At 48.3% G+C, this 71,912-nt stretch overlaps 1 protein-coding gene across 1 annotated transcript; it reads right to left on the bottom strand.

Annotated features, from left to right (window-relative positions):
* Positions 1-31,528: 31,528 nt before the first annotated feature.
* On the bottom strand, positions 31,529-47,042 carry LOC129783383 (olfactory receptor 14C36-like). Its single transcript, XM_055793361.1, has 4 exons — positions 46,132-47,042; positions 46,008-46,060; positions 43,950-44,040; positions 31,529-31,715 (listed from the first exon to the last, which is right to left on the bottom strand). Exons 1-4 carry the CDS (start codon positions 47,037-47,039, stop codon positions 31,529-31,531), a joined length of 1,239 nt encoding a protein of 412 aa, XP_055649336.1. The 5' UTR covers positions 47,040-47,042.
* Positions 47,043-71,912: the final 24,870 nt, after the last annotated feature.

Below are 71,912 nucleotides of genomic sequence, written 5' to 3'. Positions count from 1 at the left end.
CTCTCTTCAGTACTGAGAATCCTTCTCCTACAGGTCAAAGAACTGTAATTTTGGATTCTCTGGTGTCCTAGGTCAAAGAACTGTAATTTTGGATTCTCTGGTGTCCTGGGTCTGGCTGGGATGCAGTTTATTTTCTTCTCAGCAGCCCACACAGCGCTGTGTGTTAGATTTCTGACCAAAACAGCGGTGATAACACACCAGATTTTTAGCTAGTGCTGAACAGTGTCAACAACTTCTCTTTCTCACTTGGCCACAACCCACACAGGTAAGTTCAGGGTGGGCAAGAAGTCAGGAGGGTACGCAGCTGCAAGAGAAAAGGTGGAGCGGGGAGCAGGGCAAAAAATCCTGAGATACCTGCAGTGAAAGAGGAATTTTGCTTTTCTGTAAGTCTCTCCTCGCCCTTTTTAAACACATGTAATACTTCTATGCCTGTGCACACACTCATGTAATTAATCAGAATTTGTGCACGTGGCCTCGTTGTTGACTTGGCCAGCATGCTCAAGGCACTCTAAACAAAAAAGAAGTGTTTGTCAACACAAAGCGCATCAGGTAGTGTGGTCACACGGAAGACTAAGAATCTTCATATGCATCAGATTTGCCAAAAAACCCAAAATACAACAAAAACCCCAAACTTGCCTCCAGCTCTCAGGTCAGTTTTTATCAGGAAGTTTTATTTTCAACATTCCTTATATGCATACCTTCCTTCATCCTGAGACGTTTCACTGGACGTGCTATCGTTCGGTACTTGACCATGATTGCCACTGGAAGAGCTCATCTGCTGATGAGCCTTCTGCTTTGAAGGCTGTCTTTTACCTTTCTTTGCACCTTTGGCATTCAGGGCAACTTTAGTGCATTACACGGAAAGAAAGAAAAAAATCACCGAGTGAGTAGGTTTGCAAAAAGTATTTCTGTGAAACAGACATACTTAAGATGATGTCCAGAAACAACTGAGACGACAAATATCTATGATAAAACCACAGACTTGACTGCAAAGATCATGGAAGATGCCCAAGTGCTTAAAAAACCTGCCCCTAGGAGTGAGGGGGACACATGGAATCTGTGCTAGATCCAGGTTAAGCTGGACTATATCCAAATAGCCACGGTACAGAAAGCATCTAGAGCAGAGATTCCTTGAAGGACAGACAGGAAAAAACTCCTGCTTAGGTTTACATAAAAAGATGTGTGCCTTCTTTAGACTTTTGAGACCGGTTCGGTAATATCATCTTCCCCTGACAAAGGGCATATTAACTTAATGAAAACACCAACTGCACGGAGATCACTAAAATCACCTAGAAAAGGGAGTAGTAGCAAACCCCAAGTTCCTACTTTTCTTTTCTAGGTGGCCATTTCCTAAAAAAGTAACGGCTTTTTCCAGTCTGCTTTTCTTTCTGGTTTTGAAGATGCATTTTGCCTCAGTATTAACATGTAAATCACAGGAATTTGGGTGGGTTTTGTTTTCTTTTTTTGTCCCCTTTTCTTTTTTTAGAGCAGGCAACAAAATTGAACCTCCATCGTGAGCTTCGTGTTTTCTAAAAAGAAATTTTCTTCGCTTTTTGAGAAGCAGTGGACTACTCACTAGGGCTTTCACCCCTGGGGAAACTACTTCAACTACTACAGTATTAGAAAACCTAAGACACTTACATAGCACTACAACTAAGAATTAGAGATTATTTCCTTAGCTTACCCTTTCATTGGCATTTTAATCAATTTTGAGCTCTCCCCAGATGAAAAACTCTTTTTGTTTTTTTCTTCTATAGTGTTTTCATTCTCCATTTTCAAACAGGCGTTCTTCCTTAGAGTCATCTTTTGCTTCATTTGCCAATTAGTCATGTTGCCTGGTGGCGTATTTAATTTATCCAGGCATTCCTGTTTTGCCACCGCCTGTGCTCTTGAACATCTTTCTTTGCTGTTTTCTTCTCAACCTATAAAAACAAAGTTAAGCTTCATGTATTTCTTAGTATTTCTAGAAGACAGAAACACCACACCCAAGATGGATTGATTCAGGGTTTACCTTTGAAATAATACAAAATGAAATCTTTTTTTTAATCCATAGAGAAGCATTTTCACAAAATTACACTACAGTGTGTATTATGTCATTGAGAGTTCTTCAAATTCACTCATCATGAGAGACATAACAAAAATACAGCCCTTAGAAAGGAAACAATAGTGTATCTTAAAACATGAACAACAAAAAAGTGAAAGCATTACAGATGGACAGTTAGAAGGACTGCAGCGTTAGTTGTAACACCACCAGAAAAAAATCAAGTGGAACTGTGCTGGGCTACTGCTCCCTGAACAAGGGGAGGAAAGAAAAAAAAGATCCCAAACCCACAAACACAAATGGTTTCACAGGAAAGAGGAACTTTCACAAAAGACAATGAAGACACACCATGCAGATAGCACAGCACATGAATTAATAGTCAAGACCCTGTTCAGAAGCTATTTTCATTCTTTGATTCAGACTCAGAACCGACATATTTATATGGATTTCTTTTTATGGCAATGAAGTGATAACTACTTGCACTGGAACCGAGTGCCACCTGCTGTTAAACTGGAACAATAATGCATTCCGTTTTCCAAAAATGGGGAAAAAGACAACTCTCCACTGCCCTCTTTCTTCACCAGTCACCTATTTCCATTAGAACAAAACCCAATTTGTAGGAAGCATCTTCCCTTCGTGACAAATAGCTGAAGTGAACAGGACCATTGATCCGGAGCGAGATTAAAGAATAAAGGAGTAGCAGGTGAACTACCTCTTTTGGCAGCTGTACCTTCTCTTTCTCCAAAGCCAGGACTACTACTCGCAGCATTCCTACCTTACCCTTAAATCTTCCCGTATCTTGTTTTAGTTCTTCATCAAGATTCCTTTTCAGCATGGCACATGATTGCTGAGCATTTGCAAAAAGACTTTCCATTTCTGTTTCTCCTATTTTGTTGTCGATAAAGCAGTCCCTGGGAAAACCGTCACTAAATCCAGAGTCTTTTCCAGGTTCCCTCTCTGTTACAAAAAGTGCATTTTCATCACGTGTAGAAACTGGTCTTATTTTAGGAATCATATTAGAAACGTCATCCAAAAGACTTGGGTTTTAAGCTGTATCTCAGGAAGTATTCACAACCTCCCACTGCATTTCTGCTGCTTCCATCTTCATTCTCTTCCATTTCCATAAGAGGCTTTTTTTTTCTCTCTCTCCATTTGCTAGAGGCACCTTTGCATCATTGATATTATTTGTGCAATCTTCTTCATCCGTACTCCAGGTATCTTCCGTGTTTGCATTTCAGTTATCTTGATCAGAAAGGACACCAAGACTCGGATTACAGTTTCCATTTTGGGTACTTTCCCACCTAGCATAAGTTTAATATCTCCAAATTCACCTTTACTTTCTAAGCTGTTACTTGACTCTGTTGCATGAGATGAAACAACATGAGAACTCTTCAATTCATCGCTGAAGCCATCTTCTGACACTTCTTCCACAAGGGAAGTAGTTTTCCCAGCTTCATTAATTTCACCAAACAGCTGCTTTAGTTCTGCTGTAACGTTTTGAAAACTTGTTTTCAATTCCCTTTTCTCATTTTCAACCCACATTCTTGCATACCTTTCTTCCCAAGGTTTTGAACGTAACTGCTTGTCAGCACTGTGCAATTCCTCATTTTCCGATGTAAAATTTCTGCCTTATCAGTGGGATTTTCACGTGCTGTTTTTTTCTATCAAGTTGGTAGTTTCTAAAATATATTTATCCTTAAGTAAACAGCTACAGACAGAAAGATTATCAAGAAAAAACAATACAGTTAATCGATGCAATTCCTGTTGCAAACTCATCCTATAATAGAAATAAGGCATTTTGAAAGCCATTTTTATAATAAAAATCAAGGGATACTAAATGAAAGGTTCACTGCGTCACCATCTTCTTAACAAGAGAAGGACTCGGAAACAACAGTTTCTTGGGTTAGATTTGCCTAGGCATTAGCGCTGCTTTTACCTTTTCGCCTGCTCGCTTTCTGTAACTGCCGGCATTTGTCACAGAGCATGTTTATTTTTCACGCTTTATTGCTTTAATACCATTTTTCATTAAAACTGCCAACATTTTTCTCACCCACCCTCCTCCCTCCATCGCGCTCTACTGTCTGGCATTGCACAGTCCCCGGCCGTCTAAGCTAACCCAAGGGGAATGAACATGACAAGCTTCTTACCGTTCACCACACAGAGAACTGGCTAAGGGAGGATTATTTCTTCAGCCAAGCTTCAGAAATAATAAATTCCACTCCAAGGTGCAAAGGAAAGGATTTATTAGGGAAACCTGCCTGCTCCTGCCCTCATCCCAGAAATCAGGAACCCAAGCTTGCAGGAAAACCGCACCACGCCTTAACCCTACCCAGCCCCCTCAAGCCCCTGTCCCCACGCTGTTTCTCAACAGCTCCGACTGCTTCTGCCCCGTGTCACAGTCCTGCCCACACGCTCCCTCCCCACACGCCTCCTCGGCTCGTGGTGCCTTCTGAACAGGGCCTGCAGCCCTGGTGTCCCAGTGGGCTGAGACCCTCACGCTCCTCGCGCTCCCCTCGTCAGCCAGGCCCTGTTCTCCCACGGCAAAGACCCCTCCGCTCACAAGAGGGAAGGAGCACCTCAGCCAGCCACCACCTGTCTCACCCTCCCCCTTCCCAAGCTCACTGGCCAACTACTACCGCCTTGCAACATGCTTAAGTCCTTCGCTTTGCCTGCTAGAATTAGGCACGTCCCTCTCTCGTGATGCCCGGCTGTGGGGTGGAAATCATTTGCTACGCTGTCCCTTCGGGTGTTCCAGAGGACGCCAGACCCCGCTGCGCAGCCCTGCCCCGCACGCCCAACACAAGCAGGACGCCTGCCTTATTCCCCTCTAGGATACCCTCTGAGAAACCCTTTTCAAACACTTCACGTGGCCAAACAAGAGCGTATTTTGCAGAGGCTGGGGAAGCCTCAGAAAGGTCACCACATTTCAAGGTGCTCTCTTTGACCTTTGGCTTACAAAGAGGAAGACCGGCATGTTTCATCAAACAGATCAGCCTATTACAGACAAATCTCCCTCTTCACTTGAACGTGCATTTTGCACAGGCAAAAAAACCCGCATTTGCCCGCACTGTTTCTCAGCAGTGCACAAGAGGAAAAACACCGCTCAAAATTTAAGCAAACCAACTGAAACCAAATCAGTGTAACAGCAAGCATCCGGCATAGTGACAAGGATTTTACCCCACCATAAGAAGACTGTATCCAACTTTACTTCAGACTGTAACGCAGCCTTCACCTACAGGACTCTCCCTTCAGCATTATTCACTGACTGGTAAGTTTTCTTAACCTTAGTGTATAGTACAACTTACTGAATCAGACTGCAATCCAAAATACTTGGGTTCACATACCCACACCCCATAATATTCAATGGCGTCCTTCACGTCTTCTTTCTCAGCTGATGATGACGTATGAAAGGTAGATCCTGAGTTTTCACGTGCAGTGAAAAACCACACATTTTTATAACCAGCGTGACTTAATACTACTTATTTACACCTAGAGTGCATCTTGAATCATTCTACTTGTGACAAAAATCTTAACACAAAATAAAACATCCCCTCAAATTTGTGCACTCCTAGAGAGAAAATTATCATCATACAGATTGAAGATGCATCTGTGTGAAATCCTTTCTTCCAGGGCATTATACCTTTTAACGTATACGGGAAACTGGCTGAAAATCACTATATATGGTCACAACTAGGCCCTTCCTGTTTCTTAAACATGCACAACCTCTCTCTCTCTCATACGTAGATATACACCTCTGTATCTCTGACACACTGTGCGCCACACAGGATTCCTCCAGCAATTTCCGTTTCCCTGTGTGTTGTGCACAGAAAATCACGAACAACAAAGTCACAGGCTTGAAATCTTCAAGACCCCAGCTTTATTCCTTGCCCGACACAAATGTGTCTCTAGACATGGATCTAGACAGAGTATTTCAGTCAAACTGCTGCCCTGACAATAGATGCCTGAGCAGAAGACCCACTGATGTTGCTGGAAAACTGAATTGTACTTCCAGACATTGCGATACGGATCCTGTAGAAGTGATCTTGTAGAAAAGAAAAAAAAAAAAAAATCACTACGAAAAGTTATATAAATGTATTACTGACATGGAACAAGACAAACAGAGCGCAAGTGCTATCGGCTGCTCTCCAGAAGAGTTGCACCCTGGGTTTCTTCTCCCTTCTCTGTCGGTATTTCAGCTGCTGCTCACAGACTGGAGTGACGCTGACACAACATGGCACATCCCAGGGTGACAGCGGGTGGGTTACATGAGAGCGGCTGCCATTGCTTCCCCGCTCCCCCAGCACCCAGCGGTTCTCACAGCGCGCAACAGACGAGCAAAACCCGTTTCAGGCCGGGCTGGGAAGGCGAGGGGCAGGGAGAGGTCACTCACGGACTGACACAAACGCCCACACAGCCCCAGCCCGAGCCCCAGCCCAGCCTTCCCGGCCCTGGCACTTTGCGTTCAGGGGGGCAACTCTCACGGGAACCGGGGGGCTGGTGTCAGTGGCCTCACACAGGGACCATCTGCTTCTGACACGACAAACGGGCTCTTCCCCGTCAGGCTCTCCTCTGCCTCCTGACCCTTGCCCACAGGTTCACAGACAAACCACAGCCACCCCACTCGGGCTAAGGATCCTCTCACTAGGAAGCACACCCGGGAGGAGGCGGCACACGGGCTTGGGCTCCCAGGCTCCCGGGAGCACAGATAATGCAGATTGAAAACTTGACATCTGGTCGTCTTCAGCTCACCTAGGCTTTTGTGCATCTTCATAGCTCCTCCCAACTCACCTCACACGCCATTTGTCTGACAGCAGAGGAGCAGGTAATCCTGACACTTAATTTCCACCAGTTCAAAGGGAAACAGCTGGTGCTGAAACCCCTTTTATTCCAGGAGTCCTAGCGCTGCAGCTGAAAAGTGCTTATAGGTATAATTTCTAATGATGGGTGTCTTCAACATAGAATGATTGCTTGCCACGTTTTTCTAGCCTCGGTATCTCTGGCAAAATACATGTGCAAATCTTACTGCATAAAGTACCAAGTCCCTCAGCATTTCTAGAGGCCACATTCCTCCTCAGGGCGGGGAAGGGAGAATCACTTCCCTATTTCCCTGCCTGCTGGTTTCAGATGTGGTGCGACACTTCACAGCAGTGCTGGGGGTAAAGCTGGACGGCGTTATGCAAACCTAAATACTCTGCCTGGCTCCAGAAGGCTGCGGGTCTCCCCAGGCTCTTTTACACACGCTCCATCGCTGCTATTGCTTCAGCAGCGGCTTTACCTCCCAACAGAGACTTCCTTAAAAACATGTTCTGACTTTCCTGAACAGTGGATTGTATCTCACAGTTTCGTTGATTTGCACAGCAGAATCCTGCAGTTTCCGTTGAAGCCAACAAAGACCATGTGCTTCCAAACCCAAGCACATCCAGCGCCTCCACCATAACTCTGAATTAGATCTATTGCCTAAACTACTACATGCTGCACACGCTGCCCGTGCCAGCCCTGGCTAGCCCAGCCCTGTTTTACCGATTCATCCAGGCACTTGCATCAGTGCCTCTGACTTGGTGCATTTACACATGAGAAACCAGGCCTTTCTGACCAACACCCATGCACCGGTTATTTTTTAATTAATGACACATTACTAATAGTCAAAATCACTTGCGCCGCAGATTTTCCCTGAATTTCTTCACAGCATCACCTATGATTGCTGTTGTCAAATACATGACTGCTGCTTTCTTTACCTGCAGGAAGCTTGGCACAACACGTACAATACTGTACAACATACAGCTCCAGCTGACAGTCAGACCAGAATGACCTTCCTGCCGTGCAGGCGGGCTGCATGTCTCCAGTAGCCCCCACAGCCCCAGCCTGCACTGCTTTAGAGACAGCAAAGATCCGCGCTGATGAGAAACGCTCTCATGCACATGGCATTTCACCTTGTCCACGGATTTGAAACATGGGTTGCTTCGCAAAATTTAATTTTATGGTTTCGTTCCAAGGCAAAACAGACTGTCCAACAACTTTTGACTTACACTAAAAACCATAAATATCCACCGTCCGTATGAACAGATACATGCCAGGATATGTACTGCTGATGAATTTTTTCACATGTTGCTGGGGAGCAATACCTGCACGTGTTCATCTTTTTGTCCATCTCTTCTGGGATTCCTTCTAGCTGGGTACGTTGCATCTCAGGGTTGTATGGAGGGGATTACCTCCAAGCAGGGGGACAGATCACCAGCCACCCCTGTCGCTCCTAAACTGCCTCTGCTGAGCATCTCAGTGCCTCCCACAGTGGCGGCTTGCTCAGGAAGAGGTGGCCTGTGATGGCTCCTCTCCAGTGCACATGCCCACAGGACCACTGAGCAAAGGACTATCCCACACCATCCTCCCCCTCTCTGAGAAAGAAAGCACGTACCTATCTATGGCTAATCTCCCTTCTGAAGCAGTACAGCTCAGCTGAGACCTCAGACTGCTTTTCTGCAGCACCTGGGATTCTTACCAACACTGTCTCCATGGACTCTACCCGGACTCAGTTTTGTGCAGAGGAGGTGTTTACTGCCGCATGCGCAACAGCAACGGCAAGGGCAGGCAGCGCAGCGATCTCCTGTTACCGAACGTGCTGCTCTGGGACTCCCAAACAGGCGGTCAGTTATAGCCCTGGCAAAGTTCTCCAGCAAAGCCACCCGTGATTTGTACCCACCTCAGCTGTACAAACACGGTGTAAACAGAAGCAGAGCGGCTCTTCATCTCCAGCACTCTATGTCCCTTTCCTTCCCGTGTCACCACCACCTGCAAAAGCGCTCACGGAAATGAGCAAACCCCACCCGCCAGAAAGAGGCAGGGCTTTCAAAGGGAAGGAGGGTATTCAATGGAAGCGGCAGACTGCCCTGCCTGGAGAAGGCACCACTGGCAACCCCTCCTCTGTGAGAGCTGGGGAGATGCAGAGGGGGAGGAAGGCAGGTGTCAGGGAGGAACTAGAAGCCCTGGTTTGCTACTGCTGCAGTAGCCCTGGCTGGGGGGACAATAGAGCTCGCCATGAAATGACGATCAACCAAAACATTTCAGAGGGGCACAGCAGGGAGCACAAGCTGCTGGGCGTCAGCAAAGGGCTGTGCTCAGCTTCTCTGCGGCAGGTTGCCATAGGCAAGGTGAACACGAAGCACAGTTCTACCTGCCTTGCAGGGGCTTGGCCTGAGCTCCCCCTTTGCAAACCAAGTCACCCTCCCACCACACCGCACAATCTCTGCTTCATGTATGTCCCAGCAACTGGGGTACCACATGCAGAGAAATCTGAGAGGTCCCCCCTGGTCACAGCTCTAGTCATCACTGGTTCCAACAACTTCTGATGCTCAGGGTGTCCCCTGCGCCAGGGGTCCTCCCTCCAGGCGCCCCTCCTCCTCTCCATTTGCCCCGGAGTAGACAACATCACACCCATCCTGGGGAGATTTAAGCCCCAAAGAGCTCAGAACTGCCTGAAGCCAGCACAAAAGCCTATCTTCTCTCTGAGAGTTGCAATGTCCTTACACCCTCCCTGTCCTTCCCGTCTCGATCAGAAACCAAACAGGGGAAGCGGTGCACGCAGATACACAGAGAATACTGAATGGGACACACTGGCTCCTCTTCCAACTCCTTTATTGTCTCAAAGGTGTTTTCATTCTGTTGGAGGAAAAAGAGAGAAATATGTAGAGTCCCCAGGTTTATCCCTGGTAAGCACTTTCACATGTTCATTTAGTAAAGCAGATTAGATTGATTCCTCAGAGCTTTTTTTTTTTTTTTTTTTGGGAGGGGGGGGGAGGGGATTATAATGAACTCATTCAGTTTTTAAATCAGGCTTAGGAGCCGCGACTCACTGGCTATGAATACATGTACACACATGCGTGTACAGGACAGCACAGAATACTCTATTTACTCATGTTATAAACTGAGACCACAATGGATCATAATCCAATTAAATTTTTTATTAATTACAGCAAGTAGAATATGAGCAAAGACAGCGCTGGACGACAGGGGAGTCTGCGCTTCGCCAACTGCCGTCCTGAGCAGTTCAAACAGTCCCTTTTTATACTTTTTTTACTTTCGTGTTCATGAGGTAGTGGAGGTGTTGACCCTTCACTCATATGTCCTTATATGGCGTTGTCTGTCCTGTTTCTGTCGGTTCCTGGACACCTGGCGGTTATCTTATCTTTCACAAGCGGCATCCTGGACACCTGGCGTTATCTTATCTTTCGCAAGCGGCATCCTGGACACCTGGTGGTTATCTTATCTTGCACAAGCGGCATCCTGGACACCTGGCGGTTATCTTATCTTTTGTTGCCTAATCTTTACATTGGGCTTAACATAAAACTTAATAAACAATACCCTAGTCCATAGTTTCTTACAATCCCCCTTTTTTCTTTTTATCCTATTATTGTTTATTAGACGCTGCTTTCATTCTCGGCACTGCGAACAAACCTTTTTCCAAAATCCCAACATTTATCAAAACACTCACAAGGTAATACCTCACAATTACAATAGGCATAGTTCTCACGTGGCATAACGCATTCGCAACAATCTTCATCCTCATTAATAGATACACTCTTATACTTTGCCCCAGACCTCGTAGTTACAATAAGCAATTTAGCTATGTCAAACCGTTCTTTAATAAAATGTAAAATATAGCGTAATATACAAGGCCCAAATATAAGTCCCAGAATCAACATAATAAGTGGTCCCGCTAAAGCAGACAACAAAGTGGTTAGCCAAGGTGAGATATTAAACCAGTTTTCATACCATGACCTGCTGGCCTCACGATTTTTCTTACGTTGATCTAACCTTTTCCGGAGTTCAGACATGGTGTCCTGGACTACTCCCGTATGGTCAGCAAAAGAACAACATTCTTCATTGAGAGCTACACATAACCCTCCTTCCTTTAAGGACAATAGATCTAATCCTCTTCTATTTTGCAGCACTACTTCTGATGAAGACTTTACTGAAGTGGCTAAATTTTGGATAGATTGTTCTATTTTTGCTAAATCCTCATCTACAGCCATCTGCAAACTTTGTAATTCCTGACCTTTTACTAGGGAGGCTATGCCTGTACCTGCTCCAACTCCGCCCGCTATCAGCAGTGTAGCTAGGGTTACCACTGTAATTGGCTCTCGGTTTTGTCTATTCAGGTCTCCTTCAAAGTGGCGTAACACCTCCTCGGAGGTGTGATAGATCAGACGAGGAACAATAATCACCTGTACACAAAACTGAGATTGATTAAACACGTTTAGGGATAGGCAAGGCGTTACTCCGATGTCTGAACAAACCCATTTAGCTCCTGGTGTCGGGATAGCCCATTTGTCATTTTGGTTCTTGTGTTTCTCTGTATTGGTGTTAGTGACTGTTCGGTTGCACAAAGGCTGATACTTTTCGGGCACTGTACCTATACATTTTCCTTGACCTGTTACTAATTGAATAGTAATTCCTTGCGTATGGTTCCTCTGGTCATCCCATGGGCATTCTCGTGGGTTTGAACCATTAGACCATCGAATCCTTCCTGGTTTTCCAATTGCCTCAAAATACGGTGGTCTAACATTATAACATAACCAGCATTCCTCAGTTAAATTTGGTTTGCTTTCATTGAGGGCACGGTAAGAGGCTTGCATGAGATTCCATAAGGGGTCGTTGGATTCTGACAACTCTAGATCCCTGGATAAGGAGAATTCAGTCACAATGTCATTAGCTGTTTCCGAAAGGGAGTCTGGAGAAGGGGTTACAACAGTTACGGGGGCAACCTTTTTTTCAAAGAAAGTAGGTGGATTCAGGACCAGGTTTGGTCCTACTGGTAAAGGATCGTGGGGCATCGGTCTCTTCATTATTTGAAAAATTCCTCCTCTGTCTGCACCTGTTTCCCAATATCTAATTCCCCAATATTTCCCTGCCAGCCAAAAGTCCTGAGCAGGATTTTTTATAGTTATATTGATGCCCACACAAGGAATCGGTTTACTTAAGCAATGACCCCACCGGTCTCCGTGTAATTTAGGTCTCTCGCATCCTTCCGGTGACCACTTTATTTCTAGATACTGGTCTCCAGGTGCGGACCACTCAGAGGCCCATGTTTCGCACCCCCAATATGCACAGTAATAATGACCTGGAGAATTACAGTATCCTTTACCAGGGTTTGATGCTGGACATATATAAATTGGTTTACATATATCCGCTTCATCTCTACGATCTTCTTCAGTAACTAGATCATGCAAACCCACATTGAAACTAACTGTGCCCGGTGTAGTTCGTGCTTGGATTGGATTACTTGGATATTTTATGTTTGTTATTGTCCAGTTCATAGGTTCATGAGGGTTTCCATTTGCTTGGGTTATTATCAATAACAAAACTAACGGTATACCAGGAAAAAGGGTGTCTGTCAATTTTGCTAATTTAAGTATATTTTTACCAGTCCTGGGGAAGTTCGGCCATTGTTGCTTTAGTGTCCCATTGTTCTGGTTCTGTTCTCCACAGTTTGTTCCTCCTCTGCCTTGCCCGTCGACTCGGTTGCTTCGAGCCACGGGGTGTACCATCTTCTCGGCAGCAAGGGAATTCTTCAGGAGAACAGCTGCTTCGGGCTTTCTGCCTGTTTACATAGGCTTCCCACTTTGCAGCTTTAACTAATGGGGCAAAGCAAGACACGGTTAGTACTTCCCTTCTGCACTTTATAGCCAAGATTTCAGCTACAAAGGGGACTGGTTCGGTGGAGTGGTAACAATAATATTGAGGGTTTATTCCTTTGGCAAAAATTTCCCACCACTCATGGGATTCTCGAATAATTTCTTGGTTAGACTCTAATTGTTTTAATTTCCACTCAGTAAGAGTTCTTTGGATTTTCCAACACTCTGTGCAAACTCCTGTCGGAGGGTATCCGAATTCACAGTGTGTCCACCATTTATCCTGGCATACCTTACACCTGAAACAAGCAAATGGATAACAATTGCAGTTCAAATTATTACACCTAATTCATATATCTAGAGTGCATATATTATTTACATCAGCATATCTTCTATACTTGATATTGTGTGGTTGCATAAGTTTAGCAATTTCCTTCGACACACTTTGTACGCTTCCATATATAATAGATAAAAAAAGAAATAATTATAGCAAATATAAACAACAATACACACTTTATACCAAAAGGTAATGCGGCAAAATAATCAAATAAAGTCTCTATCATTACGTTATCTTTTCAGGGTTATCTTGGTGTCACCTGGAGTACTGATTACTTTCCAGTGGGGTCTCGTCACTGGGCCTTTAATGCGACTGGCATGAGTCCATCCACGCTCAGCAGTCCGGACAGCCGTTTCCGTTGTAAGCAGAACAAGATAAGGTCCCTCCCAATTGGGTTTTAGGGTTTCTTCTTTCCACGTTTTAACCAATACCCAGTCCCCAGGTTTAAGATTATGAATTTTTAAGTCCAACGGTGGTCGTTGTACAATCAGTCCATGTTCCCAAAGCTTGTTACGATGTTCTGCTAATTGTGAAACATATTCATTAATCACACGGTCTCGAATTAAAACATTTGTTTGTGGACTTTCAATTCTATAGGACATTCCATACACCATTTCAAACGCTGATATTCCTACATCTGCTCGGGGTCTGGTTCTGAGAATTAATAGTGCCATGGGTAGGCACTTAATCCATGATAATTTGGTTTCTATCATTAATTTAGTCAAAATAGTTTTGATTTCTCCATTCATCCTTTCAACTTTTCCCGAACTTTGTGGATGCCATGGCGTATGGTATTCCCACTTAATACCCAAGCTTTCTGTTAGATCTCTAACAATTTTTGACACAAAGTGTGTTCCTCTGTCCGAGTCGATTACTTCAGGTACTCCATATCAAGGTATAATGTGTTCAAGTTACACTTTAGTAACTTGGTTAGCAGTTGCCTTGGAGGTAGGAAAAGCCTCAACATAATGTGTTAAATGATCCACCATTACTAATAAATATTTGTAACGCCCTGCCCTGGGTAGTTCAGTAAAATCCACTTGTATGTGTGAGAAAGGTCTGTATGCTGGGGAACGTCCTCCAAGAGGCTTTTGTCTCATGTTGTTTCGATTAACCTTTTTACAGGTCTCGCAGGCTGCCGTGACTGTCTTTGCTATGTTATATACGCCTATACAGGCAAACTGTTGATTGAAATGATCAACTAACGCCTGGGTTCCCCAGTGTGTTTTACTATGTATTTTTGAAAATATTTCAAGTGCTATGCCCTTCGGCAAAACTTCTCTCCCATCTGGCAATATGTACTTACCAGCCTGTTCCTTAGCTCCCATTTGTTCTAGTTTTTCCTTTTCTGCAGACTCAAAACTCAAATTTTTACTAACAGGTATTTGTTGTATAGTTAAAATCGTACTATAATTGCCTGCCACTCGTTTTGCTTCTGTATCAGCTGCATTATTTCCCCTAACTTGGTAACTTGTACCTCGCTGGTGTCCCTTTATATGTACAACTGCTATTTTATTCGGCATTTTTAATGCCTCCAGAACTTGCCGAATTAATTCCGGGTGTATCAGTTCTTTTCCCTGTGAGTTAACGAATCCTCTTTCTTCCCATATTTTCCCAAAAGTGTGCACTACTCCGAACGCATAGCGTGAGTCTGTATATATAGTTCCATCCTTTCCCTTCAGTGACACTAATGCTTTCCACAATGCATACAGCTCACAGGCTTGAGCCGACCAGCTGGCACTCAGGGGGCCTGATTCTATTGTCTTAAATTCTCCTTTTTCCAACTTAACGATGGCATATCCGGACAATCGTTTACCTTCCACTATTCGTGATGACCCATCTATAAATAATACTTCTCCACATTGTAGTTCTTCTTCTTCTAAGTCTGGCCTAATGGCGTGTCTGCTGTTCAATTGTTTGAAAACAATTGTGCAATAGTTCATTACCTTCTCCTGGGTACAAAAATTCAGCGGGGTTAACTGCTCCAATAGTTTTCAAAGATAGTTTAGGGGATTCTATAAGTATTCCCTCATACTTTAATAATCGGCTATCTGTAAGCCATTTTTCTGCTTTTTGTTGTAACACTCCCCTGATATTATGAGGCGCATATAAGACAACTTCTCCATTAAAGGTAATGCGATTCGTTTCCTCAAGTAATAAGGCAGCAGCAACAATGATTTGTAAACAACTCGGCCAACCCCTGCTCACAGGGTCCAACAGCTTTGATAGGTATGCCACCGGTTTCTTTTGTCCGGCCCATTCCTGAGTTAATACTCCGAATGCCGTTCCTTCATATATGTTAACAAATAAATGGAATGGCTGCTTTAAATCTGGGAGGCTTAAAACCGGCGCTTGGCTTAGCTCCCTTTTGAGACTGGCAAACTGCTCTTGATCCTGAGGGGTCCACTTGGGCATTTTGTCTTTAGACAGTTGTTCATATAAGAATTTAACTTTAAAGCTGTAGTTCTCTATCCATTGCCTACAATACCCAAATAGCCCTAATGCCTGCCGAATTTGCCTCTTAGTGACAGGCATAGGTAATTCCAGAATTCCTTTAATGCGCTCTGGATCTAATATCTTCTCGCCGTTAAACAAATAATGCCCCAAGTATTTCACTTTTTCCTCCACAAATTGTAACTTTTCTTGTGATACCCGTAGTCCCTTTTGTGCAAGAAAGTTTAGGAGTCGAATGCTTTCTTTCCTTACATCCTCCTTATTATTCCCTGCTATGAGCAGATCATCTACATACTGTAACAGCACGTTTCCCGTTTGTACTTGGTATTCTTTTAAGAGCTCTTCCAGGGCCTGTCCAAACAGATTAGGGGACTCAGTGAACCCTTGGGGGAGCACGGTCCATCTCAATTGCTGTCTACGGCCTGTCTCTATGTCTTCCCATTCAAAGGCAAAATAATCACGGCATTCTTCTGCCAGTGGACAGGCCCAAAAGGCATCCTTTAAATCAGCCACACTATACCAGGAGTTATGGGGTCCTAGCTTGCTTAGCAGTGTGTATGGATTTGCTACTACAGGGAACCGGGTGATAGTTCTTTTGTTTATTTCCCTTAAATCATGTACGAGCCGATGTTTCCCATTTGGTTTCTTTACAGGCAGAATGAGGGTGTTAAAGGGTGACATACAAGGCTCTAAGATTCCTTGTGCTAACAATCGATCCATTTCTGGTTTTAATCCTCTCCATCCTTCTAGGGATATAGGATATTGCCTTACCCTCACAGGTATGTGGGGTTCGGAAATTTGAATTTTAATTGGTGGGATTTCCAGTCTACTAATTGTGTCCGGAGAGTACCAGACATCGGGGTTAATTTGTTTTTGATCATCCACGGTCAAAGGATAAGCAGACACTGTTAGCTCTTGATTTTTTACTTTAATTTCTAATTGCAATTCAACAATTAAATCTCGTCCTAACAGATTAAATTCTGCTTCAGGGACGAGCAAGAGTTCACCCATTCCAAATTTATTTTCAGTTTCGAATACCACATTTTTGATTTTGCTTACTTTAAAGGGTTCTCCTTTTGCCCCAATTACTTGTACTTTTTCAGGGGAAACTTTACATCCCTCAGGTATATGCTTAATAGTTGATTTCTCAGCCCCAGTGTCTACTAAAAAGGTGAACTCTTGTTTATGGGGACCTATTTTTAATTTTATCAAGGGCTCATGATGACTCCGGTCCCCTAAGATATAGAGCCCCTGACTCTCCTATTCTGTTTTCAATATTTCCTCATCCCTGATCCTTTCTCTGCAATTCTGTTTTATATGTCCCCTTTTTCCACAGTAAAAACAACATCTCTGTTCCTTCTTTACTACTACGTTCCCTTGTTTCGTTCCAGCAGTTCTGTGTTCACCAGTTCGCTCTTTGCGATCCTCTCTGACCGCTGCTACCATCATTTTTACTTGTCGCTTGCTGCTCTCTTCTTCCCGCCTTACGTAGACTTTCTGAGCTTCCCTCAGTAATTCATCCAACCCTCTATTCTGCCAGTCTTCTAACTTTTCAATCTTCTTTCTGATATCTTCCCATGATTTTGCCACAAACTGAGTTTTGAGGAGCGCTTGCCCTAAAGGGTCGTCTGGATTTACCCCAGAGTACAGCTGAAGGGCTTTCCTCAGTCGTTCCAGCCACTCAGTAGGGCTTTCATCTTTCTTTTGCATTTCATTAAATGCTTTATTGATATTCTGGCCACGGGGTACTGCTTCCCTAATCCCCTGAATTACTATAGTTCTCAGGTCCTGCATATGAGTTCTATGCACTGGAACCTGATTATCCCAATTAGGTCTTTGGAGTGGCCATTTAATATCTGCTTGGGGTCCCTGGGCATGCTGAGCATCCCACAGTCTCATTCCTGCTCGTCTAATCATATCTCTTTCCTCGGTAGTAAATAATTGACCAAGGATAGATTGCATCTCATCCCAAGTATAAAGGTTTGGTCCCAAAAATTGATTTAATCTTTCTGCCACTCCGAGTGGGTCCTCAATTAAGTTTCCCATCTCGGTTCTTTTAAAATCTCGTAGGTCAGCTGAGTTTAGGGGTACGGAAATATATCCAATCACAGGTTGAGGTCCCCCCATGGGTATTTCCCTTAGGGGGTACATCTGAGCTGCCCCTTTCTGACTTCTAGTTACGTGTCTAGGAAGAGGGGGAGACCCTTGTTCCGACTCTGGTGGGGGAGTGGGCGCTCTGGGGACCTCTGCGGGAGCAGGAGGAGGTATGTAAGGAGGGGGGGTTAGAAGGGTTTCGTCCAACTCTTCCTGCTTTTTCTTTTGTTTAGTTTTCATTTCATTCAGTGGGTAAAGTCTAGCTCCCGGTCTTTCTAGCCACACTTGCGCATATCGACTCTCCTCCGGGTTAAGGGGTTTTTTATTATTAACCCAGAGGTTTAATTGCTGTCTTACCCAATCTTCTTCTGACCCATAGACTGGCCAAAAGACATTTTTAGAAATTTTCTTCCCTCCCCATATCTTAGTACAATATTCTATCAACTTCTGCTTATCTTTCCCCAGGGTTCCAGGGAAATATCTCCAATTGTCTAAGATATATGCCAGAGGGGTATTCTTAGGTACAGTGGGTACCCTTCCCATGGGAGTCGAAGGCTTGCTGCCCTTCGCCCCCATCTTCTGGAATATCCACAAACATACACTCACTCGCTCCCCTTGTTCCTGGCCCAGTCCCTCGCGGGAGATGGGAAACGCAGTACTTAAGAGTCCGCACTCGCTTGGTTCAGTATATCGAACCTCTCACTCGTTATATTCCAGGAGACCCAATCCCGCCCGAACGGCAAACCCGCGAACAAATTCGCAATATACTTACGCGTCCTGCGTCTTCGTCCGGACTCCCGTGCACAGAATTTCTATGGGATTTTACCGGTTTCTCCTTTGCTCATTATTCTAGAATTTAGGTTCGTCGGTAAGGTTGGAGTAAGCTGTTGGTCGCGGGGCCGCGAAATGTCGCGGGGCGCCTCCCCGGAGGACCAAAGCCCACCGTTCCTTATCCGAGTCACGGCACCAGAATTGTTATAAATTGAGACCACAATGGATCATAATCCAATTAAAATTTTTATTAATTACAGCAAGTAGAATACGAGCAAAGACAGCGCTGGACGGCAGGGGAGTCTGTGCTTCGCCAACTGCCGTCCTGAGCAGTTCAAACAGTCCCTTTTTATACTTTTTTTACTTTCGTGTTCATGAGGTAGTGGAGGTGTTGACCCTTCACTCATATGTCCTTATATGGGGTTGTCTGTCCTTTTTCTGTCGGCATCCTGGACACCTGGCGTTATCTTATCTTTCACAAGCGGCATCCTGGACACCTGGCGGTTATCTTATCTTTTGTTGCCTAATCTTTACATTGGGCTTAACATAAATCTTAATAAACAATACCCTTGTCCATAGTTTCTTACAACTCATATGGGTCTGAAAAGACATATTTTTTTTTTCTATCATTTTTTTTTCTGTGCATCATTTATGGCTGGACTGCATGGACAAGATGGTTTTCTTAATTCTGTGAAAACACTTGCATCTATTGATGCCTGCACCTCTAAACATAGTGATATGGTCATACAGCCAAATCTGCAAAGTGGATTACTGTTCTTACACCATTCTGGGCATAGCAGGCATACCCATAGAAACACCCCTAACGGCCTAATGGTCATGCCTATTTACACATTTATTTCTGCTATTTCATCCTCTGTAAAGAACAAGTGCTCCTTTCCTCGACCTGTCTCAGAAGAAACCTGAATACTTAAGGAATTAAAACAGGTAAGTCGGCCAAAGGAAAATTTAAACATACTTACTTTAACAACGCCAAGGAGTTATTACTAAAATGCAAGCACTTTGACAGCAGGTATCTTATGAGTGCTGTGCAAAGCGACACAGAAAAGCCTCAAGAAAAATCTACTAGAGTTTGCGTCAATCCACTAAATCCCAGCACAATGGCTCAAGGGTAAGGGCACTAAAACAGAATGTGTCCTGAATCGTGTTAGCAAGAAGACAAAGAACATATCCGGCTGGAAAGATCATTCGTGATTAGGAAAACTAGATCAGGCTACTATAAATTTGTCCCAGGTTAGAAAAGGCCAAGAATCTTTCAAAGGACGCTACAAAAAAATAACATTTAAGACAAAAGGCAGCGTAGTAGCAAATGGAATTAAAAGGAGTCCTCGAAAGTAAATCTTTCAGTAATAAGCAAGCAAGGCTAATAACAAGCTAGGGCATAGAAAAGATTAGTTCAGCAGCAGGATGCACAGCAGATAGGAGAGCAAATTAGTTCTGTCTTACCAAAATGTAAATGGAGGGGCGGGGGGGGGGGGGAAATTCAGAACTTAAAGTGTTTCTCTTTATTTTTCCTGCATCTAATTTTTAACTGTTAAGAGAAATAACACAAGAGCTTTATTTTTGCTAATGCCAGGCAACCGGAATCTGGAATTTAAATTAATCCTTTACACACTGCCATTTGGGGATCATTTCTACCAGATCCAACAAGGATACAAGGGATAGGACAAGAGGAAATGGCCTCAAGTTGCCCCAGGGGAGGTTTAGATTGGACATTAGGAAAAAATTCTTCACTGAAAGGGTTGTCAAGGCCTGGAACCAGCTGCCCAGGGAAGTTTCAGGGTGGCCTCACCATCCCTGGAGGCACTTCAAAGATGTGTAGATGTGGTGCTCAGGGACACAGTTTAGTGGTGGGCTTGGCAGCGTTAGGTTAACGGTTGGACTCAATGATCTTAAAGGGCTTTTCCAACCTAAATGATTCTATGATTCTATGCTGTTCAAAATGACCTACAGTCTTCCTTCAAAAAAGAGGGTTTATACTGCTGTTCCAATTGTACTGGTTATCAGGTAATCCAGCCTCGTAGCACTCTTTAAATTAAAGTTTACAAGCACCAAGATATCCCCCAGTGACTGCACTTTAGCTAGTTTGATACTAAGCTAGACATTTTTCTTGACGTGATGAGCAGCATATCTCAAGCTACGTTTGAACATATTCTTAGGTGAATATGTTCACCTAAGACCAGACGGGGGGCGAGCCCCGGGAAGGGCCGCTGCCGCACCGGGACGTCGCGCAGCCCCTCCGAGCGCCGAGCCCGGCCGGGGCTGGCAGCGACCGTCTCCTCGGGACCTGATGCTTCCGTCCAACGGCCGGATCCCATCGCCCGCCGCGCAACGGATCGAGCACCCGCACGGCCGAGGGACCAGGTACGCGTGTCTGCGGGGACGGGAGCTGGGGGGCAAACCCACAAAGCTAGCACAGCTCTTTGCAACAGGAAGATGCTTTATACACCTGGAAAAACCGTTTACGATGACCTTTAGTCACACTTGATCCTCACTGGGTCTTACGAGCCTCGTCCCCATTTAAAGGCACAGCGGTCTTTACTTTCACTCAAGTGTTCATGCACAGTTCAAGTAATTTCTGTTTGGTCCCATTAACCAACTGGTTCTCCTTGAGCTTACCTTGTGCCCCAGCTTGCCCCATGGCGTCTGTTCCCCCTCCCGAGGCCGTGTGCTGCCAAGCGCCTGCGACACGCGCTGTCCTCTGGACCCTCTGCTGTGCTTCGCTGCAGACACATCTTTCCTCTACGCTGCCACTTAAGGCGCAGAGCTGCCTTGTGCTGACCACCTACGTGCAAGCCGTCGGTCCGCAACGCTTCCCGGGGCGCCGGGGGCTGCCTGCGGCGCGGCGCGGTGCGGGGCCGGGGGTGGCTCTGCGGGGGCTGCCGGCGGCTGAGGCGGAGCCGCGAGTGCGGAGCCGCGGCGCAGCCCCCGGGTTCGCCCCCTGCGCAGGGCTGCCCGCTCCCTTCCCTGCGCGCTCCCCGGCGCTCGCCGCCTCGCTCCGGCCTCTCCCGGAGAAGGGGTCCGGTCTCCGGCTGGCAAACGCCTGCCCCGAGCCGGGCACGGCCAGCGCCGCCGTCGCAGGAGCGTGTCGGGCCGAGGGGCGGCGGCGAAACGTCTCGAACCTCGGCAGCGACAGCCCCGACCGCGCGGAGACCCGGCAGCGAGCCCGGGCCCCCCGCGGGAGGCGGCTCCGGCTGACCGGCACCTTCACGCCGCACTCGCGGCCTCTGCCGCGGTCGTGCCCGTCCTCCGCAGCCGCTCGGGGGGCGCCCGTCACCCGCAGCTCCCCCGGCTCGCCCGCGCCGCTCCCGCAGCCGCCCCCGGGCAGGGCGGGGGGGGACGGCGGAGCCCTCCCCGGCTGCCGTGCGGGCTCTGCGGCCCGGGCACAGCGGCCCCGCCGGCGCACCCCGCAGCGAGCGCACCGCGGCGCGGGGGGGCGGGGGGCGGCCACCGGCTTCCAGCCGCCGGCTGGCCCCGACGGAGGGGCGGGCGGGGTCGCTCCAGCCCGCGGCACCGGTGCCGGACCGCCCGCCGGCCGGGAGGGGTGTCCCCCCGCCCCGGGTGGCCCCGCGCCCCCCGAGCCGCCCCCCTCTCGCAGCCCGGGCTGCTGCCGAGCTCCGCTGCCGAGAGCCCGAGCGAGATCGCTGCCCCCCGGGCCCCGGTGCCCACCCGGCGCTGGAAAAGCGCAGCCCCCTGCGGCGTGCTTACAGGCACCAGGGGCTGGGGGCTGCCTCTGCCTGCCTGTGCGGGTGTGTACACAGCGCTGACCCTACCTGCATGCACACGTGTGTGTGGCGGGCATGCCCGCTCGGCACGCGTGTGCCCACTGGAACACACTTCCTTGGCCGGAGCCGGGGGGGGGCTGCAGCAGCCTCCCCTCTCTCCTGGGCTGATACCTCTGGCACGACAGATTTCCCTCCAACAACGAACATGAAAGGTAATGCTGCGGAGAGGCAAAACAGGTCACTGACTTACATCCAAGATGGTATTTCTACTGCAAATGCCTACTCTGTTTAAATCATTATTTCATTACATCGTACTGACGTGCGGAATTGGACTCTATAACTCGAAAGTTATAAAGTAGGTATGTTTATTGCGTGCAGATGCACAGGGGATCGCTCCTCCACAAGCGTGCATGCCCGAAGTGACGAACCATCTCACATTTATACAATAAAACAAATGAATATTCAATTAATGCCTATACATGTTCGAACCATCTCACATTTATACAATAAAACAAATGAATATTCAATTAATGCCTATACATGTTCGTTACCTAAACCCGCTTACTCTCGCTTCGTATGTTAGTTAGCTTATCAGTCCGTTGCCTGGAATGTGGTGGTCTTGCAGGTTTGTAGGTGATTCATGTTCTTGTGACCATCCGATCTTCTTCAGCAAGGAGACTTAGCACTCCCTCCCTCTAAATAGCATTGGAATATCTCTCATCCTTTTCTCATTCTTTTTTAAAATAGCCCCTTTGTTAGAGGAAGAAGGGCAGGCGTCTCCTCAAAACTGTAGGCGTCTCCTCAAGGCTGTGTGCCTATGTGACCAGACACCGCACCCATGACTAGTCACCATACCCGCATTCCTTGAGCAGACATAGACAATCACAATCGATGTCCATTGTCCCCATTTCACGCTATTTCTCCATATCAGTCCCCCCTTTTCTATCAAACTAAGTAAATTCTTTTACTTGAGCAGTCTTCCCGAATGATATAAAGCATCATACATAAGCGTTACCCTTTTAAACATTCTCCAAACCCACAAATATAACGTAATGGTTAGTATTAAGGAAATTCCTAAACTGATCAGTAAGATCACAATGGGGTGTACCATAGCGTTAAGGATTCCTGTTGCAGAAGGTGACCAGCCAAAGAGAGTATCCCACCAATTATGGTTTCCATCAGGAAATCATTTACATATTCATTAAAATTCCGGGAATTCATTTACATATTTCGATCCTGCGCAATGTCCTTGAGGAGTGGTCATCTGGGGGTCTTCAGGATGAAGATCAGGAGTCTTCCTCCAGTGAACCTTTTTTACCTTCTTGTTTCTGCGCAGACTCTGTTCCTCGATAGACTAATGAGCATGATTCAAATTCCTTGTTTAGGTAGCGTTATATACACACCAGAAACTTAGGACCAGATGGCCCTTATAAAGATAACAAATCGAAGGACCTTGTGTCTAGTACATCGGTGGTGCTGACACTTAAGGGTCTTGGTGTATTCATCATGTTGACAATAAGGGTCCTTGAACACCTCCCAGCTTTGAATAATTATATATAAGCACATCATTTTCTAAAAAAGTAGTATACCGTTCATCACTCATTGTACGTAGCTCATTATTCAATCCCCCCTGTTCTAAAAACTATCATTACGCTCTCTGATCATTATGCTTTCTGATCATTCTTCGACAGCACCAAACAGAACACTGAAGTAATACGGAGTATGTAATTGCCAATCTATTCCCAATACTGTACTCACTTGTTGTACTATTTTGGCACAAAATTGTGAGTCTCTATTGGAAGAGATTGTTGCCGGAACCCCAAAGCGGGGGATAATTTCATTTAACAATCCCTTCGTTACCTCTCTTGCTTTATTTGTTCGACAAGGAAAGGTTTTTGGCCAGCCTGAAAACATATCAGACATAACTAATAAATATTGGTACCCCCCTTTTCTTGGGAGTTCGGAAAATCATCCTGCCACTGTTGTCCTGGATAATTTCCTCTACTAATGTTCCCTAGTTTTATTTTATTTGCTGTATTGGGATTATTGTGTAAACACATTTCACATTGTTGAGTCACCTGTTTTATTACAGTATACAAGTTTCCCCCAATCAATTTCTGATTTAGACTTTCATATAAAGTATCAGCTCCCCAATGCGTCTTATTAATGATAGGGCTGTGGTCCATATTAAATTGGATGGTACCACTATACGACCATCCCTTAAATAAGTCCACTTATTTGTTTTTATTTTATCATTCATGTCCTGAATTACCTTTAAGTTTTCTTTAGAATAGTTTGGCTCCTGATCTGTACTTACAGTTTGGCTTTTATCATCTGGTATTAAGGATAATTCCTCCTTTCCTACCTCCTCTGTTACTTGTCTGGCCTCATGGTCGGCCAGGCGGTTTCCAATTTCCAAATCAGTGCCTCAATGGGCCACCTTATGTTCTTCCTTCCTGGATGACCCTCTTATAACAGCGGGGGCCATTCCTCACATCAAGGTCTGGCATGGCACATGTTCCCACCGCTCAACGCCTACTGGGTTGCAGCCAGCAGCGGAGCTCAAGATTCTTCTTGGTGGCAAACACAGAGGCCAACCCAGTCTTGCCCTTGACTATGGTAGGAGGCACCTGACCAACCTTATTCCTTGTACTTCGTTGTCAATGCAGTTTCATCTGCACATCCCATAACAAGTCACTGTCATGGCAAAACACACAGATTTACATTAGTAGAACTACTACAGAGTGTATTTTATTTCACTTTTTCTGCCAATATCCCCACAGCCTTGCTGACCAAGGGATATTGTTTTTATCTGAACTGGGCAAGCCTCCCCCTTATCATTTTTACTGTAACAGGTAAAGCATTTTTCACCTTTCCTGGAATTTATTTTCAGATACACCTGGTTAAAAATTTCTTTTACTTCAGGGAGGTCCTCTTTTCCTCTTTTCTGTTGAATTGAAGATAAACTCAATATTTCAATTACTTGATCATTTTTAACTTGTAGTTTCATTTCTCCTTCTTTAAACGCCTAGATGTTCTAATAAATCTCATCCCAACAAAGATTTTGGTGAATTTGGCATTATTTGTTTTCTTAGTTTGTACTTTAAAGGTTTCAGGATGTTTTCCTGGTGGCCAGCAGCTCCCACAACTGTAACAAATTATTTTTTTTTACTGAAGTTTAACAAATAAGTTGGTTTTGTATTCACTAAAATTCCACCTCATACCCATTCCCTGCCCTAGAGGGGCCGTTACCGGTCCCGTTGTACTGCAAATGCTGCAGCAATTGGGGTGACATTGTCAGGTCCTTCTGCTCAATTGTCAGCAAGAGCAACCCCTCCTCCCCACCATCAGAAGGGTTCGGGGCAGGAGATGCTCTTCGTGCTCTGCAGGTTACACAAGCCTGCCTCTGCTACAGCACTTCTGTTTTAACTCTTTCTGACCCTGAATGCAAATCTGCTCCTTGTTGCTCTAAGTCTGTGTTCTTACATATCAGCCTTTGCAGGCAAACAGCAAACACCCTGCCATGCGTCCCAGCATGATTCAGTCGCACCTTCGAGGGGGTACGGGGGTTTGTACAAACTCACCCCAATACTTCAACACTTTCACAGGGTCTTTGATTCTCCACCACCCCCACCCCCCCGCCTCAGGTTTTACATACATTAGTACAAGTTTTTATCTTACAACGTGTTTCATTCTGGTTGCTCCACAGAAGGAACCACAACCTGAGCTTTTTAATACAAAAATTTCAACAAGAACATCTTTCTAGTTTAGGTCTCAGGTTTTTTTCCTTATCCTTTTCTAGAGCCATCATCAAAGATCAGGTGATGTTAATCCCGCACTCTTTCTAGTGCTAGTACCATAGGATCCCGAGGGGGTACTAATCCACAGTCCTTTTGCCACTCGGGTTTGTCCTGGAGGACGAAGAACATGTCTGCATATGATACTTCGTCCCATTTTCCCTCTCTCCTCAGAAACAACATTAATTGCAGGAGAGTGTTATAATCTAACGTTCCTCCCTCCTGAGGCCATTTCGCATCACACTCCAATTTATACAAAGGCCACCACTGATTACAATATTTAATCAACTTCCTTCTATTTTCGGTACCACCCTGTCCTACAATATCCCTCTGTGAGAAACTATGGACTAGGGTATTGTTTATTAAGATTTATGTTAAGCCCAATGTAAAGGTCAGACAGTGTGAGAAACTATGGACTAGGGCATTGTTTATTAAGATTTATGTTAAGCCCAATGTAAAGGTCAGACAGCAAAAGATATAAATAGCCACAAGATACCGCTTGTGCAAGATAACCACCAGATGTCCAGGAACCGACAGAAACAGGACAAACTACCCCATATAAGGACATATGAGTGAGGGGTCAACTATGGGACAAAGGAGGAAGACGTCTTACTTCGGCCTCAACGACCACCAGAAGGCAGAAAACGACCCCCTAACAACAACTGAAGCATGCGCAGGGTACCTCCACTACCTCATGAACACGGGAGTAAAGATGTATAAAAAGGGACTGTTTGAACTGCTCAGGACGGCAGTTGGCGGAGCGCAGACTCCCCTGTCGTCCAGCGCTGGTTTTGCTCATATTCTACTTGCTATAATTAATAAAATTTTAATTGGATTATGATCCGTTGTGGTCTCAATTTATAACACTAGTGTATTTTGGTTTATCTTGTAGGGAAATATGTCTATCGGGGATTAAAGCCCCTGCTACTTTTATTTTCGTTTTGGCCACTTTTTTTGCCTCTCTGTCCGCCAGTTCATTCCCTTTTTCCAAATCTGAGCTCGCTTTCTGGTGTGCCTTAATATGCATAATTGCCACTTTCTCAGGGAGTTGGACAGCTTCTAGTAACTTCAGAATTTCTTCTGCATGTTTGATATTTTTCCCTTGGGAGTTCAATAAACCTCTTTCTTTCCAAATTGCTCCATGTGCGTGTACAACTCCAAAGGCATATTTTGAGTCTGTGTAAATGTTTACAGTTTTGCTCTGAGCCAATTCCAGGGCTCGAGTTAGGGCAATTATTTCTGCCTTTTGTGCGGAGGTGTTCATGGACAAAGGTCCTGACTCTATTACCTCTTGACTGGTGGTGATGGCGTATCCTGCGTGCCGATTGCCATTCAGGACATAGCTGCTCCCGTCTGTGAACCAGTTTTCCCCGTTTTCTATGGGGCTATCCTTTAAGTCTGGGCGACTTGCGTATGTCGCTTCAATAGTTTCTAAGCAGTCATGATGCACTGGTTCTCCTGTGTTTCCGCTGAGAAAAGAAGCTGGGTTGGCAATGTTAGTAACCACGATTTCCACATCATCCTGTTCCACTATTACAGCTTGATATCGCAGGAACCTTTGTGGAGATAGCCAGTGTCCACCCTTTGCTTCCAATACTGCCGACACTGTATGGGACACAAAAACGGTCATTTTCTGGCCCAGGGTGAATTTTCGGGCTTCCTGTATATTTAGTATCACAGCCGCAACCGCCCTTAGGCATCCAGGCCAGCCCTTTGCAGTCGCGTCTAACTGTTTAGAGAGGTAGCCAACTGCCCGACAGTACGGACCTAGCTCCTGTGCCAATATTCCTAGGGCAATGCCCTGTTTCTCGTGAGAAAAAAGGAGAAAGGGCTTACCCACATCCAGGAGTCCTAAGGCCGGGGCTGACATCAGGGCCTTCTGTAGTTGTTCAAAAGCTTGTTCAGCCTCTTTTATCCCATTCGAGGTGTTTCTGTTCAGTCGCTGTCAGCGCATATAATGGTTTAACAAGCAGTCCATAATTGTAGATCCACAATCGACACCACCCTGTCATTCCCAGAAAGGTTCGCAATTCCTTTACCGTCTGGGGTTTTTTAGTTTGGCATATCACCTCTTTGCGGGCCTGTCCCAAAGTTCTTTGTCCCGCACTGATCTCATAGCACAAATAATTCACTTTACGCTGCATTACCTGGGCCTTCTTCTTGGACACCCTATATCCTTGAAGCCCTAAGAAATTCAACAGACTCACCGTCCACTCCATACAATCTTCCTCTGTGTTGGTAGCGATCAGGATGTCATCCAAGTACTGCAACAATTTTCCTTTCTCGGATGGGGCTTCCCAGGATTCCAGGTCTCTCGCAAGCTGATTGCCAAAAATGGTAGGACTATTCTTAAATCCTTGCAGCAACACCGTCCAAGTGAGCTGGGTCCTTCGACCACTTTTAGGATTTTCCCACTGGAATGCAAACAACTTTTGACTGGCTTCGTGGAGAGGGAGGCAAAAGAAAGCATCCTTTAAATCTAGAACAGTAAACCAGATTAATTCAGGTGCCAATGCAGTCAGTAGGGTATACGGGTTTGCCACGACTGGGTAGAGATCCTCAGTAATCCTGTTCACTGCACGCAAGTCTTGAACCACCCTATATGACCCATCGGACTTCCGAATAGGTAATATAGGAGTATTGAATTCAGACTCACATTCCTTTAATAGTCCGAGCTGCAAAAATTTTTCTATCACCGGCCGGATTCCTTCCCTGTCCTCTTTCTTTAGAGGATATTGTTTAATTCTTACCGGTCGTTGACCTTCCTTTATCTTAACTTCAACAGGTGGAGCATTTTTCGCTCTTCCAGGCACATCAGTAGCCCAGACTCCCGGATACACTTGGTTCAGAATTTCCTCATTGATTTTCCCTTCTGAGGGGAGACTAGTTAGGACTAGACTTAATGCCTGTGTATATCGTTGATCCTTTACCTCCAAAGTAATTTCCCCTTTTTCAAACGTGATCTTTGCTCTTAATTGTTCCAACAAATCTCTCCCCAAAAGTGCCTTTGGGGAGTTGGGCATATATAAAAACTTCTGGATACCCCATTGCTTTCCCAATTTATACTTTAAAGGTTTGCAAAAATACGCCTTTTCACTTTGGCCAGTTGCTCCCTGGACTACAACGTAATCATCTCCTAAAGGCATTAAGGCTTGATTCAAAACCGAATATGTCGCTCCTGTATCTATCAAAAACTCCACTTGCTGCTGCTTTTCCCCTAGCTTAATTATAACCAGTGGATCCGCTAGGGTAGATTCCCCAGGTTCCCGTCAGTCTTCTATCACATTGGCTATCTTCACGTTCGCCGAGGTTTTTCGACCCCCTTCCTTGTTTCTAGGACATTCCCTTTTCCAATGACCAAAGCCCCTGCACATAGCACACTGATCCCTTTCCAATCGAGACACATCTCGCCTACCACATCTCCGTTCCCCTTTTTCTTGAATGGCAGCTATCAATTTCCTTTGTCCCCACCGATATTCTTCCTCTCTATTACTAAACACCCTCCACGCTTCATCCAACAATATCTCTAAGTTTCTACCTTCTGTAGAACGCAGCTTTTGAAGTTTTCGCCTTATGTCCCCTGTAGATTGACCCAGGAATAAAGAAATTAATTGCTGGATCCCTACCTCAGACCCAGGGTCCAGCGGCGTGTTACGGCGCATCACATCCCTCAGCCTATCCAGGAACTCAGACAGGGACTCAGAAGGAGTTTGCTTAACTGCATATAAAGCTGACCAGTTTATAGTTTTGGTAATTGCTTTCTCCATTCCCTTCACAATCCATTCCTGATATTCCCGTAATCTTTGCATATGTGCTGATCTATTAGCATCCCACTTTGGGTCTTGGAGGGGGAAATATTCCTTAACATCCCCTCCTGTAATTTTATAATAGTCTTCAGCCAGATTTCCTGCTGTTTTCAAAACTAGCTGTTTTTCAGTTTCGGTCAAATATTCCAATAATAATTGTATATCATTCCAATCGGGATTGTGTTGTTTCACGATAAATTGGAACTGCCTGGTTACACTTATCGGGTCTCTTCTATAATCCTTTGCAATCTTTCTCCACTCTCCCAAATCAGCAGTGGAGAAAGGCACTTTAATTAGCATTGTTCCACCGTCTGGCCCCACCGCCTCTCGGAGGGGTGCTTGTAAAATAGTCAGGGCAGACTTCTGCCGAGTGTGGGAAGATACAGGGCTATCAGGAGGGTTAAAAGCTCCTTCCGAATCCGCATCCTTGTCCCGTGCCCGGGGGGGAGGTTTAAACAAGTCATCTAAGTCCTGTTCTGGGGCTTGGTGAACCTTGTCTGCCTTTGTACACCTCTGCCCAATGCTGCAGGAAGAACAGCATCTTTTCAATTTACTTCTACCCTCCTTATTTTCCCGCTCCAATGCGAGTACCATAGGGTCCTGTGGGGGTATTATCCCACAGTCCCTTTGCCACTCCGGATGGTTTCGCAGAGTGAAAAACATATCTGCATATGATACTTCATCCCATTTCCCTTCTCTTCTCAAGAACAGCATAAGCTGTAACAAAGTATTATAATCCAATGTTCCATTAAACGGCCACTTAACTTCGCCCTCTAACTTATACAATGGCCACCACTGATTACAATATTTAATGAGGGTCTTTTTGCTTTCTGTGCTTCCCTTCCCTACAATATCCTTCCAATGGGCGAGTATACAACCCAGAGGACTCTTTTTCAGTATCCCTCCTTGGGTGTTACCCATTTTCAATATACTCTTAAGGGATTCAAACTGACTTTTAAATTCTCTCTTTCTACGCCTATCAGCCACACTCTCACTTATTCTCACTCAATTCCACTCTCACGGACGTCCATGCACTCAGAGAAAATCACACACACATCACTTTACACAAACACTATGGTTCGACAAATTCAAATCCATAGTCTATTCCAAATGTCTTATTGCCATAACCAAAATCAATACCAAGAGAAATTTAACACAACATCGCTCCAGTTAACAACCTTTTAGCAGCTGCAAATATCTTGTGAATTACAAGAGGCCCGCTTACCCCTCTCCTGTTTGTCCTGGCTCCCAACAACAGGATACAGCAGTTACCTTAAACTCAGTCGATCTATCCCCGAGATCGCTACCGGCCGCTCTATCGGCCAGCGAGTTTCTCAGTTACAGTCCCAAACCCAATAGGTACCTAACCAACGGGCACTATGCTGCACGCCAGACGTCTCTGCGCGATTTATCAGCAGTCCGAATATGCGTACGCTCAAGTCCCTTTGTTAAACATACCGTTAAATCCGCAGCTCCAAGAGGCTGTTGTCCACTCCCGCGGTGATCGGCCGGCAGCGGAGACTCCTCCGAGCAAAACGCTCGGGGCGCGCCTAGGAGCGTCCGCTCCGCAGTCAGTCCCGCAGCCGAGTGGAGATCCTCCTGGCTGGCTCACCAAAACTGACGCGCGGAAAACGGACTCCACAATCCGTAAGATTGTAAAGTAGGTATGTTTAATCAGCGCTGGGCAGCACGGGGGTAGTCCCGCCAAAAATCGTGCGCGCCTGGCGCGAAAACTTGCGTGATTTTATAAGGCAACTCATTACATATTCATAACTATGTCGTAATACGCCTATACATATGCATTACCTATCCCCGCTTTGTATTAAAATTAGCTCTGCGAGTCATTTCCATATTTTTCTCTCAACTGAGTTTGCGCAGTGTCCCCTGGTGGTGGTCGTCAGGAGTCCTGAGGATGAAGGCAGGTGAGTCTTCCTCGTGACCGCTAGTTGCCCCCACACCTGGCGCAGGCTCAGTAACGTCCTGCTCTTTGTCCAAACCGCAGAACCGGCTTTGGCTTGTTCTTGCAAGGCTGTAATCTTTCTTTGGACTTATATGGTCATAAAGCTGGACTTACATGGTCATGAAGCCCTTTACTCCCGTACACCTTGTCACAGCACCCAAGCAAACCGTGTAAGATTTGGCAAACAGCTAAACAGACTATCATAGTCATTAAACTTTACAACTTTACCCTAAACAGCTAAGCAGACTATCATAATCGTTAAATCTTACAACTTTACCCTAAACAGCTAAACAGACAATCATAATTGTTAAACTTTACAACTTTTACCCTAAACAGCTAAGCAGACTATTACAATCGTTAAATCTTACAACTTTACCCTAAACAGTTAAGCAAACTATCATAATCGTTAAACTCTACCCTATCTCTTACCCCCCCCCTCTCTCTCACTTAAGCTAAGCATTACATACCAGGCAATCCCTGTTTGGTTAACTACAAACAAAGGACACTTTAAGTAAATTTTTACACTCATCAATTAACAGCAAAGTGTTACTTCCCCTTGGCACCATCTGTTCCTCATCTTCTTACCTTTTCTAGGCCAGACTCATTCTGTTGGTTGTTATCTATTCACCCTCCTTATCCTCCCAGGATCTTCATGTAAGACAGAACAATGAAAACAAAACACCCAAAAAATAAAGAGGCACCAGCCACAATAAGCCCCACTTCCCTGAGGTAGGTGTGTGAGCAGGAGAGCTTGAGGATCTGTGGGATTTCACAGAAGACCTGTCCCAGGGCATTGCCGTGGCAGAGCGGCAGTGACAGTGTATTGGCCGTGTGCAGCGCAGCACAGAGGAACCCACTGGCCCAGGCAGCTGCTGCCATGTGGACACAAGCTCTGCTGCCCAGCAGGGTCCCGTAGTGCAGGGGCTGGCAGATGGCCACGGAGCGGTCATAGGCCATGACGGTGAGGAGAGAACACTCTGCTGAAAGGAAAAAGACAATCAGGAAGAGCTGTGCAGCACATCCTGAGTAGGAGATGTCCCTGGTGTCCCAGAGGGAGTTGGCCATGGCTTTGGGGAGAGTGCTGGAGATGGAGCCCAGGTCGAGGAGGGAGAGGTTGAGGAGGAAGAAGTACATGGGGGTGTGCAGGTGGTGGTCACATACTACAGCAGTGATGATGAGTCCGTTGGCCATGAGGGAGGCCAGGTAGATGCCCAGGGAGAGCCAGAAGTGCAAGAGCTGCAGCTCCCGCGTGTCTGCCAATGCCAGGAGGAGGAACTGGGTGATGGAGCTGCTGTTGGACATCTGCTGCCTCTGGGCATGGGAACCTGCTCAAGGAGGAAAAGTAGTGACAAGTCAGGCAATTCTTCTGTTAAGGCAAGTGAAAGCCGTTTCTCCTAGATGCGCCCCCGCTGCCCCATGTCCCCCCCTCTGCCGTTCCTAGGAGAGCTCCCTTCCGAGCCGTGGCTGGAGCTGTGCTGAGTGCTGGCCGAGTGTGCTGTGAGGAGCAGGGGCTGTGCCCGCTGGCTGCCCAGCAGTGAGCCCTGCTCTGCAGCAGGGGCTTCATGGGAACCCTGGGGGCAGGGGCCAGTCCTGGCCTTGCACTGGCTCAGCCCAAACTGCTCCCAGCGCAGAAGGGCCTGTCAGCATCGGCTCTGCCCGTGCTGAGCAACGGCCATGGCCAGAGTCAGGTCAGGAGGGCTTTGTGCTGTGCTCAGGGAGAGCAGAGTGAGTGCTGAGAGGCAAGGGCACTGTCTGTGCCTGAGGGCAGAGGCAGGGACTCTGCTCTCTCCATCCCTCTCCTTCCCAGCTGCCCGGCAATTGCTCCTTTCTTAGATGGAGAGTGATCACACTGCCATGTTACCCTGACAAGCAGCCAGGCACTGCTGAGAGCAGAGGGATCCACTGCAGAGAACAGAATGCCTCATCCCTTACCGAAGGCTCAGCACCACACTGCTATCCAAGGACACCCAGGGCTCACTGTGTGCCCTGGCAGGCACATACAGCTTGGGTGGACACCCGAAGTAGGTGGTCAAGTGTCTTGACCATGGCAAGTTCTTGCAGGAGACTCAGCTCCTTCCCCAGCCTCACAGACTGCATTGCCCACAGCATCACAGGTTTGGGGAAAGCTGGGACACCTCCTTGCTGAGGACATGTCTGCACAGGAGGACCCACAAGCTCTGCGCCTGAGCCGGCAGCTGAAACCCCGATTGCCAGAGAGCCTGTCTGCAATGCCAATAGCATCTGAGCAAGGCCAGGAGAGAGACAAAGGGACACTCGGGAACTCCTTCCCCTTCCCCAGCCCGGCACACCACCTCCCACACAGCAGCAGTGCAGGGCAGTCACCCTCAGGCTGTGCTCAGCGAGAAATGGCACCGTGGCAGCAGGAGAGATGCACTTCATCCCTCCTGCTGCTCTGCTGGACCCGGAGCTGTTGAAACACATGGAACCAACGGTCTAAAGGCTGTGCTGGGTGGGAGAGGAGAGCAGAGGTGTGTTGCTCAGGGAAGGCACCTGCACGGCAGACCATGGCCAGGAGGTGCCCCTATCTGCCCTGCATCAGGGTCCCCCTCAGCATCTCCCCCCCTCCCTGCCCAGGGCTCTGCTGCCTGCAGCTGTCCCTGCCAGCAGCTCTTTCTCTGGCCCCAGGGCTCTTCCCTGCCAGCGCTCACAGAGCCCAGCTCAGCCCCTGTGTGCTTTTGATTGTGTCCTTGACCATGGACATCCCGTGAGGCAGGGACACTCTGAAAATCATTGGTCTGTTTCTCTATTGCCTCACCACAGGGGTGACTTTCAACAGTGCTGGCTAACTGGGGAGGCCCAAGAAGGCTGAATGTTAGTCACGTGCTGCCCACCTACAAGAAGGGTAGGAGGGAGGTTCGGGATAACCAGGAGGTCAGGACCAGCCAGCATGGATGTATGAAAGGCAGGTCCTGCTTGATGAATCTGATCTCCTGCTGGGACAAGATGACCTGCCTAGTGGATGAGGGAAAGGCTGTGGATGCTGTCTAACTGGACCTTAGGAAAGCCTTTTGGCTGCATCTCCCACTGGATTCTCCTGGAGAAACTGGCTGCTCATGGCTTCGGTGGGTGTTCTCCACGCTGGGTTCGAGCTGGCTGGACAGCCAAGCCCCAAGAGGGGGAGTAAATGGAGTGAATTCAGGTGACGACGGCCCATAAGGAGTGGTGTTCCCCAGGGCTCAGTGTTGGGGCCAGTCCTGCTTCAGAACTTTATTAATGATCTGGCTTGAGTGCACCCTCAGTGAGTTTGCATACAACACCAAATTGGGTGGCAGTCTTGATCTCCATGAGGGCAGTAAACCTCTGCAGAGGGATCTGCACGGGTTGGATCATTTGGATGAGTCCAGTTGTATGAAGTTCAACCAGGAGAAGTGCCAGTTCTGTACGTGGGTCACAACAGCCCCCCACAACGCTACAGGCTTGGGCCAGAGTGGCTGGAAGGCTGCCTGGTGGGGAAGTACCCTGAGGGTGCGGGTTGACAGATGGTTGAGCATGAGCCAGCAGTGTGCCCGGGTGGCCAAGAAGGCCCATATCATCGTGTCTGCTATCAGAAACAGTGTGGCCAGCAGGACCAGGGCAGTGATGGACCCCCTGTACTCGGCACTGCTGAAGCCACACCTTGAACACTGTGTTTCCATTTTGGGCCCCTCACTTCAACAGTAATGTTGGGGTGTTTTAGTATGCCCAGAGAAGGGCAACAAAGGTGGTGAAGGGTCTGGAGCCCTGCACTGTTGAAGAGCACCTGAGGGGACTTAGATTGTACAGTGTGGAGGAGAGGAACCACAGGGGGGATCTTTCTGCCTGAAAGGATGTTGTAGACTTGAAAGGTTGGGTTGTAGACCTGAAAGGTGGGGTAGGTCTCTTCTCCCAGGTAAGAAGCGACAGAAGAAGAGGAATATGCCTCAATTTACACCAAGAGAGCTTTAGATTGGATATGAGGAAAAACATCTTCACTGCAAGGATGGTCAGGCATTGGAACAGGCTGTCCAGGGAGCTGGTGGAATCACCAGCCCTGGAGGTGTTTCAAAAGTACATAGATGCAGTGCTTCGGGACATGATTTAGTGATGGGATTGGCCGTCCTGTGGTAACGGTTGGATTTGATTATCATTAAGGTCTTTTTCAACCTAAATGATTCTCTGTTCCTATGCCTCTATGATATCGCAAGCCTACCTAGACCAGTTACTGAGCAAGTTGCTCTAGCTGACCCTGCCTCAGTTGGAGGGCTGGATTCGATGATCTCCAGCGGTCAGTCCAACCTGGAAAAAAAAGCCATATATATGAAAGATCATATATCATGTGTATGTCAACACAACTACGGAAGTTCATGTGAAGAATGTTTCTCCACTCAAATGGCTTGTGGGAAATGCATTTGAAAAATCTGAAAGAAACAAGGCTGCTTTTCTGTGGCCAGGTCATGGGTTAGAATGAGGGTGACAGAGGGGTGTGTTATGAGGAGGACAGCTGATTCTCAGGAACTCCTCATGCAGGAGGACATGCCTGGCTGTGAAGGGGCCTGTGAGGTCAGTTCTGTCTCTGGAGGTGACAGGCCAGCATCAGGAACGTGGCTGGGACAGTCCCTCTGCCAAGGGACCCCATAGGCCCCATCCAGGAGAAGGGCTGGGGTACAGGCTGTCATGTCCATTTTGCCTGTGGACATGAGAGGACAGCAGCAGGCATGTGGCTTGGTCACGTCTCTGGGAGAAGCTGAAAGGCCAGCAGCAGCCATGTGGTTTAGAAGACCATGTGGAGGTGACTTCACTTTTTTGAGGGGAAAGACCACCAAAAATAGCTATTGAGTTATGTTCCCTGCTTGGAAGGCAGTTCCTGAGGTGGTAAAGCCTTTCTGGGTAGTGGGAAGAAAGAGGAGAGGGGAAAAGATTTCACAAAGTGTAATGTTGCAAATGGAGAGTGGCTATCGGGAGGAAGAACTGTCACTGCAAGGGTCCTGCTGCGGTGCCAGAGCTCAGCCAGAGGGAGCCTGGATCAGCCCATGGTTTGTGTTTCAAGGAACAGCCGGTGAGAGTGGAGGTACCTCAGCGAAGGTATGGCAATGTTGGGGTGAGAGCAAGGCAGGGCAGCGAGATGGTGCCTACAGCCTGCAGGGCAACAGGGGCAGGGCTCCAACCATGTAGGACAGCCTGTGGTGGAGAGGGCAAAGGGTGCTGTCAAGGCTGGAAGGCACCAGTAGAACCCAGGTCTGTGTCCCCTTGGCTGTGGCAGCTGTCTCTGCCTCTGAGGGTCATGTCAAGACATGATGTCCTCACGGCACGGGGGCATCGTTGCCTCCTTGCAGCCCCATGGGGAAGCTGGAAGTCGCTGTGCCATTGCTGTCCTTCACTGGGCATTGGATGCCCACCTTCCATGGTGCCCAGGCAGAGCCCTGAGCCCTCTGTGAGGGACAGCACCCACCTCCCCACAGGCTGCAGGTCACGGCTTGGCCTTTCTGCTTCATCAAGCAAGCCAAGGCTTTGCTCAGCAGGAGAGCTGCCTGCACAGTGCCTTTGCCTTCCTGCACTCACAGCCTCCAAGGACGGGCTCTAACAAGGCCATGGGGCGGCTTTCTCAGCCATGGCCCTCAGTGGGGCCCATTAACGCTTCCAGGGACTGTGGGCTTTGCTCCAGACTTGGTGATCTTGAGAGGTTTCTTCAGGCTCCTCTGAACACCTGAAGTCCAGAGCACCACAGACACCCTGGGCTCATGACGAGGGAGAACGCCCTGACGAGCCCTGTCTCCTCCATCAGGGACATCTGGTCTTCAAGTTTGGCTCCTACACTTAATGAGATAAGTTTCAGCTGTACAGTGAAAGAGAAAGGCAGGTAATGAGCACTTTGGGGAAAAAATAGAAGGCTTTTCCAATTACTATTGATGCACAGTGTCTCCTGAGGAGGTGCGGACAAGTAGGAAAAGCAGTCCCTGGAGCTAATCACTGCGCGGACAGCCTTGCTCCCCAGCTCTCCAGCCTCAATATTTTTGTCTTCAGCCCCATGAGACTTACATCACTTTACATCAGATCTTCAACCAACTCTGCAGCTGAATATAGCAAATTCTTGGCAGTAATTATTGCCTGCTTTTCTTAGAGAACAGGGTGTAAGCAGGAATAAAAGAGGGATTAATTATCGTGTGTGTGTGTGGGGGGGAGTGGGATAGAAATTAATAAATAAAAAATACATTTCTCAGCTGTATAATTGTTAGTTCAAGCAAATCCCCATGAGGTCTATTGCCACTACTGAAGAGTTGCCCATAGGGAATATTAGAGACACTACTGAAAGACAGTCCAAATTTTCCTCTCTGAACCTTAAAGCACAAGCTACATAGGTAAAATGGATTGGAGCGATCAAAGAGAAGGAGGAGAAAGGTATCTGGAGATGAACTTCTTAATCCATAGCTGTAAATCAGGAAACCAGGACGTCAGGCTATTCCAAATGTCTTCAATTTCATAGAAGGTGCAAACTTTCTGGAACTCACGACAAATAATAGGCTGTGTCCAAATTTTTTTTACACATATATCTGTAGAATTTCTCCCACTTTGATCTACGTATATGCAACAACTGGTATTAAGAACAGCACAGACTCTGCCTTCAGACACCACCTTCATATCTAACGCCATTCCATTTTGCACAGCTATAGGGGCTATTTCTCACACTTCTTCCTGCAAAGCCTTCATGGCACCTGCAGGGTCCTTGGCCATCTCTTCCATTGCTGTGCATCTCTTTATCACTGCCTTCTCCAATTCAGGAACCGCTGACCAAGGAGTAACCGAGGCCACAAGCAGGCTGATGATCTGGGCTATCATTATGACACCCATTACATCTGAGAAGCTCATAGGAGGCACGTGGCCATGAAGGCGAGTTTGAGGTCCCTGGAGTCTCCAGTTTCCTTGGGGGATTGGCCATCAGCAGCCCAGCTGGTTATGGCTGCAGTAAGAAAGGCACTTGGACTCTGAGACAAAGTGTCATTTCAATTGGCCTTGGCTAGAGCCAACTCTCTACACACAGAGACAATCGTGTCAGCTGTATGCCGTCCCTTCCGAGGCCGGGAACACGGAGTTTCCAGCGTTGGGAGAGTGGTGCAGCAAGTTGTGCAGATCCTGCCTGCAGAAGGGTTATCCCACACCACTCCTGTCAGCTCTTGAAGTGTTTTCTGCCAGGGAAACCCATTCTAGTCATCACTTCTCGTGTTCTAAGAGGAGATGTTCACTTGGGAGTTGGTAACTGCAGCCTCAGACAAAGGTAAGGGCGTGCGGTTGGCCATTCACCAGCAGCTTCCTGCAGATTTCTTCTTCCAATATGGCTTGTTCTGCAACCCAGGGACACACTCAGCACAGCTCAGCCTGAAGGCCAAGAGGTACGTGGAGCACAGCACAGGCCTGCTCAGGTTTTCTGTGGCACTCATCACTAACTCCTCCATGTGCAAAGGGCTTCTGCTCAGATTCTCTCAACCTCCTGATGAAGGTTAGAAGGAGAACGACATCTCCTTTAGACCGCTAGAGAAAGGGACCTTTACTTGAAGGCCTTGGTTGAAGGGAAACTGGAAGATGATCTGCAGGAGCGGGCTGGAAATCAGGACCATGCGTGGCAATCAGTTAGCTGAAGGGAATGTGCTCGAGCTTGTAGGTCACTAACCCTGGGAAGACAAGGAGTGTGAATAGACACAAAAACTAACATGATGAGCCATGCTGAGAGAGCACAGGGGAGTGGGGGACGGATGCCGTGAAGGAAGGGTAACACCTTGCTGTTAATTGCTGGTAGTTAACCACCAGTCGGGGATTGCCTAGTATGCAAGGCTTAGCTTCAGGAACCAATCTGTTTAAAACGCGCAGCTTCAGGAACCAACTGTTTAAAACGTGCAGCTTCAAGAACCAATCTTTTTAAAACGCGCAGCTTCTGAAAGTGTATATAAACTCGTGCTTCTGTACAATAAATTGACATTTGCTTGTATCAACCTGCGTCCCGTCTCTCCATCGCAGCAATGATCCCTGACCAACATGGCACAAATGCTTTGCTGGACTTGTTTTGAACAAAAGACAAGGCAGGAATGGTGAAAAATGTGGACAGCACCTTTCTGTCAAGTATGGGTGACACTGGTAAAGTAGAATTCAAGAGCAAGTCAACAAGACAAACTGTAGCAGGGCTGAGTAGAGAGGAAAGATCACCTCCACCAACCCTTGGGCAGTGCTCTTCCTAATGCAGCCCAGGATGCCATGGGCCTTATTTGAAAGGTGCAAAGCCAGGAGAAGAGGAGGCTTTGGGGACACCTAATAGCAGCCTTCCCAGATCTTCTTGGGCCATATCAGCAAGAAAAGGCAGCCAGGTTCTTGCCTGTTGTGCATGATGGGAGGATGAGGGCCAATGGGCATCAGCTGAAGCAAGGGAAGACAATGTCCTTCCCCATGAAGAACAGTCAAGCAGTGGAGCAGATGTCCCACAGAGCTTGTGCCATGTCCATCCTTGGAGCTTTTCAAGCCCCACTTGAAGGAAAGCCTGAGCTACTTGCTTCAACCCCGTAACTGATCGTTCTCTGAGCAGCATGTAGGCCTGGACACCTCCGGAGGTCCCTTCCAGCATGAATGACTCTGGATCTCCATCCACCATGGATCTTGCCTTCATGATGGCAGGGAAATCACTCAGGTTTCCAGCGGCTGTTGAAGCCAATCAGAAAGTTGGTCAGATGACCTGCGATGTTCTTTTCCCACTCCAAGCTTTGCTGCTCAGATGCAGGGCTGCTTGGCTGGTTCCTATGGACTCCTATTCTTCACCCTTTCCCAACTTTTCCCTCCTTTCCCACGCACAATTGCTTCTCCTTGACCACCCCTGTATCCTCCCATGCAAGCAGCTCACCTCTCCTTTCCCTTTCCTCCCTGGCCATTGACTGTCCTCCTTTGGTGATTCTTTGGAGGTTTTCACCATAGGTGGCCACCCAGACAAGGGATTCATCATCCCCCGTGACTCAGCATCATCCCCCTTGACACAGCACTGTTGTGGCCACATCCAGGTTATCTGTGCCTGGGCTTTGAGGTTTCTCATTCTGGAGGAATGGGGGAAAAGTGGAGAGGCTGTGGAGGATACCTGCCTGGATTGAGTTTGGTGCCTGTGGAGAGAGACTGAAGGTCCTGGGCTTCTTGATACTGGCAAAGTGGAGCCTCAGGGCACCACAGTAACAGCATGCACCTGCTTGAAGGGGGGTGTCAGAGATAAGGGAGTGATTCCTGATAGCGACAGGAAGAGAAAACCTCCGCAAAGTGCTGCTTGGAAGGGTAAGATTGGATGTGAGGAAAAAGAAATGTCCCTCGGAGGGTTGCCCTCTGATGCCAGAGTTCACCCAGAGGCAGCCTGGATTGTCCCATGGCTTTAAGTCTCAAGGAAGAAGCAGGGATGAGGGGAGAAACTTCAGAAAAGTCAGGAAAATGCAGGTGTGAGGGCTGGGTGGGAAAGCAAGGAAGATGCCAACCCCCAGAGTGGAAAGAGGTGCCACATGGACAGTGTAGGGCAACTTGCAGTGGAGATGGCCCAGGGCTGCAGCAAGGCTGAATGGCCCAACTGGGGGCTGAGGCCTCTGTCCCCCTGGCAATGGCAGCTGCCTCTCCCACCAAGGCCTGTGACATAGAACTCGATTTGGAGGCTCTTATGTTCTGCCCTCCAAGAGCCTGGGGGTCAGGGCTTGGTCTTTCTGCTTCATAAAAAAATCTAAATGTGTTTTGCAGCATTACAGCCACCGACACAGTACCTTTGGCTACCTGCAGTTCTGGCCTCTAATTAGCTACTCTAACGAGTCCATGGGGACGCTTTGTCAGCAATGGCCCTCAGCGGGACCCATCAATGTTTGAAGGTATTTTCAGTGCTGCTTCTGACTTACATTCCTTCAGTGGTTGGTTCAGTCTGCTCTCAGTAGCTCAGGTTCATGGCAGGAGCCCCCAAGGCCCTAATGAGGTATTTGCTTTTCTCATTTCCTTCAAGTCTTGAAGACCTGTGCAGCTAATTGAATCTGTTCCATTCATGTAGGTAAGAGAGAGGATTTCAAAGTGCACTTCAAAATAAGTATTTTTTATTTCATAGGTTATATTTTGCTACTTTTTAGGTTAGAGAGGAGGTTCTAGCAGCAATCTCCAAGTGATAATGATGCAGAGGATCTCCTCAGGATATCTGGACTGGTAGGAAACGCAGTTCTTTGAGGTCTGACACCGGATGGACAACCTTGCTCTGACTGTCCCCAAGACCACCCTTTTTCTCATTGTCCCCTGGGACTCACAGCCCTTCTCCTTACGTCAGACTTCTCCCCTCAATTCTGCAGGTGGGTGCTGCAGCTCCTCTGCACCATCCCCACCAATTTGCCTTAGAGGACTGGCTGCACACCGGTACAGAAGAATTATTCAAATCTGCAAGCAATGTGAAGAATGATCAAGTGGCATAAATAAGCCAACACCCTCCACAAGCATATGCCGAGTCCAAGCTGTCTCTGATGAGGTGCCTTTCCGCAAGGGACACTCTCATGAGAAATCTTTTAGGTGCTAGATACAGAAATATAGATCTAAACACAAGGGGAGAGTTGGGTAAGGAGACAGTTCGGCTGCAGGAAGACATGCAAGCTTTTCCTTCCTGAAGTAAAAACAGCAGCACAGGTGAGAGGTACCGAAAAGACCAAAGAGTAAAGGGAGGAGAAAACAGGTGAATAACTGAAAGAGCCTTTCTGAGACAGTCTGCTGAAAAGATGACTTCAGAAGCCGTCACTGTCTCCTGCTCAGGTGCAAATATGTTAAAGATGAGAGAAAATAAGGGCGTAGTATAACTAATAATAATGGTGAAGTTCAGGTATAAAATCAATATTTCCTTGAGGTATCGCTTTTGAAAGCTCCTTGAATTGGCAGAGATCACTTGTGAGAAAGGACAAGTAAGTGTTGCATCTGTCTTGGAAGGAGTCCATAAGTGCAGCTCGGGGAACCACAGGCTGCTCAAACCCCCATGGTGAGGGGTGTGCCACCAGTTAGAGTCCCCTTGAGTGACATTTCTGGCACCTGAGCGGGTAACTGTCCAGGTGGATTTCCCAAGGGTAACTCCTGCCTCACCAACCTGACAGCCTGCAGTTGTGCGTGAGGAGCTCCACAGTGGATGTCATTTCCCTCAGCTTTACAAAACTGTTGTCATGGTCTCCCTCAGTGTTCTGCCCGAGTGAGGCCATGACACTCTGGGTGCGAACAGAAAGAGATGAGTAAAACACCAGCTGGATGGTCAGGCTGAGAGAGCAGTGGGGAAGGGCTCACACCCCACCTGGAGGCCACTGGGACATACTGGGGCAGTGTGGGCAGCACAGGGGACTCTCCTGATTACAGTTTAAGAGCTGTACACATGACCCAGTGGAGGCAACTCTCACAGTGTCTGTCGGTGGCACCAAACTGAGAGGAGCATCCCTGTGCCCTAGGGATGCCATGGAGGGGAACCCTGGCAGGTGGGGTGGCCGCCCTGGCAGGAGCTGCACAGATGCAGGACGGACCAAGGGCAGAGCCTGCACCTCCCTCGCATGGACTAACACCCTGCAGCTGCAGGGCCTGGGACCTGCCTGGCTGGGCAGTGTCTGTGCAGAAAAGGCCCTGCTGGTGCTGGGGGACAGAAGGCAAAACACAATCCCAGCCCGTGACCTGGTAGCAGAGGCAGCCAGCCGTGCCCTGGAGCGTACGGAGAAGTGCCTTGCCAAGGCAGTGAGGGAAGTGATTGTGTCCCCACGCTCATCCCTCGTTAGACCCCCTGTCCGTGACTGTGTTCATTTTTGGGCCCTGACTGTGGAGGGAAGGGGGGAGGGAGCGGCTGGGTGGCTGGTGGGCTTTTGGCCAGAGACAAGCCTTGACAGCAAGGAAGATGTGTATAATTCGGAGGGAGTTGAGGAAGGAAGGGAGGCAACAGAAAGTCCCCAGGACTTGGAGGGCCACGGTTTCATATCTTTGGCAAACCCCATTCAGAATATGCTGGGAAGTGATGCTGACATTCCGAACCAACAAGGTCCATGGGCAGGCAAAGCTGTGCCTGTTGTTGTGACCCTAAGGAGACCCACACGCCTCTCTAAGGTGACCTGCACACCTACGGCATAGATCATGCTGGGGCTGAATCTCTTGCCTGGCTTCAATGGCCCCCCGAAGCCATGGACAAAGCTTTGGGTGGAGGCCCCAGGTGAGGCTGGTCAGGGCCAGGAAGGCCTAGGGATGCTCTCAGGGCCCTGCCCCCATGGGATCCCACCTGCCAGTGCCCTCAGCAGGCCAGGTTCTCCTTCCCTTCTGCCTCAGGGCTGTGCTCTGCTGCTCTCCTTCCCCACTTACCTGGGCATCAGAGACTCCACAATTTCATAGTCACTACAATCAAGACTGGCACTGCTCTTCACATTCCTGAGCAGCTTGTCCTCTTTAGGGACTCCAGGTGCAGGTGAACATCAGAGTGGGCAAACTGTTTAGTCTGGGGAACTTGCCCACAAGCCCCTGGACTTCTGGCATCCTTGCTTACATATCCAGTGGACACCAAGGACACTGATTCCCCCAGAAAAGCCAGGTTTTCTCTGCTATTGTTTCTCCTGCATAGTATTTCACAATCCAAACACTTTTTTAATTGGCAATAAATTAATCTTTGCCACACATCTTTGTGTGGCATGTGGAAAAGACGACACTTCTTTGGCCATGAAAAGAATCATTAAGAGATCTCTTTGTCTTTATCTTGACTCATGAGCATTGCTGGTTTAACTTCTCCCTTTGTCCTGTTGAGTCAGTACAGCTGACAACAAGTGATGTTTGTCTCACCACTGGCCCAGGTTAACCCACCACAGGACCACATCAGGACTGCTGAGCCCACAATGGGGCTCCCAGCAGATGAAAGACCCTGACACATCACAGCAAGTCCTGCAGAGGCCAGAAGGATGGTTGGGACATGGAACACATTATGGACAAAGAGAGGCTGAGAGAGCAAGAGTATTATTTGAGAAATGGTTCTGAGTGAAAGACTGGAGCGCTGGACCCAGGCCAGCTGGTGGGATCTCAATCAATATTTGTTAGAACACCATGCCATGAGAACATGATCTTGTTGGAGGTGTCTGACAATGGCCTTCACTGAGAGACCAATGTGGCAGGAGCTATGGGACTTGTGTGTAACAAGTGTCAGTAGGAAAGTGGCTCCCTTTATATTTAGAAATGGTGATGGAGTTGGGTATCACTGGGCAACGGAGGAGGACAGAGGTGACCATGCAGCAGTGGTCCCTAATGAGGGCTGGGGTATATGACCAGGCTTGGAAATGAGCAGTGTTTGGGAATTTGTGGGGAAAATTTCCCTTCTGCAGCTTTCTGAGGGTGTGCAGGGAACACGGCACAGATCTGGCCCCTCAGTCCCGCTCCTTTGGTGCCTTGCTTGCTTCACCATGACCCCTGGGTCTGCACCAGGACACCCTGCTGTGTGCCCCCACCCTGCACACCCACACAGCTGAGCTCTCACTGGTGTTTCCCTCTCCCTGGCCCTTCCCAGCCCAGCCCCCCCCACAGCTCTGCCCACCTCCCCTGCCCTCTCCCCAGCCCAGGCAGACACAGCAGCCCATGCTGGGCTGGCCCCATGCAAGTGCCCACCCAAAGGGGGCTGCAGAGCTCTGGGCACTCACCCCATGGCCATAGACCATCACAAGGGCACAGGAGATGCTGGTGGGCAGAGAGGGGTCTCCTCCTGCCAGTCAGCCCCAGGGCTGGCACCAGCCATGGCATGAGGACACAGAGGCCATTGCCTCCCTCTGTCTGCTGCTCCTCTCTCACAGGGACCCTGCTTGCCCACTCCTGGCAGCCCCTCGGGGCCAGTCCCTGTCCCCAGCACCAGGCTGCTGGCCTGGGGGCTCCCCAGGCACCTCCTGCTGCACCAGGGACACAGCAGCCTGCCCCAGCTGGGGCATCCACAGAGACACCTGCTCTTGCCCAGGGATGTGGTCTCAGGCATGGCCCTGAGCAGGCGGTGCTGCTGTGCAGGGCAGCGGTGCCTGAAAGCCCAGGGAGATGGTCCCAGGCACATCCCTCTTGGTCACCCACCATTCCCATGGGCACTGGGCCCCCACACGCCAAGGCTCAACACAGGCCCATGCCCTAACGCGTTGCCCCATGCCCTCCTCCCCTGAGCCATGGGGAACCCAAGCCCAGCAGCATGGTCTTCTGGGGGCAATTCCTGCAGCCTGTTCCTGAGCTCAGCTTTGGAAGAAGAGACCAACCTCCAGATATAGGCATTGAAAAAACCCACCCTTTTATTACTGAGATGTGACACAGGAGTATATATGTACCATCCTCCCTGGCGCATGTACAAAGGCCTCTGGGTCAGGGAGGCTGGGTTCGTGCTTTTGGGGAAGTGGAGTGAGGAAATACATTGAAGTAAAACCATGATTGTCATAGATGGAATGTTAAACACACATGATGTCCTATACGTGACTTGAAAATACCTTGTAAAGAGCCACAGTCAGTTCATTGCCGCTGAGAGACACCTGACTGCATCAGCTTCTTCAGTGCGTCCTTCAGCTCCTGGTTCCTCATGCTGTAGATGAGGGGGTTCACTGCTGGAGGCACCAACGAGTACAGGACTGAGACCGCCAAGTCCAGAGATTTGGCGGAGACGGAGGGGGGTTTCAGGTAGGCAAATGTGCCAGTGCTGAGAAAGAGGGAGACCACGGCCAGGTGAGGGAGGCACGTGGAAAAGGCTTTGTGCCGTCCCTGCTCAGAGGGGATCCTCAGCACAGCCCTGAAGATCTGAACGTAGGACAGCATGATGGAAACAAAACAGCCAAATGCTATGAAGGCACTAACCACAATAAGCCCCACTTCCCTGAGGTAGGTGTGTGAGCAGGAGAGCTTGAGGATCTGTGGGATTTCACAGAAGAACTGTCCCAGGGCATTGCCGTGGCAGAGTGGCAGTGAGAAAGTATTGGCCGTGTGCAGCGCAGCATAGAGAACATCACTACCCCAGACAACAGCTGCCATGTGGACACAAGCTCTGCTGCCCAGCAGGGTCCCGTAGTGCAGGGGCTGGCAGATGGCCACGTAGCGGTCATAGGCCATGACAGTGAGGAGAAAATACTCAGTTGAAATGAAAAATAAAAAGAGAAAAGCTTGGGCAGCACATCCTGCATAGGAGATGGCCCTGGTTTCCCACAGGGAATTGGCCATGGCTTTGGGGACAATGGTAGAAATGGAGCCCAGGTCAAGAAGGGACAGGTTGAGGAGGAAGAAGTACATGGGGGTGTGGAGATGTTTGTCACACACTACGGTGGTGATGATGAGTCCGTTGCCCAGGACGGCAGCCAGGTAGATGCCCAGGAAGAGCCAGAAGTGCAAGAGCTGCAGCTCCCGCGTGTCTGCCAATGCCAGGAGGAGGAACTGGGTGATGGAGCTGCTGTTAGACATCTTCTGTTTCTGAACACAGGGACCTGTTGAAGGACAAAAGGCAGGGACAATTTAGGAGAGACTTCTTTGAGCCAAGTGAAAGCCGTTTCTCCTAGATGCGCCCCCGCTGCCCCATGTCCCCCCCCTCTGCCGTTCCTAGGAGAGCTCCCTTCCGAGCCGTGGCTGGAGCTGTGCTGAGTGCTGGCCGAGTGTGCTGTGAGGAGCAGGGGCTGTGCCCGCTGGCTGCCCAGCAGTGAGCCCTGCTCTGCAGCAGGGGCTTCATGGGAACCCTGGGGGCAGGGGCCAGTCCTGGCCTTGCACTGGCTCAGCCCAAACTGCTCCCAGCGCAGAAGGGCCTGTCAGCATCGGCTCTGCCCGTGCTGAGCAACGGCCATGGCCAGAGTCAGGTCAGGAGGGCTTTGTGCTGTGCTCAGGGAGAGCAGGGTGAGTGCTGAGAGGCAAGGGCACTGTCTGTGCCTGAGGGCAGAGGCAGGGACTCTGGTGAGTCCCTCCAGCTCCTTCTCAGCTGCCCTGCACCTGCAGCTTTCTGTGATAGAGTCCAATTACACTGACATGTGTCCTGGTTTAACCCTGGCTGGAAATTATGTACCACAGGGATGCTCACTTACTCCCCCCTCACCCATAGGTATGAGGAGAGGAATCAGAAAGGAATGTAAATCTTGAAGTTTGAGACGAGAAAAAAATCATAAATGCAGTAGAATAAAAATGAAATTACAATAACAATAATGAGAATGACAGTTATAATGAGAGGGAGGTAGTCGGGGGTAATAAAATCCAACAAGAAAGGAAGGAAAGGAAGGAAAGGAAAGAAAGGAAGGAAAGGAAGGAGGGAAGGAAGGAAGGAGGGAAGGAGGGAAGGAGGGAAGGAAGGAAGGAGGGAAGGAAGGAAGGAGGGAAGGAAGGAAGGAGGGAAGGAGGGAAGGAGGGAAGGAAGGAAGGAGGGAAGGAGGGAAGGAGGGAAGGAGGGAAGGAGGGAAGGAGGGAAGGAGGGAAGGAGGGAAGGAGGGAAGGAAGGAAGGAGGGAAGAATGGAAGAAAGAAACAAAGAAGGAAAGAAACAAGGAGGAAGGAAAGAAGCAAAGAGAGAAAGAGAGAAAGAAATGAAGAAAGAAAGAAAGGAAGAAAGGAAGAAAGGAAGCAGGGAAGACAGTGATACACAATACAGCTGCTCATCACCCACTGACTGATGCCCAGCCAGTCCCCAGCATCGACTGGCAGACCCCAGCAAACCCCACCAAGTTCATATACTGAGCATGAACATGTTGCATCACCTATAAACAACCAAAAATATCAGTGCATTTTCAAAATTGTTCTCAAAAGTCCTTCCCACTTAGATGAAAATTAACTCTATCCCAGCCACAACCAGGACACTTTGTTACCCTAAAAAGCAAGCAGACACTGCTGAAGAGCAGAGGGATCCACTACAGAGCACAGAATGGCTCGCCCTTTCTCAAAGTCTCAGCACCCCCCTTTCTAGCCAGGGACACCCATGGTCACAGTGTGCCCTGGAAGCAGCGTGCAGCTTGGGTGGACACCCCAAGAAGGTGACCAAGGGTCCTGATTATGGTAATTGTTAAAGGAGAGCCAGCTCCTTCCCCAGCATCACACACTGCATTGCCCACAGCTTCACAGATTGGAGGAAACATGGGACGCCTCCTTGCTGTGCTCACGTTGGCACAGGAGGACTCACAGGGTCTGTGCCTGAGCCTGCAGCTAAAACTCCCATTCCAACCGAGCCGGTCAGTTATCCCAAAATCATCTGAGCAAAGCCAGGAGAGAGACAGATGGGCACACTGGAATGCCTTTCCCTTCTCAAGCCCTGCACAGCACCTCCCAGACCAGAGCAATGCAGGACAGCCACGCTCAACGCCTGCAGCTGTCCCTGCCAGCAGCTCTTTCTCTGGCCCCACGGCTCTTCCCTGCCAGCGCTCACAGAGCCCAGCTCAGCCCCTGTGTGCCCAGCTCTGCCCTGCAGCCGCTCTCTGCCTGCAGGCCTGAAAGAACAGCTCCCCCAGAGCCTGAGGGAAAAGGAGAGCTGATGCTGCTTTGATCTGGATGCTGCTGCAGAGGGAAGGCACTTGCTGACCTTCCTCATAAACATCACTGTGATGCTCTGAGAGTCTCTGCCCCTGCTCTGACCTACACAGTTCAGATTCCATTCCTACCAAGATGAGCAAGATAAAAATGGAAGCAGAGATTCAGGCAAGAAGAGACTCCAGCAGAAAACCCCTGCCATGAATGTGCTCATGAGAAGTCGCCTTGGAAATGAGGTGGGCATGAGCAGAAGCTGCGAGCAGCCCTGACCAGTGCAGCACCCACGCAACAGCACGAGAACATTGCCCTGACAGGGTTCGCTCCTTCCACCTACAGATTCTCCCCGCAGCCGCACGGGAGCCCCCCGGCAGGCTGAGAGCTGCCCCTGGCAGGCGGCAGAGCCCCTGCCCCAGCACACAGCCCCCTGGGCTGCAGGGACCCTGCTGGCAAGGACAGCCCTGGGCACCCCTGCCTGCACAGCCACCTTCACAGCCCTGCAGCCGGCCCTGGCACAAGGCAGCCCACATGCCCTGGCCCTCCCACGCTGCAGCAGGGAAGCCCTGCTCTGCAGCACACTGGCCTCCTCCACAGCACAAGGCTCCCACACGGTCCCACAGGCTGGGGGGGCCCCAGCTGCTGCAGACCCGGCTGGCAACTGCAGAGGCATTGCCCTGCAGCCACACACTTACCTGCTCCAGGGCTCTGCAGATTTCTCCAGCAGGGAGCTCTCAGCAGCCTCCCACCAAGGGCTGCTTTTGAGCTCTCCCTGCCTCCCTCCTCTGCCCCTCTGGGCTCCCTCCAGCTGTCCCTGGGGCTGCAGGGGAACCTGCTGGGCAGCAGGATGAGGCAATCCCTCATGGGCCTTGCCTCACCTGGGGGGACACACTTATTTCCAGCTGTGGCAATTCTCTTACTAGAAAAAGTTTTGTGCAGGAGTATCAACTTTTGTTAACGCATTACTAGAGAGGACACCAGGAAGACTGCAGCAAAGGATCCAAGTACTCCTAAAAGAGTGTGTGTGCATGTGTGTGTCTGGTGGTTCTGCAGGCAGGGGCAGGGAGGATGTCCCCAGAGCTTCAGTAAGCCCTGCAGAGCCCATTTCAGCACTTCATTGCACAGTCCGAGGGCTCAAGACTCAGCTCTCCTTTGCCCAGGCCATGTCTCTGCTCTGAAGCAAAGCCTTTGCACCCCCGGGCTCGGGGACACTTGGTACCAGGTTGCCTGGGAACCAGAAGGACAGACCACCTCCCCTCACTGGGCACTCACCCACAGGCAATCCTCTTGCCTCACAGACCTCACTCTGTTCCACCGGAGGGCAGCAAAAATGCTCTGCTTTTCTGACATCTGAAAATACTCAACAGGAGAGATGGGGGGGAGCTGTGAAAAAAACTAAAGCTCTCTTACAATGCCTTCACCCTTCCCGTTCCTTAGCACTGGCGCTGCAGACGCTGACCAGCCCTTCTGCGTTGGCACTGGTTTCAGAGGACAAAGTTAAACACCAGGACTGGTCCCTGCCCCCACCCACTGCTGCAGAGTGGGGCTGGCTGGTCAAGAGCCCGTGGGCAGATGCCCTGCTCTTCATCACCCACACGGCCAGCACCAAGCAGGGCTGCAGCCACACAGCTGCAGGAAGGTCTCCGAGAAAAGAGAGGGATGTCTGTGTGTGACGGGGGGATGGTCTGTGGGAAATGGCTTTGATTTTGCTTGCAGAAGTCTCCCCTAAATTATCGCTGTCTTTTTCTCCTGTGACAGCACCATATGCCCAGAGGCAGCAGATGTCCAACAGCAGCTCCATCACCCAGTTCCTCCTCCTGGCATTGGCAGACACGCGGGAGCTGCAGCTCTTGCACTTCTGGCTCTCCCTGGGCATCTACCTGGCTGCCCTCATGGCCAATGGCCTCATCATCACTGCTGTAGTATGTGACCACCACCTGCACACCCCCATGTACTTCTTCCTCCTCAACCTCTCCCTCCTCGACCTGGGCTCCATCTCCACCACTCTCCCCAAAGCCATGGCCAACTCCCTCTGGGACACCAGGGACATCTCCTACTCAGGATGTGCTGCACAGCTCTTCCTGATTGTCTTTTTCCTTTCAGCGGAGTGTTCTCTCCTCACCGTCATGGCCTATGACCGCTCCGTGGCCATCTGCCAGCCCCTGCACTACGGGACCCTGCTGGGCAGCAGAGCTTGTGTCCACATGGCAGCAGCTGCCTGGGCCAGTGGGTTTCTCTGTGCTGCGCTGCACACGGCCAATACACTGTCACTGCCGCTCTGCCAAGGCAATGCCCTGGGACAGGTCTTCTGTGAAATCCCACAGATCCTCAAGCTCTCCTCCTCGCACACCTACCTCAGGGAAGTGGGGCTGCTTCTGTGTGGTGCTTGTGTAGCTTTTGTTTGTTTGTTTTCATTGTTCTGTCCTACGTTCAGGTCTTCAGGGCTGTGCTGAGGATCCCCTCTGAGCAGGGACGGCACAAAGCCTTTTCCACGTGCCTCCCTCACCTGGCCGTGGTCTCCCTTTCTCAGCACTGCCATGTTTGCCCACCTGAAGCCCCCCTCCATCTCCTCCCCATCCCTGGACCTGGTGGCGTCAGTTCTGTACTCAGTGGTGCCTCCAGCACTGAACCCCCTCATCTACAGCATGAGGAACCAGGAGCTGAAGGACGCACTGAAGAAGCTGATGCAGTCAGGTGTCTCTCAGCAGCACTGAACTGCCCGAATCTCCTCACAAGGCATTTCCTGGTCATCTCTGGAACATCCTGTGCATTTAGCGCTTTTAATGTCACAACTGTGTTTCTCCTGGAATGTTTGCATGCACTCCACTTCCTCAACGGAATGAACCCAGCCTGCCTGACCCAGAGGCTTTTGTATGTTTGCATCCAGGATGGTGCAGCTGGACTCCTGTGTCACACCTCTGTAATTTAAGGGGCTTGTGTAGTGGAGACATCTATCAACTTCCGAGGAGAGTAAAGCACCAGTGTAGAGCTCAGCTGTGTGAGTGTGCAAAGTTGGGGCAAATAACAGGGTGGAGGCACACGGCAGGGTGTCCTGGTGCAATTCCTTGGGTCACGGTGAAGGAAGCAAGGCAGTAATCGGGTGGGACACAGGGCTCTGCTCGGTGCCATGTTCCCTGGATACCCAGGGGAAGCTGCCCCAGGTGCCCCAAGATGTCCTAAGCATCAGTCGTTTCCTTTGCTTGTTGTACACCCCAGTCGCTACGAGGAACATTTGCTGCATGGTCAGCTCTGTCATCCTTAGTGGCTCAGTGATACCCAACTCCATTGCAACTCTAAATGTAAATGGAGCCACTTTCCTACTGTCACTGGTTACACACAAGTCCCATAGCTCTTGCCACAGTTGGCCACTCAGCCAAGGCTGTGGTCAGACACCTCCAGCCAGATCATGTCCTCACGGCTTTGCTTTGAGAAATAGTGAAGTAAACCACTGACTGAGTTCCCACCAACTGACCTGGGTCCAGCGCTCCAGTCTTTCACTCTAGATGTTATCTCAAATAAACCCCAGTTTCTCAGCCTCTCCTTGTCCATAACATGATCCAGGTCCCAACCATCCTTCTGGCTTCTGCAGGACTTGCTCCGGTCTGTCAGGGTCTTTGTTGTGCGGGGGAGCCCCACTGTGGGCTCAGCAGTCCTGATGTGGTCCTGTGGAGGGTTAAACACAGCCAGCACCCAGCCAGCCCCACAGCTGCTCATCCGCTCCCCTGACTCAACAGGAAAAAAGCAGAAATTATACCAGCAATGTTCATGGGTCATGGCCAAAATGTGTCGTATTAAAATTCAATTTAATTTATTGCCAATTAAAAAATACATGGACTGTGAGAAACCAGGACTGAAACATAAAGACCATTCCCCTGACAGTTTCTCCAAGGGCCAAATTACTCCATTGTTCCCAATTCATCTACACACCAACACCCTGAGAGGTGCAAGGGTGCTGCGATGGAGAGACAGGAAACTGCTTGATGCAAGCAAATGTTGATTTATTGTATACAAGCATGAGTTTATATATGTTACCAGAGGCCGCGTGCTTTAAACAGATTGGTTCCTTAAGCTAAGCATTACATACCAGGCAATCCCTGTTTGGTTAACTACAAACAAAGGACACTTTAAGTAAGTTTTTACACTCATCAATTAACAACAAAGTGTTACTTCCCCTTGGCTCCATCTGTTCCTCATCTCCTTACCTTTTCTCGGCCAGACTCATCCTGTTGGTTGTTATCTATTCACCCTCCTTATCCTCCCAGGGTTTGTGGCCTACAAGCTGGAGCACGTTCCTTTCAGCTAACTGATTGTTACTTATGGTCCTGATTTCCAGGCCCCCTCCTACATCTCCCCCTTCTTGTTTTTGAGCAATCCAAATCCCGTTTGTTTTAAACATGCATTCGATCAAGTTACTCATCACTCCTTGTAAGCGTTGAAACAAACAAGGAACACATAATACTACAACCAACAATACTGTCAATACCATCAATGCTCCTTTGATTATGGTTTGTAACCAGCCCCCTAACCCAAGGCTTGAAAGCCAGTCAGAAAAAGGATCATGTCCTTCAGTAACATGCTTCATATTCTTGCGCAGTGCTGCTAATTTCTGAGCTATGCTTTTTGAGTGATCAGACAAATTCATACAACACATTCCTTAACGATGTTCACTACAGGCTACTCTCTACTGTTCGTGCTGATTCCTTATCTTCTACAGGTGACATCACATTCCTCCTTTGTTCTGTCTCATCCTAGTTTCTTCTCATACTCCCTCAAAGTTATTTAACTCTTTGCTGCAGGATTTCAGCTGCACATTGTCAAAGCAAGGCCAAAGCTGCACTTTATCTATGTCAAAACAACCCACTGTCTCTGTTCTGTACAATTCTACAATTCCCCCTTTTTGTTTTTGAACAGCTAGTACCAGGTTTGCCGTGTTTTGCGGGGCCCTTGCAAACAGGACGGCAACCAAGGCAACAGCAAACAAACAATACTGCCAACTGAGTGAATGGGTGCCAAAAAAGGCTGACATTTTCTCAGATTTTGATAACATGTTGCTGCAGTGGGGCGCCTAAAATCCATTCAGCACATACCATCAAAATCCTCACAGCCATGTCCTTGAGCCAACAACAAAAAGCCAATAGTTGCTCTGTTTTGTATGTCATAGTGGCAAATTTGACTCAGATTCTGAACTGCCTACCAAACAAGGTGATTTAACTCTTTGATGCTTTCCCTGCTGTTACTCTGGATAAGAGAAGAACCGCTGCAATACATTCCCATCATAGCCTCCTACTACATTAGCATCTACAGAAAGACAACTATCGACATTCCAAGTGCAAACAATATCAACTTCTTTTGGATTAACATTACACAAAGGTAATCAATTGTCCCAAATATCAAGGCTTTCAGTAAGATTCTTCATTCCCCACATACATTCACTTTTTTGCAACAATGTCCGCAAGTCAGTTTCAAGGAAGGGCACACCAAAGAAGGACTGGTTCAGTCAAAAAGTTCAAAACATAGCATGCTTTCTCTGAACGTGCCTCTGGGGTCATTCCCTTCATTCCCTCTTTTTTTTATGTAACCAGAGACACTTTCCCATAACAGAGAAGCCCTTATTTACATCTCTGAGCCTGGACACAAACCGCAGCTGCATGCACCACCAGGCTCAGGGCAGGAATCATTCAGCAGTTACATAGCTGTATATCACTACATGCATGCAGACACCTATTTATCACTAGATAACCATGTTCATCTTTCCTACTCTCCTTCACAGTACCCAGCTGTTCTCTCATCTCTTGTTAGGTCAAACATTCTCATTTTCCTCTCCTATATCTCTCTCCAGACATTCTCTATCCTCCTCTTTTTTGCTTGTTAATTGCGACAAGGCAAAGGTTGTGTGTAGCTGGGTGACCATGACCTGATTTATGTTACAATCAACTAAACACTGAATACAGGAAAAAAGGCATGGGAGACATAAGGCAAACATCACTAAGGTGGTTAAAGATAATGATAATAAATCCTGTAATACTTTTGAATCATGGCCCAAAGTTTCCCAGCCACGAGAAGAGACCAACGGCATTCCGCCCCTGGCTCTGCTGCAGATTTTTGTTTAAGGCTTTTAAGTATTGTATGCTTTAGTGGATTGATTCAGAGTGGTCACTCAGATTCACATAGCACATCCTATCAAAGTCTTCACACTCGTGTCCCTGTTTTAATAATAAAAGTTAATAGCAACTCGGTTCTGTAACAAGATATGACGGAGAGAATCAACATCTGTTAAGAAGCCAAAAAAAAAAAAAAGAAAAAAGATATAGTATTTGTGGTATTACTTTGATTAGCAAGCTAGCAGCCTAATTTACTAAGCAAGTTAAGAGCGTGTACTATTCTTACAGAAGAGATTAGAGAAGCAAAAATGTGTTATGCTGCATTCCAGAGCACAACCTGAGAGTTACAGTCAGCTGTGAGTTCTGCGTTATAATCATTCTGACACATGTTGGCGTTGTGATTGTGAAAGCTGCCATTTACAATTTTCATTGGCATTATCATAGCTGGTTGTTTAAAAAAGCAACCCTTGAGCTTCCTGATGTTCCACTTGCTGCAAAATATTCTGAAGCCGATCAATCAAGTTAGTACATGACTCTTTAGGACCCTGCAAGACTGTGGCGAATGACTCGCTAGAGGCTCGCCCAGACTCCCGCACCCTGACTGCCTTAATAGCCATTCCTTCATCTGCAAACAGTTGTCCCTGGGATACCTTGCCTGGGTCACAGAATCGGCACAACTACTTTCTCCAGCCAACTGCTCACAGTTAACAGCAATTCCCCAATTAAGGTTTTCAGTCAAGGCCACTACACACAGCTCACAAAAATCAGATAACCACATCATATACTGTATCAGTTAGTACCATACAAAGCAGTAACTTCCAATCATGCAGTGTGAGTGTATAAGGCTCTGCCATCACTTCAAGAAGGGACATAGCAAATGTATTATGAATCCTCCCTTCCCGCACTGCTTTGCTTAACGCTTTAACAGCCTCGTATTGCACAGGCTGCCACTCTGCAGGTTGATTTGTCTGACAAAATACTGAACATGCCCTAGTGACTTCCAAAACCCCTCGCTTAAGCACCTCCCACTTGCATTCCTGCCACCAATCCCTCAGACCCCCTTTCACCCTCCCCGAAAGTACAGTCAATAAATCGGGAGAGGCGGTTGGGGGTGGGGGGGGAAGGTCTAATTCCTTTTCCAGATCTATAGGACCTGGATCAAAAGCTTTATCAGTGTCAATGGCATCATTGTTCGAGTTGTCCTGTTCCCGTGCTTGGTCCTGTGTTGTGAGGGTCGCTGCAGTCAGTGACAGGAGGAAGCTTTTGGGGCAGAGAAGGTGTGGACAGAATCGTCATCGTTGACGGTGTGTTGAGAAGAGTCTCGCTGTCAGTGGAATTTACAGCCTCCTCTGGTTTGGCACCGTTAGTAGAATTAGTCCACACTTTGCAAAGAGTAGTCAGAATTTGCCACCAAGATGTTAAATGCATTCCCGACACGGAGTTCCCCTCTGCGGCAGCATCATACAATTGTCTGCTGAACACTTTCATTTCTTTTAAAGTCTCTAAAGTTTCTTGGCTGCTCACCTGTCTCAATGCATACAGGTGTTATCCTCGGGGTTTAGGTTGTCTGCCTGGTCCAGACAGCAAGACGATCGTTCAGCCAAGCCGTCTCCTCTGGAACGCAGCCCTCTTCCACGAGCTGGCTTTTTTATCGACCAGTTCCGTCCTTATTCTTCCAAGGCTTGGGAACACCACCATAGGGGTCACCATTTGGGGAGACTGAGGCATGGGCTCCCGGATCTGACTAGAAGACCCTTTATGAGTCCATATACATCCCTCACAGGGGAAGACACTTGATTCCCATGTTTCCACAGCTCATCTCTCAGTTCCAGAGGGACTTCATTTGCCGGTTCCTGCTTCCTTTCAGCAGCTCATTCAACGTTCTGTGGGACTTGCAGCCTGCCGCTCAGCCTGGCGGTTCATAAACCCATCACGTCGGGGTCTCCAGTTTGCTGCGATGGATAGACAGGATGCTGTTTGATGCTAGCAAATGCCGACTTATTGTGCAGAAGCACGAGTTTATATATGTTATCAGAGGCTGCGCGTTTTAAACAGTTTGGTTCTTAAAACTAAACATTACATACCAGGCAATCCCTGTTTGGTTAACTACAAACAAAGGACACTTTAAGTAAGTTTTTACACTCATCAATTAACAACAAAGTGTTACTTCTCCTTGGCACCATCTGTTCTTCATCTCCTTACCTTTTCTCGGCCAGACTCATCCTGTTGGTTGTTATCTATTCACCCTCCTTATCCTCCCAGGGTTTGTGGCCTACAAGCTGGAGCACGTTCCTTTCAGCTAACTGATTGTTACTTATGGTCCTGATTTCCAGGCCCCCTCCTACATAGGGGCGATAGTGAAGAGGGGGTGATGGCACAGAACATCTCTGTTGCTCCTTGCTCCTCAAACATTTCCTCTGCTCCAGCTTGCTTTCTCTCTATGGACCCCACCATCTTTGTGGTCAAAGGTATATGTGTTACATTTCTTTCTGTCTTTACTTTACTCTTTGATGATACCAGAATGACAGAGAATCGAGTTTGGAAGAGACCTCTGGAGATCATCCAGTGCAATCCTCAGATGAGGCAAGCTCAGCTTGAGCAGGTTGTTCAAGACCTTGTCTAGGTGCGTTTGGAATATCTCCGGGGATGGACATTCCACAGCTGCTCCTGGCAATCATTTCCAGTGATTGATCACCCTCAGAGTCCAAAATCATTTCCTTGGGTTCAGACGGAGTTTTATCTACATTAATGTGACCCTCACAAGGCTTTTCTTCTGCAAATGGAACTGTCTATGTCTCTCACGCTTTCTTCCTTTGACAGATGCCCCAGTCACTTCACCAGCTTGGTGGCCCTTTGTAGAACTTGCTTTAGTAGGTCAACAACTCCCTTGCTCTGGGAAGCCCAGCCCTGGACACGGCACTCCAGATGTGGCCTCAGCAGTGCTGAGAGGAGGGGAAGGGTCACCTGCCCCATCGGCCAGCGATGCTTTTCCTAATGCAGCCCAGGGGGCCGTTGGCCTTTGCCATGAGGGTGCATCGATGGCTCCTGCTCAGCTGCTTGTCCTCTGGCACCCAAAGGTCCTTCTCTGCAGAGCTGCTCTCTGGCCATAGGATCAGAGGAAAACTCACAGGGCAGGACAAAGACAGTACAATAGGAGAAGAAAAAGGTTCTGTCCATGCTGGCACCTCTTTCCACTCTGGGGGTTGGACTCTTCCTTGCTTTCCCACCCAGCCCTCACACCCGCATTTCTGTGCCATCACTGATGTCTCTCCCCTCATCCCTGCTTGTTCCTTGAAGCACAAAGCCATGGGCTGACCCAGGCTCCCTCTGGGTGACCTCTGGCATCAGAGGGCAACCCTCAGACAGACACAGCTTTTTCCTCATACCCAATCTGAACCTTCTAAGTTGCATTTTGTGGTGTTTTTTCTTTTCTTCTCACTACCTCTGAAGGCTGAAGGTGAAGAAGGAGGACAGCGCTCTTGCTTCAGTTCATTGCTTCCTGTGCTCCTGCCTTGTACCACAGTGAGTACTTGGAAACCTTGCCATAGGCAACGCAAGGCTCTTACATCCTCCCACAAAAGCCCTCCATTCTCCAGGGTGGACCAGCCCAGCTCCCTCAGCCTGACCTAACAGGGCACGTGCTCCAGCCTTGACCATCTCTGTGATTCTTTACTGAAATGGCTCCAGCGTGCCAGTGTCTCTCTGCTATTGCGGAGCACCAGTGCTAGACAAGTACTCTAGATGTGGTGAAACAAGTGGGAAGCAGAGGGGGGGAATGACTTGCCGTGGCTGTGCTCCTGGTCATACAGCCCAGGAGGCTGTTGGTCACCTTTCCTGGTGGCTCCTAGTTTGCCTAATGCAAACCAAGGGCCCAGCCAGGCAGTCCCTGCCCTGTGTCATCGCAGGGCCTCGGTCCACTTTAGGGGCAGGACTTTCAATTTGTCCTTCTTGGGTATCACGAGATTCATGGGTGCTTCCAGTCAAGAGGAAGTTCCTCCAGTCTCTAGGACCTTCCAGTGGGGATGGAGAATGGCCTCACTGGGACATCGGCCTGCTCACACAGCTCCCTGGGATGCCGCCCCTCCACCTCCCTGGAGTGGGAAGCATTGAATTTGGTCAAATGACTCCTGACACGATCCCCATCCACACTTGGCTGGTTCCCTCCAGAGTCCTGCCTTCAGGCACAAAGCTTTGGGACACGATGCTGGGGAAGACTAAGGCAAAGACGACCTGGAGGATGTTCAGATTTATCTAGACCTGCTCTTACTAAGCTCAGCAGTGGCCACACAGGGGCGTAGTTTATTTCTTAAACTGTTCTGCAAGTAGTGACAGATCCTCTTGATGCCCTTGAACATCTTGCAAGACCCCATACGAAGCAGGCTTTGGCTTCCCTGAAGACATCCCTATTTCTAAATTCCTCTTTGAGCCCTTGCATCCACCTCCAGGATGCTTCCTTTCCTCTCTGGAGATTCTTGAGGAATTCCTTCTTTAGCCAAGGATCTCTCTTGGCATGTCTGCTTGATTTCCTGCTCCTCGGTATGGACAGTTCTGCTTGGAAAATGCTTTCCTGAATGACCAGCCGTACACAGCTCTGCTGTCCTTGAGTGCTGCTGCCCATGGGACTACCGCTACAAGTCCCCTGAAGAGGCTAAAGTCTTCTCCCCCTATTTTATGAGCACTACAGCCAGGGCTGACACTGGTTTTCACACCCCTCAGCAGCACTGCCTGTTTGGCAAGGACCAGATTCAGGTGAGCGTCACCTTTGTTGGCCTGACACCTGTGCAAAGAATTTGTCTCAAGAGACCCCCGACACCAGCTGGACAGGGTGTATCCTGCTGTGCTCCCCTTCCAGAAAGCGTCAGGGTCATGAAGTCCCCCATAAGAGCTGGGATCATGGACTTGCAGACTTCCTTGGCTTGCTTAGATAAGCCTTTCTCCGCTGCCGTACCCTGAGTGCGGGTGCTGTGTCTCCCACCAGGATGGCACACTAACCGGCCTCTCGCTGACACTCTCCTGCAAGGGCTCACCCAACCTGCTGCACACCCCGGAGAGGAGATCCGCACGTGCAACAAGTGCCTGCACACGGAGGGCATCCCCTCCTCAGCTTCCTGGCCTGTCCCTCGTGAAAAGCCCACACCTTCCCCTGCCGCACCACTGTGGCCTGTCCCACCACCCGTCATGATTTATTTCATCAATATCATGATTTACTCCATCCATATCCAGCACGATGACAGCATGTGGAAGTCCAGCTCCTCCTGCCTGAGCCCCAGGCCCAAGCCATCGGTGTGCTTTTGGGCTGCAGCACCTCAGCCGTAGCGCTGGGGCCAAGCTCAGGCTTCTCTCGGGCAAAGCTGGTACCAAGCGGCCCCGACCCAGCGTGTGCCCGTGCTGTGCTGGAGACCAGAGACCCGCTGGAGTGGGTGGCGGTGGCAATCTAAGCGCACCAGCAGAGGAAGCCCTGCCCTCTGCAAGGCCAGAAAAGCAGTGCTGGGCTCTGCAGCCCTGGCAGAAGAAGGCTTGGCTAGCTGCAGTGCTGCTGAGGCCGCTGAAGGCCTGTGGGGGAGGGGAGGCTGACCTCCAGGAGGACATGGTGCTGCTGAAAATGTGCTTCAGTTTGCATATGCTGTGATCCAGGAACACTGTGAGAACCATGCACTGGTTCTTTGATGGTATCTTCACGGGGCTGAGCAAAGGATTGCTGGAATAAGTACCAGGGGAGTGTGGGAGTAGCCAGGTGATTGGAACCCCCACTGTGATGGGCTTCCTGTTCATGGACCAGCTGGATGAACTTGGGTCAGACCGTGACGCACTGCAGGGCTGGCATTCAGTTGCTGGTTGACAGAAACCAAATCTACCTGAGGTGCCACCTGGGCTTCCTCAAAGGAACCATATTCCTGACAATAAAGATTGGGATGCCCACGTTTTTATGTTGCAGAAGGAAGCCGAGCTACAGCAGATACCAGAAGCAGTTAGAAATGCTGCAATACCTCTTGTATGGGCTTCAGGAACACCAGGGCAACCCCAAGCAGGGGAACCAGTAATCATCCAGCGGAAGCCAAATGGCAGAGCAGCAAGTCAAAAGCTGTACCCAGTTAAACTACAAGTCAGGAAAGGGTTGGAGTCCTTAACTGAACAAATCACAGATTTTGGGTTACTAAGAGAATGCCAATCAGAACATAACACTCCAGTATTACCTGTCAGGAAGCCAAATTCAGAAGAATATAAACTGGTGCAAGATTCACGAGCTATAAATGCAACTGTGCAAGATGTCCATGAGGCAGTAGCACACCCGTATGCCCTCCTGACCACCCTGAAGGAGAATGAGGAATGGTTTACTGTATGAGATGTGAAGATGCGTTCTTCTGCCTTGTGCTGGCTGCGGCCAGTCACCAATCGGTTGGTTTCAAATGGGAAAGCCCTGAAACTGGTCGAGAAACCCAGCTGTGCAGGGCTGTATGACTGCAAGGAGTTAAAAATAGCCCTACAGTCTTTGGAAGTCAATTAGCCAGGGAGTTGGAAAGCTGGCAAAAGAGGTAGGAAAATGTCGCCTTGCTGCAATAGGTAGGTGACGTACTGCTAGCAACCAGTAGTAAAGAAGATTCTATAACAAGGACCTCCTAAACTTTGGGGGCTAGCAGGGTACAAAGTACCCTGGGAAAAGGCAGAGACCACCCCAGAAGACGCAACCAATTGGGGATTTACAATTTGCCTGGGCCAGCAGAGTCTTGGAGCTGGAGGAAAAGGGACATTTGTCAAATCCCAGAACCCAAATGAAAACAAGAGCTCAGAGCATCCCTGGGAATGGCCGGGTGGTGTCACTTACGGATAATGAATTTGGGACTCATTGCCAAACTTCTATACGAAGGTGTTGGAGGAAAGGGAAACCTCCTTGTCTGGACTCAGGAGTGCAGAGATGCATTTACGGAATGGAAACGGACTGGAATGAGTGCTCCAGCTCAAGGCCTCCCAAATCTAGAAAACCCACTGGAACTCTTTGTGCATGAAAGGTGACACGTTGCCTTAGGAGTGTTGGCCCAGAGCCTGGAACCATGGAGCAGAGCCGTGGGGAGCTTTTCCAAACAGCTGGACAGTGTCAGTAAAGGACGGCCAACCTGTCCGCGCACGGTGGCAGCTACAGTATTACCGATGCAAGAGGCCCAGGAACTGACACCTGGGCAAAAATGACATGATCTCGGTGGAAAAGAAGAACCAACTCATGATTGTTTAAAGACAATGGCAGAGGTATATTCTAGCCGAGTGGAATTAAAAGGCACGCCAACAGAAAATGGAGACTGGGACTTATTTGTAGGTGGTAGTAGTTTTGTGCGAAATGGGAGCCAAAGAGCAGGACATGTGGTGGTAACTATCAGAGAGAGAAGAGAAGCCAAAGCCCTCTCATCTGACCCGTGGGCCCAAGAGGCAGAACTCACAGCCTCACTAAGGGCACTGGGATTATTATCAACAGACAAGGCTTTTTTAATGTATGGACATATTTGAAATTTGCCTTTGGAATAGACCATGCCGATGGGGCTGTTGGAAAGAAAGAAAGAAAGAGGACTCTGAACCTCTCAAGGATCCCCAGTCAAATTATGAGGCAAAGACCCCACAATCATTTCAGGTGACCAGCTGACCCAGGGTGCTGGCAATTATGCATTGTAAAGTGCAGCACCTTGGAGATAGCTCGGTGCATCTAGGACAGCAAGTGGCAGATCAAGCAAGGAAAGAAGCAGCTGAAAGTCAAATATTGCTAGTCCTGCCAGAGAAACGGCAGAAATTAGGACCTAAGAGCCCACAGGATCCACCAGAAAACAATTAATTGGCTAATATACTGAAGCAACCCCAAATCATGGATGGCGGGTGACTCCTTCGCATCAACTAACATTTACAGAGGAAATTATGTGTGAATTGGTTAAAAGGAAGCACCAAGAAACTCCCTGGGGAATTGAGAAGATGGTAGTCGTTGACGCAGTAGGCTCAGGCACAACTTATATGACCAATGTGATCAAGTTAGTGCCACGTTATTAATAGACTCACACCAATTTATACTCTACAGCTAAAAATGCACACACTACGCACGCTTTGTTATGTAAAAGGTGATCGGTTAAAACTACTCGTTCACACGCTCCCACCTCCCAAGTTGTTGGTCCCAGGGCGGTGCCAACACGCTGCTCCCCCCTTGTGCAGGCATCCTGTTTTTATCATCTTTCTGTCCAGCTCCCTTATCTCTCTGTGAATACACAGTTTCTTTGTCTCCCTTGGCCTTGCACATGTCCTTCACAACACCTGCAGCTTGTTAGAGCTGCGGCCTGTTATTACAACCAAGTTATTCGGTCTGGGTTGCTCATAATATGCCCGTTTTCTTCCAGCCACTCCAGAAATCCCCCTTTTTGTTTTTGAGCAATCCAGACCCCATTCTGGACATCTGTTTAATTAACCCATTCATTATGCGTTGCAAACATTGAAACAAACAAGGAAGTAACAATATCAAAATCAAGAACACTATTACCACTACCAATGCTCCTTTAACTACAATCTGCAACCATCCCCTTAGCCCGAGGCTATTGAGCCGGTCAGAAAAAGGATCATGTCCTTCAGTAACATGCTTCATATTCTCGTGCAGTGTTGCTAATTGCTGAGTTATGCTTTTTGAGTGATCAGACAAATTGGAACAACACATCCCTTTCAAAATCTTCACAGCCATGTCCGTGTGCTAACAATAAAAAATCTATGGCAGCTCGATTCTTCAAAGTAGTATGTCTAACACCCTCTACATCAGTAAGTAGCTCACTTACCATTCATGAAGTCAAATTAAATTGTTTCTGACCCCAGCATGCTAATCTACGTATATTTTTTGCATTCATGGCTGCCATTCCTCCTGGAAGAAAAATAGATGTGGCTATAGCAGTGCTACTGATGGCAGCTGTACATTGTCGTTACATGTATCATCAAAAGTTCAAATAGGTCTCCCATGATCCCTACTGACATTGAATAAATCTTTCACGTGAGGAGCAAACAACGTTAACCGTCCAAGGTAACAAGGCACACCAACAGGTCGCATGGGAATACGGGGCCATGCTCTGTCTCCCCAAACCAGAAACACTCCTGGAGGAAGTTTAAAACCCCCTGTGGTGCTTACATGTAACCTTCCGGCTCTCAAGTCACTCCAAAGGGAATGCCCTGTGACATTTAGATAACGTACATACCGGCCCTGCTCCCCTTGCCTTGTAAACCAACTATGCCGCGGTTTATCAAACCAGATCACTCCTGTACCATTCACTGGTTGGAGCTGCGGTGACATGCTTTTACAACCTGGCATTGCGGTTGCAGTAACATTATCATATTGGACAGGCACAATGCTAGCCAGTAAGTCTAACTCCTGTAAAGGTAACTGATGTAATTGATTTAAATTTTCAATGACCGCTTTCTGCCAAGCTGCGCCACGCATAGAGGGCCAAACATATCTGCTGTTCGGGCTTAAACAAGAACCGCTTTCTCTGTTAGCCAGGTTTACGCTCCGTGGATTCCAATACCCATCAAAGTCGGTTTCATTCTCCTGCAAAGGCATACCAATCACACAGGTTCAAAAAGGGTTATCTGCTTGTTGCAAGCTCAGACAAAAATCTGTTACCCCAGCTGAATTTGCCCATGTTACCCAAATATTCGTTCTGGGTAAAACGTCAAAAATCCCCTCACTACCTGGTGGAAAACAAATCAACATAGCTGTGCTCTACGTCTGAGGTGTTGCCATCATTTTACCTCCTTTTCCCAGCCGCTCCAATGCACCTGCAAGCTTCGAGGAACGTTTATTCTAATTCTACAAATCCTGTCAACTATCTTATTATTCTGATTAAGACACTGCAAAGCTAAGCGTCTTAAAAGCCGGAAACTAATTTCTGCTAAAAACCCTTCACCCAAGGTCCTTAATGTAGCTTAAAACCTCAAGAAAACTACTGTTATTCTCAAAGTATTCACGCTTGTCTTTCCATATTAACAGCACATTACCAATATGCTAACACACCTAGAAAGTCAGACAACTCGCTCGCTTCAGAACAAAACACAACCCGATCATTACATGAGTGACATTTAAGCACACTATCTCGATCACATGCACGTGCGACTCTCCAAGTCTTCTTGTCACACCACGTGCAATGTATGAAAACCCAAGGCTGACAGTTCAGACCACGCTCTCTACAAGCTGTGTCGTTTTTCTTGACCTGTTCTGAGCTGGGCAGCTGCGTTCACATGGGGTCAAGACCAAGTTCAGTCGATGCTGGTGTCGTTGAAGTGCCTCAGGACATAAGGCTACCATTGATATTGACCCATGCCCTGTAAAACATAAGAAATCAAACCTGATCCTCTACTTCAGCCGGATCCTCTACTTCAGCCGGATCCTGTACTTCTTTATTCTTAAGATCTCCTTGCCAGGGCCTCACCCAGCGTCTCGGAATCCATCTAACACCGGTATCTGTAAAAACGCAAGCATTTCCTTGCCCCGTCATTTTTAGTTCCGCAGGTCCTTTCCATTCTCCTGTAGCGACATCTCGGTATTGGCCAAAAACACTATTTCCACACTGGTTTACCCCAGATCTCAAACACAAACTATGCATTATTACTGGCGGTTCATTTCTGTCACCTGTAAACCATAAATAGTTCAATACGTATATCGCTTTTACAAGATGCTCTGCCGGACCCAGTACCTCTCCCCTTTTTGTTTTTGCAAAAGCGCTTTCAGTGTTTGATGTACTCATTCCACAATGGCCTGTCCCGTGGGAAAGTGTGGTATGCCTGCGATATGACATATACCCCAAAGCTGGCAAAAAAGAGTAGTTCCAAGAAGTGTAGGCCGGGCCATTATCAGGTTTGATTTGTGCAGGCACTCCAAGTGCCATAATGGCAGCATGCACATGTTTAATTACATGCCGTGCTGTTTCACCAGCTTGCGCCGTTGCTCAGAGCGCTAGGGAAAAGGTATCAATTGAAACATGCCCATATTTAAGCCTGCCAAACTCTGGGGTACGAGTTACATCCATCTGCCAAAATTGTAGGGGTCGGAGTCCCCGAGGGTTCACCCCCAAACCAAGGCCAGCTCCTGCCTTCTGACAATCAGGACAGGACTGTACAATTTCCCTAGCATCAGCCACAGGAATGTGAAATTGCCTGGCCAACACTTTTGCTGACTGGTGAAAAAACTCATGTGATAACCTAGCTTGTTCAAAGGTTTTAACAACAGGACCTGTCCAGGCTGGAGCGACAAGCTGCTCAGCCCGAGCGTTACCTAACGCGAGACCTCCGTATTTCTGATGACTGCGAATATGCACAATAAAATATTCATCCCGATGCTGGTTCAAAAGCGTTAACAATTGTAACAACAGAGTAAACAATACAGGATTTCACACAGGTTTCACCATACTATGTTCCAAACGCTGTACCGTGCCCACAACATATAATGAGTCTGATACTACATTAACGGGTTCTCGAAACCAGTGCTGAAATGCCCAAGTAACAGCTCGGAGTTCTAAAGTCTGTAAAGAGTCTCCGGTCACCCCAGGGAGCAGTTTATGTTCCCAGGTTTCTCCTACTTTCCAGGTGACTGCAGCTTTCTGAGATTTTCACCCAGCATCAGTAAAAACAGTTATCCCTTTTAAAGGAACCTCCGATCGCAAAGGCAAATGTTCAATGCGCTGATGAGATCACAACGGCAAAAGTTTGTCCGAAGGGTAAGTGTTAGTGAGAGTTCCCAAAAAATCAGCAGCTGCTATTTGAAATTCTGTTGAAGCAGACAACGGCCAGTCCAAATAAAGTTGAGACACAGGTACATATGTAATAGTCGGCTCGAGGCCTGAGATATCTGCAATTCGCTGCCTCCCTTTGATAATAAGCTGTGAAAACAATTCAGGGTGTGTAACCACTGTCTTCCTGGGCTGGAAAGGGAGAAAAACCCATTTCAAAATTCGTAAATGCAGTTTCCCTTCTCCCAGCTGGATAATAATAATCCCTAATGGGTGTTCTCGCTCACCTCCTGAGTTAATTATCATCAACGAAAGAGCTTGGTTGTCTGGTCGACTGTGAGCATAAGTTGTTACCATCTTATTAGCGATCACCTGCAACGCCTGTTGCTGATCCTCATTCAATTGGCGGCGCTCCTGAGCCTGTGCAGATGTTCCCAGGAGCGGCATCAATGGTTTCAGATCATCGTTCGTAATTCCGCAGATATTACGAACCCACTGGACATCTCCCGTTCATTTTTGCACATCAGACAATGTTTCTATTGCTGTGTTAATTTTCCCTTTCTGAGGTCGAATCATTCCATTTGTAATGATCCAGCCCAGGTACAACCACCTCCCTTTCTTCTGAATTTTCTCTGGGGCTATCTTCAACCCCCTTTTTCCAAGACTATGCGTGAGCTGACACAAAATTCAGCTGAGAAAACAGCTCAGAATCCAGCTGTTTTCCTGCAACCGAAATATCATCCATGTAAGGCTAGATAAGTAAATGAGGATACTGCTTACAAATGGGTTCTAAAGCCCAGGCAACAAACAATTGGCACGTCGTAGGTGAGTTTTTCATTCCCTGCGGCAACACCACCCAGTGATATCTTTTCGCTGGCTCTGCTTTATTTATCGATGGCACTGTAAAAGCAAACCTTTCAGCATCCTGTGGATGTAAAGGAATTGTAAAGAAACAGTCTTTTGAATCGATAATCACCAAATCCCAATCCTCCGGTAGCATAACCGGAGAGGGTAGCCCGCGTTGTAAGGCGCCCATATCACACATAACGGCACTGGTTGCTCGTAGTCATGTAACAGCTGCCATTTCCCAGACTTCTTTGGGATTGTAAAAACTGGGGTGTTCCATGGACTAGTTGAAGGCACGATGTGCCCAGCATCTAATTGTTCCTGCACCAAATTATTGACAATCTGCAGCCGGTCTTGCTTTAGCGGCCACTGATCAATCCAAATTGGATCATCAGTTTTTCAGCTGATCTCTTCCAATTAGTGCCACAGGCAGGTGCATTATGTAGGGACATGTAGTTACTACCCTACCATCAGAGAACATAAATGCAGTTATGTCTCTACTGATAAAGGTAGCTTGAGTCCCACCAACCCCTACAATGCCGGTACCCGCTGGCATTAGAGGCCACCGCCTAGACCACTTAAGAAAAGGTACAATCGTTACATCACCTCCACTGTCTATAATCATCTGCAATTTGCACACTTGTCCACTAGGGTGTCTCAGTTATGTTTCTTCCTCCGGTTTTCCCCGACTGATGTGCATGGCTAGCAAAACACCAGGCTGACCGGTGGATCCAATACCTTCTACAGCCCTTGTCTTTTGTTCTGCGTTAGGCACTTCTGCTTCAAAAGGAATTAATTGAGCAATTTTTGATCCCTCCTTAATAGTTATAGGGGGAGTTAGTGTGTAAACCATTATTTTAATCTGTCCTTCAATAGGTCCTGGGACTACAAAAATACCTTTCCTAGATACTGAAGAACATCCGATTAATAAGGCACTCACACCATGTCCCAAAGGTCCCACAAGATTTGAATCAACCAGTTGAACTGTGGTGTCGGTAAGAGTAATAGCTACTGCTCTTGTCAGGTCCACTCTGGTGCTTCCGGAGGTGGCAGTGGAGCAGCGGTCCAAGACCCTGGACTTGTGTCGTACCACAAGGGCGAGACGTGCTCCGTGTCTCGTTCCCCTTTTTCCGACAATCACTGGTGTTATGATTATCTTCCCAACACTGCACACACCATTTCTTTTGCTGTGAGCCTGGAACATGACATTGTGATTTAATATGTCCCATCCTGCCACAATTAAAACATCTCCTAGCTTGCCTCCCGTTATTATTTTTACCTTGCACAAGCGGCTTCACTGCAGCTCCTACCGCGGCAGCCATAAAGGCAGTTTTTTCCTGATCAATCAATCATTCTTTCTGCCACCTCCAACAGCTGGACAGCTGATGACCCACGTGGCAGGAGGCTTAAAGCTTTCTTAGTTCTCTCATTAGCATTATCATAAGCAAGCATATCAAGAAACTTTGCTTTCATATCCTCATTCAGATCAGGATTAATCATGAGAGCGGCATGCAGTCTGTCTATAAATTTTGGGTAAGATTCTATAGGTCCCTGTTCTATCCCCGTAAATGCTGGTGCTATTTTGTCATGATGGAGGGCAAAAATCGTTTTCAGAGCTAGTTCCTGCATTAATCGTAACACCTTGGGTTGGAATCCCACTTGCCACTCAGGGTTAGCGAAGGGGCGGGCACCTGTAAAGCATTTGGGCATTCACTCCAAACAGCGGATCCCCCTGCCGACGTGGCGTGGCCGCAGCAGCATGACTCGCTGCCTGCCAGCGTTGAAAAAACTGTATCTGCTGAGAAGCCGTTAACAAAGCTTGTGCAACCATACGCACATCATATGGAGTTAATAAATTTGCTGTGAAAATATGCTGAATTATTGAGTTAGTATATGGAGATTTAAACCCATATTGTGTTACTGCTAATTCCGCTTCTTTGATTACTTTCCAGTCTAAAGGTTCCCACTCGTTACCCTGTGGTGTTACTATCACAGCAAATGCCATCGGCCCAAATTGCCCCTCTATAATTGCATCCCAAATGACTCCCCACCATCGACGTGTTGGATTACAGTTACCCCCCATGCCTCCCATTGGAACCAGCGGTGGTAACGGTCCCGCTGCTAATGTCTCCCCAGAGCCACTCTCCCCTCCTCCACCCTGTGAAAAAGGATTAATAGAGAAGGGAGATAGTGGCAATGCTATAGGAGCAGGCTGTGCCAATTCTAGCATCCATGTCTCAAGTTGCTCCAATTTTTTCATGAGATCTTGCAGCTGTACATTCTCCAAACCACAGTGACGTTCTGCAGATGCCGATTGGGGTGATGGAGGCGTGGACAGAGGCAGAGGTGGATAGAAGCTGTCCTCTGTCGAGACGTTATGCGTGCGTTCCGGGTATTTCTCTCTCCAACATGGACCGGGAGATTCAAGCGGTGGCAGATTCATTTCCTTTGGCTCTTGGCGCTTTAGCCGCACTGCTGCTACACACCATGCATCCCTGTCCTTTCTTTTGGCTTTTGGGAACGAGGATCCCGAGAATGTCATAGCAGTAGCAGAGTCTTTTGCTCTAGCGCCTTCAACTTCTGCCGACAGGGCAGCAAAAGCAGAAGTGGTAGTTTGTCATTCTGCTTTCATCTCTTTCAGAGTTGCAGGAGCGGGCTGGAAACTAGGACCATGCGTGGCAATCAGTTAGCTGAGGGGAATGTGCTCGAGCTTGTCTAGACAACAATTAACATGATGAGGCATGTTTGCAGAGCACAGGGGAGCGGGAGACGGATGGCGCCAAGGATGGCGCCAAGGAAAGGTAACACCTTGCGGTTAATTGCTGGTAGTTAACCACCAATCAGGGATTGCCTAGTATGCAAGGCTTAGCTTCAAGAACCAATTAGTTTAAAACGCGCAGCTTCTGAAAGTGTATAAAAACGCGTGCTTCTGTACAATGAATTGACATTTGCTTGCATCAGGCTGCGTCCCGTCTCTTCATTCGCTGCAAATTGGTGACCCCGACGTGATGCGTTAAAGGATCTAACGTGAAGGGCTCTCGAATCGCCTATCTGAGCGACATGCAGCGAATCCCACAGAACTTTGAACGATCTGCTGAAAGGAAGCAGGAGCCGGCCAGAAATCCCTCCGGAGTTGAGAGGTGAGCAGTGGGAAATCCGTAACGGGGAATCAGGTTTCCTCCCCAGAGGAGACGTATATGGACTCATAAAGGGTCTTCTAGGCAGATCCGGGAGTCCGTGCCTCAATCTCCTCAAATGGTGACCCCTATGGTGGTGTCACGAAGCCTTGGAAGAATAAGGACGGAAAAAAGCCAGCTCATGGAAGAGGGCTGCGTTCCGGAGGAGACGGCTTGGCTGAACGATCGTCTTGCTGTCTGGACCAGGCGGACAACCTAAACCCCGAGGATAACACCTGTATGCATCGAGACAGGTGAGCAGCCAAGAAACTTTAGAGACTTGGAAAGAATGAAAGTGTGTACAGACAGCAGCCAATTGTATGATGCTGCCGTGGAGGGGAGCTCCGTGTCGGGAATGCATTTAACATCTTGGTGGCAAATTCTGACTACTCTTTGCCAAGTGTGGACTAATTCTACTAGCGGTGCTAAACCAGAGGAAGCTGTAAATTCCACCGACAGCGCGGCTCTTCTCAAGACACTGTCAGCGATGGCGATTCTGTCCACACCTCCTCTGCCCCCAAAGCTTCTGTCACTGACTGCAGCGACCCTCACAACACAGGACCAAGCACGGGAACAGGACAACTCGGACAATGATTTTATTGACAATGATAAACCTTTTGATCCAGGTCCTACAGATCTGGAAAAGGAGCTAGACCTTTCCACCACCCCCTTGTCTCTCCCGATGCATTGATTGTATTTTGGGGGAGGGTGAAAGGGGGTCTGAGGGATTGGTGGCAGGAATGCAAGTGGGAAACACTTAAGTGATGGGTTTTGGGAGTGGCTAGGGCATGTTCAGTATTTTGTCAGACAAATCAACCTGCAGAGTGGCAGCCTGTGCAATACGAGGCTGTTAAAGGGTTAAGCAAAGCAGTGGGGGAAGGGAGGATTCATAATACATTTGCTATGTCCCTTCTTGAAGTGATGGCAGAGCCTTATACACTCACACTGCATGATTGGAAGTTACTGCTTTGTATGGTACTAACTGATACAGTAT

The sequence above is a fragment of the Falco peregrinus genome, unplaced genomic scaffold (genome assembly GCF_023634155.1).
Source record: "Falco peregrinus isolate bFalPer1 unplaced genomic scaffold, bFalPer1.pri scaffold_40, whole genome shotgun sequence".
Taxonomy (NCBI): Eukaryota; Metazoa; Chordata; class Aves; order Falconiformes; family Falconidae; genus Falco; species Falco peregrinus.
This window is presented reverse-complemented; position numbering and strand designations above follow the sequence as displayed.

Bases quoted from the DNA above. Each gene is read 5' to 3' on its own strand.
- LOC129783383 (XM_055793361.1), bottom strand. From the start codon at position 47,039: ATGTCTAACAGCAGCTCCATCACCCAGTTCCTCCTCCTGGCATTGGCA. The intron at 46,061-46,131 runs GCAGTCAGGTGT...AGTCACGTATAG, and splicing joins GACGCACTGAAGAAGCTGAT to GACATCATGTGTGTTTAACA. The intron at 31,716-43,949 runs GTAAGTGGGGAA...TGACCATATAAG, and splicing joins GTGGAGTCTCTGATGCCCAG to TCCAAAGAAAGATTACAGCC.